This window comes from Canis lupus, chromosome 28 (assembly GCF_003254725.2).
Source record: "Canis lupus dingo isolate Sandy chromosome 28, ASM325472v2, whole genome shotgun sequence".
Lineage (NCBI taxonomy): Eukaryota > Metazoa > Chordata > Mammalia > Carnivora > Canidae > Canis > Canis lupus.
In genome coordinates, this window is record NC_064270.1 from 28,722,293 (window position 1) to 28,794,381 (window position 72,089).

At 40.5% G+C, this 72,089-nt stretch overlaps 2 long non-coding RNA genes across 3 annotated transcripts; one reads left to right on the forward strand and one right to left on the reverse strand.

Moving 5' to 3' along the window:
• Window positions 1–6,117: 6,117 nt before the first annotated feature.
• On the reverse strand, window positions 6,118–33,535 carry LOC118352685 (uncharacterized). The gene is made up of 4 exons (XR_007406934.1): window positions 33,232–33,535; window positions 20,830–20,883; window positions 7,981–8,149; window positions 6,118–6,323 (listed from the first exon to the last, which is right to left on the reverse strand). It is a non-coding gene; the product is annotated as an uncharacterized LOC118352685 (long non-coding RNA).
• LOC112672403 (uncharacterized) lies at window positions 33,330–42,920 on the forward strand. Of its 2 annotated transcripts, none has more exons than XR_003144260.3 (4): window positions 33,330–33,439; window positions 35,486–35,830; window positions 38,366–38,457; window positions 42,124–42,920. It is a non-coding gene; the product is annotated as an uncharacterized LOC112672403 (long non-coding RNA). The 2 variants fall into 2 exon arrangements; XR_003144263.3 differs by having other exon boundaries at window positions 35,486–35,628.
• The last annotated feature ends 29,169 nt before the right edge of the window (window positions 42,921–72,089 follow it).

Here is a 72,089-nt window from a genome sequence, read left to right on the forward strand (position 1 = left end):
CCTAATTTTAAAAAAAGCTAAGGTCATGGGCACTTATACCACCCTCTCTGTCATGACTTAAAATGTTTCCTCTGTTCATAGGAAATTGTAATTTGAATATATGTAATTACAGCATGCCTTTAATTTTGTATTTTGGTTTATTCAATTAATATTACACCATAAGCATTTCTATGCTGCTACATAGTCAACACAGCCATGTTTTATAATTGGTGCTTGTGTGGCTCAGTTGGTTAAGCATCTGATTCTTGATTTTGGCTCAGGTCATGATCTCAGGGTCCTGAGATCGAGCCCTGAGTCAGGTTCCATGTTGGGCATGGAGCTTACTTAAGATTCTCTCTCCTTCTGCCCCTCTTCTCTTTCTTTCCCTCTCTAAATAAAATAAAATAAAGAGTAAAATTGGAGACTAATATTTTACCAGATGACCAATCCAAAATTTGCTTACCTCTTATCATTACATGTTACCATTAATTCCAATTTTCTTCACAGTTATAAGTAACTCTGTAATAAACACATTTATTCATGTAGCATTTCATTTTTCTTAGGGTTATTTTTAAAAATTAATTTAAACCAAAATAATTACCTGTGGTTATTTTTGCTTTCAAAAATTAGTTCTATAATTTATAGTGTTTTCACAGTACTTAAATTATGAACAGTGATTGCATTGGAAGGTGACAGAGAAACAAATAAAATAATAAATATGTGTTACATTCTGCACCTAAAATTTATGACAATAACAGAAGAGATGCTTTTGGAAGGAAATTTGATAATTGTTTATTTTCAAAGCAGCTTTTTTTTTTTTTTAAGGGAAGTTCTTCCAGAGCCCGTTTATTTTGCATTGATCACAATTTCTTTTTTGAGCTTCAGCCTAAGGGTTCACAGCTCTTCTAAGTTTGTGTGGATAGGTCTGTTATTACAGGACAACAGATTTAGATGTTTCCCTGGAAATGTAAGGACTAATGAACACAATTAAGAAAACATTTATATTTGGTCTGAGGAAGAATATCCTCAAGACAAGGCAGAACAACCATATGCTGAATATGCAAAAAAAAGCTGGGGTTCTCAAATTGTTGTGCGTATTAGAATCATCTGAGGGACACTGCAAACTCCCTGTGCTCAGGGAACACTCTAGAACAATTAAACTAGACTTGCTGAAGGTGAGCTCAGACTTCAATAGCTTTTAAAGCTCCTCGGGTGATTCAAATGTGAGATGAGGGCTGACAACATGTGCCATAGGAGATGCTTCTAGAATTCTACTGCATGTATGAACCACCAGGGATCTTACTGAACGTAGTCTTAATCAGTAGCTCTGAGATTCCACATTTCTAAAAATATCTCAGAAGCTGCTACTGTTCTCAGGACCAGTTTAGTAGTAGAGACTCGGGCATCAGAAGAGGTGGGGAGAACATGAATACAGTAGGCAAAGGGGAGGTGAATTTGGGAAGTAGGATGGCCTCCCCAACTTCAAGGATTCTCAGGGGGGCAGTGTTTAAAACTACAAAATAAATCTCCTTCAAAGATGTTTTGAAATGTAACTTTTTCTTTGATAATGAAAAAGAAATCTAAAATCCATCTTATTTACATCACGATGTCTATGCTATGTTTTGGATCACTGCTGAGACTCTTATATGAACAAATGAAACTGTTCAAAACCCACTCAGTTGATATAGATGATCCTGCCTTCATTATTTTTAAATAAATGAGAAGAGTTGTTATCATAGATTTGTTCTGATGGCAGCAAATTCTCATTGCTACTTTGCTTTCAGAGCTTTTTGTCTGTCAGGGGTATCAGTCTTCAACATAGGGTCTAGATATGGGTGTTTCCCTCTGATGGGTAAGTGTCTTTGGAACCTTTCTATACTTGAGAGATCTGCCCCAGCCAAGAGGAGGAGGATGCAGTCTCCCTGGTTGTCATAAATGCCCTTTTCTTAAGCTTCGGGCTCTATGAGGTAGGACCCAATAGACAAGAGTGGGTGCCATGTAGCAAATGGAGGCGTCTCTCTGGGCAATATTAAACTCACTCCAGAACCTCAAAGGCAGCATGATGGTTAAAGCAGGGATCTGGTTAAGATCTGAACCTCTGGGTCAAACGCCTGGTTTCATTCCTTCTAAGCTGTGTAACTGTAAATAAATTATTCACATTTTCTAGGGCAGCAGTTGTCCATCCTGTAGGCCCCCATGAAGCCATGAAGCCATGGTCAGTTCTATTTCTCTTTCACCTTGGCTTAGCAGGACCAATTTTCCAGGCAGAGGGACATCCACTGCATCATGCCAGGACAGGAATGATTCATGTGAATTTTGCTTTAGCTATTTTGTTATGATTTCTCTAGTCTGGTGAAAGTGCTTTTCAAAAGTATTGTCTGTGTCAGGACTTAGAGGTGGCAAAAATATGAATTTTTGTATCTTTTTCCCCCCCATGAATCCCTGACTGGTTCTCCAACCCATTGGCCATGTGGCCCAAAGGAAAGAAAATTGCAGGCAGGTGAGGGGGGTCTGGGAATGGAAGGAATCTCTGGAAGACAGGTTCAGAGGGACCTTTGCTCTGAGTGGGGAGGGGCCTTGACATATCCACCCCACCCTCCCAGTTGATGTTTTCTATCTACCTAGGTTATTCGTTTTGTAAAAGAAGGCCGCTCACTTTCTAAAGAACTTCACTTGCCAACATCCCACTGACACCATAACCGGCATGCCACTGTGGTCCTCAGGACTCATTGAAAGTGGAGAGGAATCCCAACATCAAATACTCAAACACTGAAATCAGAGACAAAGAATGGTGTCATGTTCTAGGACTGGACTTCTTTCTAAGACTAGAACAAATTCAACTTAGAAATCTCATCTGTATGATTGCCAGATATTTTGAATAGGGAGGAAGGAAATGTCGTCCATCAAGCTCTAATTGTTTGCCGAATGCTTGCTCAGACCATCTCATTTTATCTTTCCAGTGAGCTTCTGAAGTAGGACTCACATGAAATTGCTTCATAAAGAAGGCCAGTTCCAGAGAGGTTGACTAATTGTCCAAGATGTGTAACTAATGGTAGGGCCTGAATTCCAACTTGTGTTTCAAGCTCTGTTTTCCTGCTACTGATTCCACATTTCTTCTAGTTTGATAAATGCATGTGTGCTGATATTTTATCTTTCAAAAAAAAATAAATAACAGAAAGGAACACTGTGCTCTGTTCCACAGAATCACCCCATTACAGGATTTTGATGTGTTTTCGAAGTATTCAGAGCGAGCATGTCTTCCTTTAAACAGGCCTCAAACATAAATAGATGCTGACTATATTAGGGGTTCTTTCGGGGGTCTTCAATTCTTCTGAGAAAATGGTGTAAACAATGGATTCTCTCCCCAGAGAAATGCACATGTACGCATGCATGCAAAACTTGCACAGAGTTTCCAGCTCACGGATGCCCTGGAATCTGCAATTAAGAAATGCAAAGGGCGGACACCTGGGTAGCTCAATGGCTGAGCATCTGTCTTTGGGGCAGGTCATGATCCTGGAGTCCTGGGATCGAGTCCCACATCAGGCTCCCCCTGGGGAGCCTGCTTCTCCCTATGCCTATGTTTCTGCCTCTCTTTGTGTATCTCTCATGAATAAAAAAATAAATTATTAAAACAAAAAGAATGTAAAAGGCAAGAACTTTTCCCACTGCCCCAACTTCCCTTCTTTGTAAGCTTCCTAGAGGCCAGCTTCCAAGGAGACAAACTTTTATTCATCAGTCAAGTATTTATTGAGTCTGCCAGGGACTGCTGGGCACTGAGGACATAAGAGTGAGGGGATGCCACCGTTGCTCCCAGGGCACGAGGCAAGCAGGCAGAGAATCAGCACGGTGGAGGCTACTTGGTAACTGAGCCAGATGGATTGAGAGGAGCAAAGGGAGAGCCAATCCTGCAGAGAACTCCCGATTGTTGGGACAGTGAAGGTAGCAGGCATTTGTCACTGTTTATGTGTGCCCAGCATTTGAACCCCATCCTATTCAGAGAGAAGACCACCTCCTAAAACAGGCAGGTCCAGAATGATACATGACTTCTTCACCCTATTAAAGCCCAAAGTGCCAGATTCTTGTTTGCCAGCTTCCCTTACCCTTAGGGCCCAACCCACAGCTTCATCTGTACTTATCACAGGAAGGGAAGCCCTCAGTCTTGAATTAGAAGCTGGTGCAGCAAAGAAGTAGGTTCGACCCAGGGACTGGGATCGGCAGCAGCAACAGGTGTATCCAAGCTCCAGAGGTAGCTGTCCTGGTGATTCAAGGGGCAGCAACTAACCCTCAGCAGTGGTGAGGGGAGCACTGTGGTACAACCTTGGGATGTGTCCCCTGTGACTGGCACAGTGGTAGTCACCAGCCTGGCTCTGCAGCATCACCTGGGCCTTGTTCTTGGCTGCCTATCCCCAGGCACATTTTCTGGGCTCCTAGAGATACTGTGATTTACCCAAAACCCACTGAAATTTAAATGATCCAGTGTCAGTTTCTGTGCCTTGTACTCGTACACTCAACAGACGCAGCGATTTTCTGTGACCAGGACAGAGCAGAGTGATAAAGCTGGGCATGCACTTGGACTTCCATGGGATTACCTGCTTATTCCATAGAAATTCTGGTAGCTAACACCCAAAGGATGTCAATAGGACTCAAACTAGAGCTTCCTTACAACATTATTTGTTCTTTTTTTAACAGCTATTTTGTTTAGCACTCACTTTCCTGAACATTTGGTCTCTAAGGTTTTATATTTATAAATTTTCTACTTGGAATCAGTCTACTCTCATTTTAGACTGGACTAGAGAGCTCAGTTGACACCCATTTAGTGAGTGCTTCACGTGATTCGCACAGCAGGGGCAGTGAAGATACTCTACAGAAGTATAAGATACAGTCTCTGCCTTGAGGGTCCTTAGGATTTGGTTGTGAAGATAAGACATGAACATGTGTCAAGATAAAAAACCCGGTTCCCCGGATACCTGTCCTGGGAACAACACAATAAACCAAGTCCTAAAAAATAAAAATAAATAAATAAAAATAAATAAAAAAAATAAACCAAGTCATTATGTCACATAGGCAGAGGGATGGGATCGTAGATTTTAAACATTCCGAAATATCCTCATGTTGGAGTCAGCTCAAGACTTAACAGCTACATTTAAGATGGATAGGTTTGGACAGTTTGCTTCAACAATGAAGTTGTAGGTCATTGTCAACAATAGTCACAGAACAAGATTTTTGTTCGGCCCATTACCCGTCGCCACAGCTCAATAAAATTGTTATTGCTGACATCCAAGAAGAGGCAAGACAGGGGGCCAGAGAGAGGATGCTTTTGGGTTTTCATTTCAATGGGAAGTGCTCCAGAGGTCTTGTCTCACCATGAGCCTCAGTATACTTGTTATCTCAATAGGGACTTGTTAGCCTTTGAATCTCTCCCTAATGGGTTCCCAGAAAAACCTAAGAACAGGAAAAGGATGAGAACCGCAGGCTGAATCAGAAAGCACGTTAATCAAGTTCTGAAAGAGAAGCTCCTTGCAAGTTTGTCCCTGGATGGTGCCATTAACACACCTTTTTTTGTTGTTGTTCTTAGCACCAAATTTAAAATAAAAGTTTACGAGAAACCTGAGTGGAAATAGATTCGATGAGCCTTGCATTTAGAGGTGCCATCTGTTCAATTTTTCACCCTCGCAGAGTGTTAATATCTTCTGTGCGAAGACACCATGTGTCAGCATTTTCTGTGGGTTTGGAGTTACCAAACAGTTCATTTTTTACTCTTTGGCCCAAGTCGGCCAAAATTCCCCGAGTGTGGACGTCTTGAGTTTTGTATGTGTTTCCAGTGACCTCCTTGCTTGAGGGAATTTCCTTTGAAAAGCCTATTAGGAGAAGCGACAGAATTTGGAACTGACCTGTGTGCACTTATCCAAGAAATGTTGGGGGAAGAGGAAGGTGCAGAGGATCAGACTCTCCCGGAGAATGGCTGGTATCTATCTTTATGAATAACTTCAGCGAGACTTAAATGAGTTTTAAAGGCCCTCATAAAAGAACTAGGGAAAGTCACCGGGGGGAGGAAACATACAATATTTCTATTGCAACTGCCAGTGATCTTTATAAACTCTAATTAAGCCCGGATGGGGTATAAGATATCCCAACTTTTATAAATGACTCTGTCAACTGGACAATATGCAATGTTCAAATTCCCACAAGAATCACATTCATTTTCAATAGCATTTTAGTGGAGGGAAGAATATAAATATTCAGTTGGAATAGTATTTCACTCGAGGAAGAATATAATCTATGACTTATTTCCGTACCAAGGCACACAGCTCTGGTTTCTTCGAGTTTGGCTCTTCCCCTTGGAGCTGCAAGAGAAAAGCAGACGCTGTTGCTGTTGACGGTGTCACTGCCATGACTGCTTTTAAAACAGCTCCTGGTTCCCCGGCTTCTCCCCACCAGCAGGGCAGGCGTGTAGATTTTAAAAATCATAAAATTATTTTTTCCCTTGGCCAATGCATTAGTGATTTAAAAGTTTTTGAAATACGTGTTTGCTCATATCATTGATGGAGATTTAAAATATAATGACACTGTGCCTATTTTCAAAGGTAAAAGGAAAGAATATGAAGCAACATACAGAAAGAGAGAGAGAGAGAGAAATAAAGAAAAAGAGAAAGAGAAAGAGAGAAAGAGAAAGAGAAAGGAAAAAAAAAAAAGAGCCCAAAAGCACATAGACATCTGGGTGCATAGACATACAGGGCTAAAGTGGTTGTAGGAACTGGACGAGAAAGTTTATCCTTTAGTATAAAAAGGATAAAATCAACACAATTTTCAAAATGAGCTCTCTTTAAAAAATGGCATGCACATTTGAGATGTGACAGCAATCTCGTCTGTGGATGTGACCAGGGAAAAATTATGAAGGCAGCATGCCTGAGCCGCTTTCCCAAAAAAGCAGAAGTCTGAGCAGTGAAAGGAAGCTAAATGCTGGAGAAGTGAGCAGTCCTTTGGAGGCTTCGATGGCTGTGGCTGTGCTTAACTTTCAGCCAAAAAGAGATGCAAACGGGACCAAAACAGATGTAAGTCTTGGGCTGCTGAGTACTCCATGGGCTTCATGCACTAACCTGAAGATTTAGGCCCAGGAAGGGCACCATTGGTCAAACCACGTGGGTTGGGGGACGCTTCGTTAAAATAGTTTACGTCCCTTGGTCATGAATCCATCCCAGCCCATGGATTATCTTTATGATCAGGACTTTACTTCCCATGGGAGTTCTTATCACCACCTCTACACTCACTCTCCGTGACCCTCATTGCTTCCACTATGCTCTGTCCTCTCTTCCCTGGGCGGAATCCCTAGGCAACATCTCTCCAGGGTCCTTAGAGATAGGTACTACTCTAATCTCCATCTTACAGATGAGAAAGCAGGCACAGAAAAGTGAAATAATTGCCCAAAGTCACACACTGACTAAGGAGCAGGGCCGGGTCTTGAACCCAGACTCAAGTTCAAATACTATGCTCTCAGCCACTCTTCAATACTGGCCATCCTGGTTGTTTGTAGGAATATGTCATGTAGTGGACATCTGTTCCTATCATTATTAGCAATTGGTGTTGGCCTCTTGTGAAGTTGGTTCACTTGAGACAGTCTTCAAGAGACTACTGAGCTCTAGTTTTTTGTTCTAGAAAATACCAGTTTGGTTGCCTACAACTATATTTCATGAAATAGGCATTCAATAAACATTAGCTATGATTAGCTAACGTGGTCATAGCATTATTAGCATTCTTGCTTTCTTATGAGTTGAGTTAGCTTGAGATAGTCTATAAGAGAATACTCTGGCTTGTTGTTTAGACAGTATTTGGTTTCTAGGACAACCAGGCTGAGGACCAGACTTTGTCTGAGTGTCTACTGCAGAGTTATCCTGGGAAGTCTCTGCCTGAGCATGTCTGTGACACTTATCATCTCAGTGTTTTTGAATAAGACAATTCGTAATCAAGCTAGCTAAAAGAAAATAGAATAAGATTAGAAATTACATAAAAATTAAGATGAAGGGCAGCCCTGGTGGTGCAGCAGTTTAGCGCCGCCTGCAGCCCGGGGTGTGATCCTGGAGTCCTGGGATCGAGTCCCACGTCGGGCTCCCTGTGTGGGGCCTGCTTCTCCCTCTGCCTGTGTTTCTGCCTCTCTCTTTCTCTCTCTATGTCTCTATGAATAAATAAATAAAATATTTTTAAAAATCAAGATGATTATATAATTATACTGAATTATAACAGTAATAAGATACATATTTTAGTTGGACAATGAATCTAGTTCAGAGCTTCCTGATGGCCAAGTAGAAAAAGAAAACCCAGCAAGACAGTTACCTTTAATTGGTAAAAAGTAGTTTATCACTTCTTTAGGAGGGGCAAACTTACTGGTACTGAAGCTTAGAGTTTATTGTCATCAAATAACAATAGGATAATGCATCTCATTAAAAAGTAGTTTTATGAAAGATCCAGACATATTTATAGTGATGCTTCTAATTCCAACCAATGATAGAAAGGTAGACACAGTATTGAGTTGGAGCACTGTTTAGTGGAGTTTCTGTCTACATCAGACTTTGGTACTATGACTTGCCATCAGGTTAGAGCCTAAGAGACTGAGAAGAATATGCCTTGGACATGTCAGTCAAGCGTCTTGAGTCTCAGGCATGCCTTTGGTGGGCAATACAGAGCATTCAACAATGAGCTGGCTGGTCAGAGTTGATTAGGAAGAGGTCTAGCCTTGTGAATGCCAACTGGAGATTGGATAAGAAGATTGATTTTGTTATGTTTATTAAGAAGCCCAACATGCATTTTTATCCCAACAATTTTACTTATATTTATAACAAGTATCTGTGGAACAAAGACACAGTAAAAGAGTATATTCATACCTCATATAGCTATGAACACATTGGAATGATTTCTCTACAGTTTTTCTATATAATCTTATTTTTTCATTTTATTTATTTATTTATTTGACAGAGAGAGAAAGAGCACAAGCAGGCAGAGCAACAGGCAGAGGGGGAGGGAGAAGCAGGATCCCCACTGAACAGAAAGCAGGACACAGAGCTCAATCCTAGGACCCTGGGATCAAGACCTGAGCCAAGACAGCCACCTGACTGACTGAGCCACCCAGGCACTCTTTCTATATAATTTTAAATAACTTTTCTACTCACCAAAGCATGTATATATATTTAATAATAAATCTATGTTTATATCTATAGCTCTAAATATCCATCTTAATATATATGTATGTGCGTATATTTATAACTGTGTGTATGTATTTTGATTCCGTAGAAGATTCTTTGAGTTTCCCTGCTAAAGAAGTTTGAAAACTACTGGTTCATAAATTATTTTTATTTTTCCCCAGACTTTTGTCATCTAATTTTGAGGGATTTAATTTAACCATACTTTAATTGTTGCCAAAACAATTTATTATTATGCCAAATTAAAAGTATTTATTTATTATGCTAAAATGGGCATTCTCATCCATAATTCTCTGTGTACATCTTGACTGTTTCTTCCAGATAAATGCAGAGAAGTGGAATGGCTGATTCAAAGGATGGGAAGTTTTAGAACTTTTGGTATAGATTTTCCAGAAAAACTATGTACCAATACTTTCCTCCAGCAGTGGGCTTGCATGACTTTGTGACTTATGAACAGCAACAGTCAAGCTGGTCTCCATTTGCTGGGCACCTGTGCTCCACCCTGCAGTTTATAGACGTCTTGCCAACAACCTTGCAAGGTTGGCCATCCTGCCCCATACAAATGAGGGTGTGAGGCTCGAAGTTGTGCAGAGTTACAAAGCAAGGAACAAGACGTGCTGGAATTGGAAGCCATTTCACAGGATCTGTCCGGCCTGTCTGCCTCCCACATTCAAACAGCAGTTGGCTCCTGACTCAGGAAAGAGAATCACCTGTTCTCTCATTCCATTTCCATCGATACCTCATTGGGTTTCCATTTCCGGAGTGCTATCTGAGCCTAACGGGGCTCCCTGTCCCACTCCCTTAGTTTAGAATGAGCCTCTCACCTTCCCTACTACAAGGTCCTCCTGGCTTTGATTGACAGGCAATATCATTTTAGAGTGAAAAGTATTATGTTGGGCCTTCCTAGATTGTGAATATAAGATCAGGGCTCCTCGATCCCGTCTGGGCCAGAAGCCAGCACAGGTCCTGAGTTCTCTCTATATCCGGCTTAGAGGACCCCACCACAGAGAAGGCAGGAGAGGATGGGGGAAGCAGCAGCAATTATATTAATTAAAATAAAATACTCACTTTCTTTTGGTCTCATATTCAGCAATAATTCACTCAGTGGAATTAGTTCTTTTTTACTTAAGGGCAATATGCCTGACTCATGGGTGTCTCTGTGAGCCAGATTTCATGGTCTGTGTCAGAAATCTCTCTCTAAATCCTTGTAAGTTGTGGTTCATCCTATACAATGCATTTTTGAATGCCCATGGGACTTATCCATAAAACTCCCTCAGCTGGCTGACGTTTCTCTTTCTTCCCACCCCCAAGTTTGGAGAACACAGATCACTTTAAATGCTGTGTTAAATCCAACCCATAAGATCCGGAGCACAGAACACAGACTAACAAGACCTGTCTGGGCAGAGGCGCATCATGGCTGCCGGCTCCACCATCTTCCCAGCTGGCTTCATGGTCAACCCAGGACTCTCATCTTCTGCTGATTCTGATCTTTACCATTCTGGCCCTTTGAGGAATCAGCCATGCCACCACTGACACCCCTCTATATCAGCCTCCACACTTCAGCTGGGGGTAACTCCTCTGCCTTTGAACTCATCACTGACTCACCCAGACTCTCTTGTTTCCCTGTCTGCTCTGTCATTATCTTCTTACCTCCTGGCCAGAGGGAAGCTTACCTGTCTGTTCAACGAGATTCAACCCAGCCGTGACTCACCCCTTCCATGCCAGTGCTGATTAACACTGAGACTTCTGAATGGTGACACTCTGGCACCAACAAGCCCCTTCAGAGAGAGAACATCTCCCACACATGAGAGTCCTCAGTCTAATGTTGTCACTTCAATGACCCCTGTCCTCATGGCACTTAAATTTTAGAAGTCGAACATTCTAACAAGTTCTTAAAACACACACACACACACACACACACAAACGATAAGGCAAATGTCAACCTTCAAATTAATTTAAAAATCTTCCTTTCCCTCACACCATACATAAAAATAAACCTCAAATGGGTGAGAAATTGACATGTAAAACACAAAACCATACATGGACTAGGATAAAACACAGGTGAGTTTCATTATGTAACTGGGACGTGGGAAGGTTTTCCAACTATGACTCCAAATCCAGATGTAACAAAGAAAACATTGAGTTAAAACTTTGTTTTGTGTGTGAAAAAGATCATAAGTCAAAACACAAATGTTAAACTGGAATAAAATACTGTAGTTGCCACAAACATCACAGACAAAGGTTTATTACCTTTTATGCATAAAGAACTCTTAAGAATTATGGGGGAAAAAAGAATAAACTTAACAGAAAAATGGGAAAAGACATATACAGAAAATTCACAAAAATTGTATAATTGTGTAGACATACACAGTATGCACAAATGAATATACAATTGACCTTTGAGTAATGTGGGGGTTAGGGGCACCAACCCTGTGCACAGTAAAAAATTCATATATAACTTTGCACTCTCCAAAAACTTAACTATGAATAGCCTACTGTTGACCAAAAGCCTTACCAATAACAGTCCATTTACACACATTTTGTGTATGTACTCTGTACTGTAGTCCCATAATAAAGTAAGCTACAGAAAAGAAAATGCTTTTAAAAATATTGTAAGGAGAAAATACATTTACAGTTCTGTGCTGTATATATGGGGAAAAATTCCATGTGTAAGTAGACCCACACAGTTCAAACCCACGTTGTTCAAGGGTCAACTGCATGACCCTTACACACTAAGAGACGTTTAACGTCACTTAGATAAGAAAAATGCAAATTAAAACTGTACAGAGATACAATTTCCCCTGAATCTGATAGGCAAAATGTCAAAAATTTGATAACATCTTCTTGATGAAACTTCGAGGAAATGGGTACTCATACATTGCTAGCAGGCAGCATCTAATTATGCATGCATTTACCTATTGGCCTAGAAATCCAACTTCTAGGAACTTCCTCCGAAGATATAACTCTAGGAATATAAATAATTATGCAGAAAATTATTCCTTGAAATTGTGATTTATAATAGCAAATTACTAGAAGGAGTCTAAATGCCAATACTTAGGAGAATGGCTGAATAAACAATGAAACAGACTCACAGGGAAGTAACATGCAGATGTTTAAAAAAGGGGATGAAGAAGACTTATATGAACTGGTAGATGATAATTCTCATGATATATTGTTAAGTGAGAAAGAAAATCAAGATGGAGATATATATATATATATATAATGTACTACTTGTGCGTAAGACAGAAGGAAAAATAAGATATTCCTGCAAAAGAAATACAGGAAGCATAAGCCAAGAAATGAGTTAAACTGGCTATTTACAAGAGGTAGGTGGGAACATAGTTGAAGGAATAAAGAAAAAAATAAGATTTTCATGAGTGTATAGTTTTGACTGTTGAATCATGTTTATATTCACACATGGAGTTAAATCAGAAATGATGGAGAAGACACTAAATTTGTATACAAATGGAAATAAGCTGACCTAACTATACATGAAATTGATAGCATAATCACATAGAAGGAAGAAAATAATCTAAATAAGTTTCGAGCATATTCTTACCTATACACTGTCAGCGGGATATAGGCTGAAGACATAAAGGACCTCAACTTGACTCAGTAGGTTAGTTATTGACAACAGTACTGGTAGAGTGTTTCTGAAATATTGTATGGTGAGATTGAAAAAATATGTAAATATACTGATGTTGCTGGGAACCAGGCTACCCCCCCACCCCACCCCCACCCCGTCTGTGGATAAAGGGAGATAAATAATAGGAAAAAAAGGAGAATCATGATTTTGGGTTAGACCTGAAGGTATCAGGTGTGTGTGTGTGTGTGTGTGTGTGTGTGTCCTGTTCACACACCCCTGTATGAGGTGTGGGAGATGGGACATGTTAGGCTCAGCTAGCCTTCTGGGGAATGGGTCCATCCTAGGTATTGAAGAAAATGGGATGATTAAAAAGCATGTTATAGTTTGCAAAAAAAGGAGACACAAAGTCACAGGAAACTGGATCCTATTTTTAGCACATTGTTTGAGGTAGCTTAGCCAAGTGGGAAAAGCTTAGGCTCTAGAGAGACCCAGAGAAAGGACTTGCAGTGCCAGCACGTCTTGTTCCTTGCTTTGTAACTCTGCACAACTGGGTCTCTTTGAGCTTCACACCCTCATTTATATGGGGAAGGATGGCCAAACTCATAAGGTTGTTGGTGGGACCCTATGAGAGATGTCTATAAATTGCAGGCCAGAGCACAGATGCCCAGCAAATGGAAATCAGCCTGACTGTTGCTATTCATAACTCACAAAGTCCCGCAAGCCCACTGCAGGAAGGAGGTATTGGTACTTAGTTTTTCTAAGTTTGTCTGGAAGAAATGATCGAGTTATACACAGAGTTATGGAGGATGATGTCCATTTATAGCATAATAAAGAAATACTTTAAAAGTGGGTAACAATTAAAATATGATTAAATTAAATTTCCTAAACCTAGATAATGAAATCTAGGCAGACATATAAATTAAATATATAAAAATAGTTTTAAAATGATAGTTTTTAGGGATCCCTGGGTGGCGCAGCGGTTTGGCGCCTGCCTTTGGCCCAGGGCGCGATCCTGGAGACCCGGGATCGAATCCCACGTCGGGTTCCTTGCATGGAGCCTGCTTCTCCCTCTGCCTGTGTCTCTGCCTCTCTCTCTCTCTCTCTCTCTCTCTATCATAAATAAATAAAAAAATAAAATAAATGATAGTTTTTAAAGTTTATTTTAGCAGGGGAATCTAAAGATAAAATGCAAATATATATGCATAGCTAAATGAGTAAATATACAGATAGATTTATTTTTCATTTAAAAATATGTAATTACTTTGGTAATTAGGGGAAATTACATTAAAATCATGCAGACGAACTGAAGATACTATCTCTGTCATTCCTTCTACGTTCATTAGTTGGTGTTTGTCGGTGAAGAAAATCTTTCCCTTCTCCCTCTCCCCCAGCACCCAAAGGCTTTTGTTTTTCTTTTTGTTTTGAGTATCACTATGGAGTTCTGGATTCTTTGTGCTATGATCCATAACTTTCTGCTGCTCAAATTGTCCCGAATTTGGCAATGGGAACTCCTTTAGCTGGCTCCTGTATCTTTTTGACATCTCCCCATCCATCTTTGAGGACTTCCTTGCTTTCTGGCTCAAGATACTCTGGGCTCACTCTGCACTTCTCTCTCCCCTGGCAGTTTCTCTGAAGAACCCCAGTTTCTGTTAATGGAAACTTTGGTATTTAGAAAACAAGATCTGGACACTAGCAGGGCTCGTTGCCCCTAGAGTGTCACTGCTTCTAGAATCTTCCAATACACACTCAAATGTGTTACTATCTGAAGTCTCATTTAAAAAGGGTTTTTCATTTCCGTACAAGATAAAAAATACTAAACCTAAAGGTTTATAGCATTTACTCCCTTTTTCTCCCCTTTAGGTCTCCTTGTTGTATTCATTGGGATAAGGGGTGGAGAGATGAGTTGGACAATAAATAAAGAGGCCAAATGGATTTACACAAGGGCCAGTGCCTCTCTCTGGGATTCCGGGATGTAAGAGAAGCGAGTTGGAATTTCAGAGACACAGAGGAGATGTTAGGGAAGCAGCCACAAAGAGAAGCAGAGGTGTTTTCAGAAGGGAGATGCCTACTCAGGACAGAGTTTTAAGAAGCTTTGCTGTCTCTTATGTGATAAAATTTGCATTTTCTACCTCATCAAGAGACTTCAATGAAGACATTATTTCTCTAGACCTTTGGATTGGTCTCATGTTTCTTTCAATGGGGACACCAAGCAGAAATGGTTCTTAAGGCAAATTCAAGAAGGCCTGGAATTATATTGGATTATAATCATTAAGGGAGCATTTCGTGTAAGGAGCTAAATATCACCAATTCCTATCGTCAGAGTGGTGGAATGAAAAATAAATACACTCTGGAATCCAAAATGGTTTTGTAATCCATCCCACCACCTAGTAGTTACACAATCTTGGCCAAGGTACTCAACTTTTCCAAATCTTGTTCTATCTGGAAAAAACATAGACAACTTGGGAACAGTCCGAGTTTACCAGTGTCCTTTCAATGGAATGTGGGGCATTGTTGAAACCAGTGTCTCAACTGGGGTGATTTTTGTCCCAAGCATTATTTGGGCATTTCAGAGGATATTTCTGGTTGTCACAACATGAGCATTGCTACTGGAATCTACTAGATAGAGAGCTGGGATGCCGTAAAACATTCTATAATGCACAAATCAGCCGTCCACTATGAAAAATCATCTGTCCCAGAATGAGATTAAGAAAACCAGGTCTAAACACATCCTTCCTGGGGGCTGATCTGATTCTTTAGGGATCTACACCTTTCATTGTTTTTTAACTACTTTACAACTCTACAAGTTGCAGGAAACTTACAGGGATGCAAGTGATTCTCGTCCATACAGATATAAGTGCATTTTATCCCAGAAGAGAGGCAAGTGGTTAATACCAGGGAGATACTGACTAGTTGTGCATCTTTAGCAAATTCATTTCAGCATTCTTGATTACTTCTATATGCATCTATTCAAAGGCCTTTCTTTATACCTATTGCATCTTACTAGTTTTCTCATTAATTGTTGAGTTAAAAGATTTGACATGGGTATTTTGCACACAAGCTGTGATTCTATTCATAAAAAAAAAATTAGACTTTAGCTCTACTATCCAAAAAAAGAAAAAAAAATCTTCTCCAGATTACAATTGGGTTAACAGTCCAGCATGAAAAACCATCATCCTTGCATTTAGTAGTGTCAAGGCAATGCCACTCTACTTCTTTTCTCTGGTGGACTATGAAGCAGGTTATTTGTCTTGATACTCCGGGACTCTCTTTTCTTTCCTTTTCTCTATTCCCCACAAAGTTTTTCTTCCCCCTTCTAAAAACTCCTGTACATGCCAGATCTCTTCCCTCCCCTCTAATAAAAATCATTTTCAGAAAGAGACCTACTAACAGTCATTTACAACTTAAAGTCAATTTAGTTCAATAGGTCACCTCTTCCAGGCGCCCCCAATAAAAGAAATAAGGTATTAATACACACTTTGTGGGGGAAGCAGTTTTGTAGAAAGAAGGGGCTCTCTGATAATACAGATACTGTGCCACAAAGGAATTGCCCACCCTATTTTGAGCCCACATAGGGCCTTGGTTTTTCTCTGGTAAGCATTGAGATCAGCGGGGGACGATGACAAGTAATGTATCTGAATATAAAGGACCCATGAAACCTAAATTAAAAGGGCTTTAGCAAAGCGAAGTATGCACATTATATTTTTAAAGATCACATGCAATGACAGGGCAGTTAAAGATGAATGGGATGGGAAGGGATTTTGCTTTTAGGAATTTTGTGGCCTTTTGAAAACATTTGAAAATGTAATATTTTCTAAAGGATTTCTTAATCATTCCTGTCTTGTCCATCATGGGAAAAAAAATGTGATGTTTGCATTTTTCTGCATTTCTGAATCTCTGCCATTTGGACTTATTTAAGTAAACTGTCTCCTGAGATGTAATACAATGTGAATAAAACACAGCCTGATCCATAGCAAATACAAATCGTATTCATTTATCCTTTGGAGTACAAACTTCAACCGTAACTAAATACAATATGCTGGCTCTTTTTGTGCTTTTTTATGAACTTTTGAAGCAGGTTTGTGATGAATAGATTTTATAGGATTATGCAGTTATAGTTGGCTTTTAAATATTTCAGAAAGAAATCATAAACATGACCTCATATGTTAATAAATCAATTATGGAATGCTGTTTTATACATATGTTCAAAATATGACCCTATCCAGAAACTCCTTAAATGCGTCCTAAGAAATAACTTTAAACTCTTATTCAGGAGGCTCTGGTTTTCAAAACACTGTATGTTGGAATTCTGCTGCTCCATATAAAGAAAGAAAAAGTTTCTTTAACCTAAATATATATTGTTTCTAATACATTAAATATTAAAGCCATGTTGAGGGTGCGACATTTGCTCTCCATTAGGCCTTTTCTCTCCTTATTTTCTCCTGCCAAGTTGAAGCTACGAAGTAAAGGCAAGAACAAGAACAAACCTACCAAATGGGTTGAGTCATTGACACAGACCTCTTGGGCTTCCATGTTCTCGGTTCTGTTATTTTTTTATATTTGCATTACTCTTTGATTCAAAAGGTCATGAACCACAAGGAGAAGTTTAATGGCTGTGATTTGCCTAAATGATTAAGATTTCTATAAGACCACTTTTTGCTTCCCAGCAGTTGAACTTTTAGAACTGTTACTTACTCGTTTCTCTGTGTGATAGTCAAAATGACTCCAGGACAGCTCCAAATGCTGACAACAAAGACTCTTTTGTTCTCTATAAATGTACTTTAAGAATATTTAATATTTCTTTATTAATTATTGATCTTTGGCCCTCATTATTCAATATTTAACAGCATGATCAACCAGGAAAATAATTCAGCAAACTCATCTTTAAAAGTGGAAATGGATCGCCTGGGTGGCTCAGTGGTTGAGTATCTGCCTTTGGCTCTGGGCGTGATCCCAGGTATCGAGTCCGGCATGGGGCTCCCTGCATGGAGCCTGCTTCTCTCTCTGCCTGTGTCTCTGTCTCTGTGTGCGTGTGTCTTTCGTGAATAAATAAAATCTTAAAAATAAGAAAAATAAAGAAAGAAAGAAAGAAAAGAAAGAAAGAAAGAGAAAGAAGAAAGAAAGAAAGAAAGAAAGAAAGAAAGAAAGAAAGAAAGAAAGAAAGAAAGAAAGAAGAAAGGAAGAAAGAAGAAAGAAAGAAAGAAAGAAAGAAAGAAAGAAAGAAAGAAAGAAAGAAAGAAAGAAAGGTTGCCACTTTCAATTGGGAGTAGATAATGCCACCTAATCCTAAATTCTAGTTTTAAATCATGGCTAATGAACCTGAATTATGTTAGCAAGCATCAGACAAAATAAAAATATTAAAAGTCCAAGGTGCAGATAATAATTTCCAACTTAAAGTCCTGTGTTCAGATTTTTATAATTATAAGATTGGAATTGGGCTTTAATACCTCATCTTCAAAGCACTAAATGCTTAGGCCAGCAGTTTCAGTTGTATCTTCCTTCAGAGCCAGACAGGTAATAGAAATGATTAGAGCAGACAGCCAGTAGAAAGATATAAGGTAGGAGAGAGTAAATGAACTGTGACAAATGGGGGAATGTATCTTCCACCTGAGAATTACAGGTGAGATTTTGCTTTTTAATGCTACCTTGCTGAATAAATAAAATGTCCCTGGGGTACCTGGGTAGTGTAGTCAGTAAGTATCTGACTCTTCATTTTGCTCAGATCGTGATTTCAAGGTCCTGAGAGTGAGTCCCATGCTGGTCTCTGTACTCAGTGCAGAGTCTGCTTGATATTCTCTCTCTCTCTCTCCCTCTGCCCCTCCTGCTTGTGCTCTCTGTCAAATAAGTACATTTCTATTTTATTTATTCATTTTTAAGATTGTATTTAGTTATTCATGAGAGACACAAAGAGAGAGGCAAAGACATAGGCAGAGGGAGAAGCAGGCTACCCAAGGGGAACCCCATGCAGGACTCAATCCCAGGACTCTGGGATCATGACCTGAGCTGAAGGCAGACGCTCAACCACCAAGCCACCCAGGTGCTCCTAAGTATATTTTTTTTAGAAAATGCTTCAAAAATGTCCTTGTTGCCATACTGAGATCATCACTCCCACAGTGTGCAGCCACAGGTCTAAGCCACCCAGGAGTGCTGCTAAATATTCAGAGTTAGTGAACACCTAGCCTTTTTCAAACCCCTTCTGTTGTTTATTCTGTTGTTCTTGTTATTTGTCTACTTGTTTGCATTACTAGAGTTGGAATTCTCCCAACATTGAATGGAAACGTCTGCTTTGATATAAGTCAGCGTTCTTGTTTGTTCACTATAGTCAGGGAGAATTTAAATCTTAGCCTATGGAGGTGAAGGTACCTAAGAGTTCCATTCAACAAACTCTAATGACTGCATGAACTTCCTCTTCACTGTTTCTAGGGAGTGCTCATTCTTGGTTAACCTCCTGAGTGTATTTTTCAGAAGAAATCTTTGTATTCTTTATCAAATTATACATTAACCTTTCTTTCTCTAGAATAAAACTTCCACTCTTTGGCTTTGCCTGATAGGACCCATTTTCTGTTCCTTGGTCTGCTTTTTGGGAGTGACCACCCCAGGCATTGTATCTCTTTTTCTTCTCTGGAGTCAGAGAAGGGACAGAATGTGGTTAGCACTAGGTGAGTCTGAAACTCAACTTTCTCAGCAACATCTATGTATGTTTCTTCTCATTCTTAATTCTTTTGACCAAGAATCCCACAGCGTTATCATAATCTTAGCCTAGAATACTGTCAGCTGTGCATCCCATAAAAATTATATGACCCCCACCAAGAAAACTACTGATCATTTTGGAAGATATTTGTTTAAGAAAAAAATGGAGTATTGGGTCTTTTATCAGAATGATAAGACTGAATGTCATAAGTTGGAAGATGTCAATTATTTCCAAAGTAAAATGAATTTAAATATGATAGCAATAAAAATCATAAATAAAAGTGCTCAAAAGTTGTGCTATAACAGTTGTGAATTGCAAATAATTATTTAAGAAAAGATGTATGAGGAAGAACTAACCCTAATTGTGTGCTGGTAAATGGACTTTCAGAGGAAAAGAGAGAGTGCGTGAGTGCTATGAAATATAGTGTTGTCAATTTCTGTGGTGTAAGTACTCCCATGATGGGTCAATTTCAAACTACCGACATGACATCATCGGATATGGTGCTGGAAAAAGATGTGCAAAATTGACTTTTGTGAGCTGGTAAAAGACAGCTCTAGCACATCACTGACTGAAGCACATTAAAACAATATTGTAAAAGAATGCCAAAAATATTGTAAAACAATAATTTTAAAAGCATACTATTACGAAAAAGAGAGAGATAGAAAGAAAAAGATAGAAAAGGAAAGAAAAAAGGAGAGATCAGTGTAACATGATGGATATCCCCCAAATGGATATATTCTCTATAAAAGTATAATATAATGACAAAGAATATATTCCAAACTACTGAAAGAGGGAAGCATTTTAACAAATGATATTGGGACAATTAACAGCTATTTGCATAGAGGAGGAAGGAACATCGGAAATAATGTTGAATATCATCTCACACTGTACACTAAAATCTGGATGAATTTGTTAATGAAGAAAAATCAGAAGAAAAGTATGTGATTCAGACTTGTAGAGAAGGGTAGAGCTCTTAATGACTGAAGAGATGGAGAAAATATAAATAACCAGATCAATATATTTAACTAAATAAAAATTGTTAGAACATACAAATTAAAAATCAAACAGAAGGACTTCTACTTCTGAATAAGTAGAAGAACCATAGAGCAGATTTATCTTCTCACTTGAAAGAACTAAAAATAAGGAGACAAAAAATACCAGTAAAAACAATTTGTGAGATCCTGTACATTAAGCAAAACTAGACAGTGATCCTTGAGAGAAGTGAGGCAAATGAGATGAGCCCTATGTTGCCCTGGGTTGCTGCCTTGAGAGTTTCTAGGCTGCAGTGCATAAAGGACAAACTAAGGCAGAGCCCAAGGGACTCTGGGAGTTGAGGGATGCACTAAAGCAGTATTTAGTGGGAAATTCATAGTGGAAATACTTACATTATGAAAGAAGAAAAGTCTCAAATCAATGACCTCACTTTCTATCTTCAGAAACTGGAAAAAGAAGAGTAAATTAAACCCACAGTAAGAAAAAAAGAAATAAAGATCAGAATAGAAATCAAAGGAGTAAAAAACAGAACATGATAGGGGTGTCTGGGTGGCTTAGGTGGTTAGGCAGCCAACTGTTGATTTCATTTCAGGTCGTGATCCCAGGGCCCTGGGATTGAGCCCCGTGTCAGGTTCCCTGCTCAGTGGGGAATCTGCATGAAGATTCTCTCTCTCCCTCTCCCTCTGCCCCTTCTGTTTCTGTCACTCTCTAAAATAAATAAATATATCTTAAAAAAAAAGAACACGATAGAGAAAATCAATGGATATATGAAGATTTCTCAAAACTCTGTAATGAGAAGTAAACAACCCAATAAAAAGGGCAAGAAATGTGGACAGGCATTTTACACAAGAAGACATACAAATGACAAATAAGCACATGAAAAAGTTCTCAACATTAATAGCCCTCAAGGAAACATGAACTCAGGGTAACCATACATGGCTGGCAGGAAGGTAAAATGATATAACTAATGTGGAAAATGTTGCCAATCCCTGAAAACATGAAGCATACACCGCAGTGTATGATCCAGCCACTCCATTCCTAGATGTTTCCCGGAGAGAAATGAAAACATATCCCTAGAAAGAAGAACACATGAATATTCACAGAAGCATTATTTATAATAGCCCCAAACTGGAAATAACCCAAATGTCTATCAACAGATGAGTGGGTGAACGAACTGTGGTATATAAGCCATATAAAGGAATCCTACTCAAGAATAAAAGAGAATGAACTACTGTTACACTCAACTCTATGGATAAACCTCAAAATATGGTGAGTAAAAGAAATTTAGAGGCTGAACCTCAAAATATGGTGAGTAGAAGACAAAGAGAAATACTGTGATTAAATTTATATATAACTTTAGTAAGTGCAACCTAACCCTTAGTGTCAGAAAGCAGATCATTTGGGATAGGAGATTTTGGGGTGGGCAGATTACAAAGGGTTATAGAGAAAATTGTTGGGGTCTAGGTCAACATGCCTCAGCCCAGTTTCAAGAGAGGCTGGGAAACTGAGTGTCTGGTTTTTCCCTTTCCGCCCTGGGAGGCAGTCTTGCACCAACACTCTTATGCTGTTTCCCTGATTTCTTATTGATGTGTCTTCTTCACTCTGCCAGGAGGCAGAGGCTATGCCTTACTCTTTGCAGCCTCCATTCTGCTAGGAACCAGGCAGGTACTCAGTCACTCCTTATGGAATGAACAGAACTGAACTGGATGACATTATAGGTATCTGTGTCCCTCCCTCTCCTCGCTCCTTTAGAAGTGCTGGGGGCCTTCTAAATCCTTTTCCAGGCTGGGAGATCTGGCTATTTCCTGGATCTACACTTGAATTGGGTAACGACCAAGTCTTATTTATCTGTACTGGGATATAAAAAGAGATTGAAAGAACACTGGAAGTTTTCGTCCTTATGTACTTCTTCGTTGCCAGAGCATAAGATACTCAACACATAACACTTCCAGCTCTTCTTGGACAAATAGACGCTTATTATTAGGATGATAAGCTGAATTAGGCAGAGCAAATACACAGAGAAAAGAAGGATAGCACAGACAGATGACCAAGTGTCAAATCCTACTCTGTCCTGATCATCTACGTGACCTTGAATCAGCTGTCCCAGACCCAGCACAGATCTGACGTTTCTATGCCCAGTTCCTATTCAGCTTTCTCCTGGGGACCACAGCCTGACCTCTCTGGGTAGCCAGCCTGCCCTCACTCTCGGCTCGTGGATTTCCGGTGTCTTGATCAGAGGATCAGTATAAAACCTGTGACCCAGGCCTATGCCAGTCAGACACCATGTCGCGGACTGCTCCGGGTTGGGCCTGTGTGATAAATCTGCTGACTTCATTGTGGAGTTTGGCCACTGACAGTCCTCATGGGGTGCCCTGCCTACCTAGCCACCCCCACACACCAACACACCTTTCATCTCTGTGGCCCCATGGGAGTAAGAGATGCTCACCTCTGTGCTTATGGACGTTTCCAGTAGAGCAACCGCTAACCCATGCTGGGGGACCCCCAGCCCAGCTACGCCCTCAAAGCCTCCAACTGACTTTGCTTTTATTCACTTGGGAGCCTTTCTCCTTGGGGAATCCTTCTGCTGTTTACTGCATAAGTAATCAGCTTCACATCATAGTCTTAGATTCCTTTGTGTCATTTGTCCCAATACTTAGGTAAGTAACTGGGCAGAGGGGCTGCTTCACATCTCCCAATCCCAGCACAGAACTTGGCACCAGGATGACCTCATGACTGATGGATTGAATGAACGAATGAATGGCTTTCCGTCTTGATTTTTGCCTTCATGTCTGGGCACCCACGTTTCATCTATTGCTCATTGTCATAGCAAAGAGGCAACTTGAGGTCTGAGCCACACGTGCTCTGACATTACAATTCATGTTTATCCTTCTTGTTCTAAATCCTACCAAGTACATTAATTCTCCCCAATTTAGTTCTGATTCCTTGTGGTGAGAAGAACATGGATCATGCTAAAATAGAGTGCCGTTTCTTAACTGGGAGTAACCCCTACAAAATATGTTTTTATTTAATTGTTTGTTGACCCACATCTCAGCCTTGTATATACGGTCTGAAGGAGTCCGCAAGAAGGGTTTTGACTAAAACCACTATTTGCTTTGGGCTGCACACGGCGGGATTTGATTTGCCACGGTAGGAATGTCAGTCTGATAATTCAACTGCAATTTCTCCAGCTATTTACCTTTAAATCTCAGTATTACACTTGCTACAGATGATGTATGAAAGTAAAATATTTGCACAGTGTGTGATTCAGTCGGGAGCAGACAGCGTTGCACCCAAGAGGAGGCTGCTCAGCTGGCCTCACCAGGACCAACATTTTTGTAGGAAAGAAGCAAACCTCAGCGTCGTGTGTGCTCTGTGGACGTGCCCTGGGGTAGGGCACTGCCCAAGTGACAGCTATTGACAAACACGGCTAGACTGTGACATAATCAAAATCTCAGTTTGTTTGTTGGGGGCTCAGGAGACAGCCAACAGATACCCATATTTTATTCATCACGTCTGGTTGGTGTGTTTCACATTGTCACAGACGCCAATTGAGGCACACAGTTTTCCTAAATCTCTGGAATTCTCAGGTTCTTTTTTTATATGTCCTCAATCTGCCTCTCTTTGTAAACTACTGCCCCTTTGGAGTTCCAGCCTTCTTTTCCTTCCCACTTCCCCTGGGCTTGGGGACACATGGTTCCAAATGAGACATTTAAAACACTATGTGTATTTTAGGGAGGACCCTGCCTCCTGGATCATGATCGTTTAAAACAGCTTGTGAAAGAAAACCCACTTTAATTTACCCCAAGAAAAGCTCATTTTGTTGCTAATTTAATTTTAGTGAAAGGCCTTATGTAGAGGGTGCCCCAGGAATTTCTATGAGATCTATTTATTCAACCCAGGAGGATTATCTGACTCTTATAAGCTAATCCTCTTGAAAAGTATGTCTGCAGTTCCATGAGGAAGCATGTGATATTCCTTACATTATGAGTGTTTGAGTTTGATCTGGAATAAATGAAACAGATTGCACTCTTGGTCACCTGTGCCCGAGTCATTGGAGACAGGTGAGCTGTTCCAAAGAGCTTTGTAGTTACTGAAACTTCTTTTTATTGTCAGAAAACCAAACAGTGAATTTAATGTGATTGCCAAGTTGACATATAGAAATTGGTCGTGACAAATTTAATCAATAAATATTTATTGAGTTGTCGCTGTGTGTCAGATACTGTTAAAGATATTGAAGTGAGGATAAAGGAACCAGACGACAGAGAACTCTGTCCCCAGGAGCTCACATTCAGGTGGGGAAGACAGACGTGGAACCAATAAACAAAGCAATATGTAGCATATATGAGTCATGCTATGCAGAGACACCAAGTAGGGAAGAGAAATAGAGAGGTTGCAGGGAGGTTGATATTTTAAGTCTTGTGGGCAAGAGTGGCCTCTCCGCAGAAATAAATTTTGATCAGACAATAGAACAAAGTGACAGGAAGTTATACAAGTGCAAAAGGGTTTTCCAGGCACCAAAGGCAGCATGTGCAAAGGCCCTCAGGCAGAAGCAAAGAAGCCAGGCTGGAAGGGAGGGAGTGGTGGGAAATGAGGTTGAAGAGGTAGCTTGGAGAAAGCTTCATGCAGGGCCTTCTCACTACTGGGAAGGACTGGGGGTTTGATTCTAAGCGTGAAGAGCCAGTGGATGGTGCAGCATAGGAAGAAATTGGCTCCAGTAGAGATTTTAGGTATTGTCATCTTCTATTCTCAGTTTTGTATCATTTGCTCCTTGAGTCAGATGCATTCCCACTATTTTCATGTCTTGGCAAGCATCTGTCAACAGTTATTCACGTTCCTGGGTCACGAGACAAAGGAAACAAATTCTGTTCTCTTCATACTCATGATGAAGATTGAAAAGCTGGTGCCAGACATAATGCACTCAACCTCAGGTATGTTTGGAGATTTGGTCAGTTGTTTTCTTTTTTCTCCCGCCCCCCCCTTTGTTTTTTTTCAGAAATACTGCCTTGGAGGAAGAATTTTGGGGGGATGTTAAGGAGAATTCTGATTTTTGAATGAATTTTATTTCAACCATTATATGAGTAAGCTCCTTTTTAAAAATAGACTTATTTTTTAATTAATAAACTTATTTTAGAGGAATTTTAGAACCACAGCAAAACTGAGTGGAAAATACAGAGATTTCCCATATAACCCCTGTACAGACCCCCTACCCCCCATACACACAACCTCCCCCTCTATGGGCATCCTGAACCACAATGGTGCATTTGTTACAACTGATTAACTTATACTGACACATCATCACCCAAAGTCAGCAGTTCACATTGGGGTTCACTCTTACTCTTGGTCCTACACATTCTATGGGTTTGGATAAATGTATGACAAGCATCCACCACTGTAGTATCATATGGATCCCTTTCATTGCCCTAAAAATCCTCTGTGCTCTGCCCACTCATCTCTCCCTCCCCCAGCCCTTGGCAGCTACTAATCTTTTCACTATCTCCACAGTTTTGCCTTTTCCAGAATGTCATAGAGTTGGAATCATATAGTACATAGTCTTGTCAGATTGGCTTCCTTCACTTGGTTATATGCATTTAAGTTTCCTCTATGTCTTTTCATGCCCTGATAGCCCATTGCTTTTTAGTGCTGACTACTATTTCATTGTCTGGACGAAGCACAGCTTATTTATGCATTCACCTAAGGAAGGGTATCTAGGTTGCTTTCAAGTTTTAGTAACTATGGGTGAAGCTGCTGTCAACATCCCAGTGTCAGTTTTTGTGTGGATATGTTTTCTTTTTTCTTTATTTTTTTTAAAGATTTTATTTATTCATGAGAGACTCAGAGAAAGAGGCAGAGACGTAGGCAAAGGGAGAAGCAGGCTCCCTGTGGGGAGCCTGATGTGGAACTCGATCCCGGATCCCAGGATCACGACCTGAGCCAAAAGCAGATGCTCAACCGTTCAGCCACCCAGGCGTCCCTGTGGATATGTTTTCAGATATTTTGTGTAAATGCCAAGGATCACGACTGCTGGATCACATGGCAAGAGTTTTGTAAAACAAACAAACAACAAAAAAAAAAAACCTGCCGAAGTGTTGTCCAAAGTGGCCACACCATTTGCATTCCCACCAGCAGTAAATGAGAGTTCCTATTGCTCAACATCCTTGTCAGCATCCGGTGTTGTCAGTGTTTTGGATTTGGGCTATTCTAATGGATATGTGTTATGTTGTTTTAATTTGCGTTTTCCTGATGACATAGGATGTTGAACATCTTTTCATATGCTTATTTTCCATCTGCATATCTTCTTTGGTGACATGTTGGCAAGCCCTCTTTTTTACATGAGAGATCTATTCCTGAAATTGTGGGTAAAACAAGTTGTAATTTGCATCCCCTTCTTGTGGTGACTTGTATTATATATTAAGATGATAGCTCCCGGGTGCCTGGGTGGCTCTGTCATTTAAGTGTCTGCCTTCGGCTCAGATTGTGATCTCTGGGTCCTTGGAGGGTCCTAGGATGGAGCTTCCTATCAGGCTCCCTGATCAGCCAGAAGCCTGCTTCTTCCTCTCCCTCTGCCCCCCCACCTCCGCCCCGTGTGCTCTTTTTCTCTCAAATATATAAAGTCTTTTAAAAAGTGAGAGCTCCATTTTGATTGCTTATCAACTGGCGATAATGACAAGATTTTTTATAATCAAAATTTTAAATGGGAGGAGGGGTATAGTAAAGATATATTATTATACATAACCCTTTATAGAATTATATGTGTTTGTTAGCAAGAATAATCAGAGGTATCCTCCACTTTTCAAAAGTTCACATTATGCTAATTCCCTTTTATGGAAGGCCTACATTAGTATCTGCTTCTACTAACCAGAAGAAAGCCAAACGGGATTTTTGCTTTTATGAGATAAGGCAAACCGTGAAAATAGCGTTCAGCATTTGTTTTGCAGCCAACCACCATTAAAGAGGCTGTGTACCCCTAAGAAGCAAGAGTGGCACCCCCAAGATCCTTCCCCTGGGAATGACACTCAGCATCTCAGCATAAAGCTGCCAGAGCATTGAACTGTGCTTTATCTAGATTTGTTTTGTGTATTTATTAGTAATTTATTAATAAAATGTGTGCTAAGGTATCAGGTCTAGGAATGCTCAAAAAATCTTTCATATAAATTAATGGCAATTACTTCTTTGCTTTAAGCCTGAATTTAAGCTTTATAAAAGGTTTCATAGAGGGGCACCTGGGTGGCTCAGTGGTTGAGTGTCTGCCTTTGGCTCAGGTCATGATTCCGGGGTCCTGGTATCGAGTCCCACGTCAGGCTCCTTGCGGGAAGCCTACTTCTCCCTCTATGTCTCTGCCTATGTCCTTGCCTCTCTCTCTCTCTCTCTCTCTCTCTCTCTCTTTCTCATGAATAAATAAATAATAAAATCTTTTTAAAAAGTTATTTAAAAAGTTTTCATAGAAACACTATTTTCGGATAGCAGGGGAAACCTGTACTCATTTATTTAACAAACATGACTGAATGTCATGTGCAATACTCAGATATTTTAATATATATATTTAATGCTTGTGATAGCCCTTCATGGTATGTTTTATTTTCCTCATTTTACAGGTGCGAAAATATCAGGCCTTATGTAATTATTTTCCATTGCATATGATAAAAAGTTTAATTTAGTTGTGTTTAGTAAAAAATGGGAATACATTGGTTCATGTAACTTCATAGTCAAAGCTAAACAGACGAAGTCAGGTAAGGCTTGATCCAGGGCTAAATGATGTAGTCACAATATAATTTTTTCTCTCCATTTTTCAGACCTACTCCCCTAGTGCTGACTCCATTCTCAGGCTCTGCATGATACCAACAAAGTTGCCAAAGTTCCAGTTTGTATCTACACTCAGGTTGTAGTCCTCCACAGGTCTCTTTCTTATTGCTCAAACTAAAGATTTGGGATACAGTCTGATTGGACAAATGAGCTTGGCTTGAGTCACACATTTTATTTGAGTGCCTGCTGTCCCCTCTGCATGCTAAAGAGCAGGTTTGATCTCTGACCTTATTGAAAAGAATTCCAAAAAACAATGATAGACATGAACCCATTATCACTCAGATATAAGGCCTTTATTACATGTTATCACAAATCCTATGAAACAAAAGGATAGGATGCTCTAAGGCATGGGATGGCCAGTTATGGCCTGTGAACCCAATCTAGGCCCTCTGTCTGTTTTGTAAATAAAATTTTATTGAAATACAATCATGCTTATTTTTCACATGTCTATGGCTGATTTCTTCTACAATTGCAGGGTTGAATAATTCCTAGAGAGATCATATGGTCAGCAAAGCCAAAAATATATTCTCTGAACCTCTAGAGAAAAAATGTGTTGCTCTAGCTCTCAGTACATCTAACAGAAGGACTCTAATCTCGGGGATCAGAGAGGTCTTTCTGAGGACCCAACATTTAAAATGAAACTAAAGATTGAAAATGGGCTGATCTGGCAAGTCGTAGAGAAGAGTGTAAGGGCTGAGACAAAGTTAGAGGCTCTATGTAGTCCTGGGTAGAAAGGACAGTATGAATGGAGGTCTTGAGCCATTTGGGGAACAGAATGAAAGTCTCCGTGGCTTAGATATAGTGAGGGTGGGGTGCTTGATAAGTGATACAGTCAGAGTAGGTGTGGGGCCACACAGTATTGGGTCTTGGAGGCCATGCTAAAGTGTCACAGAAGAACCCACTGAAGGGCTTTAAGCCGGGGTAAAATACATTTAAGTTGGTGTCTTGCATTGTTATCCTTGCTGCCACATGGAGAATGGATGGGGAGCAAGGAGAAGATAAGCAGAAACAGAGAGAGCACCTGGGAGGCTGTGGCTAGAGCTGAGGATGCAGATGGTGGTGATGGTGGTGCTCAGACTATGAGGATGAATGTGTAGAGGGAGAAGTAGATGCAGGATGTAATGGGACTTGGTGTTTGATCGGATACTTGTTGAGGGAGAGTTGGGTGCAACAGGGTGAAAGCAAGTTATTTCCTGAGCTAGAGATGCTGGAAGATGAGCAGATTTGAAAGTGACAGAAGGGAGAAAAGGTGATCTGGAGGGTCCCTCCTGGTCCTAAAGTTCTACAGGAGAACTTTCTAATCAGACCCATCAATGATATGAGCTCTCATTAAAGGCTCAGTTTAGCACCCCAAACAGATGATGTAACATAGGTAATCTTGAAGACACGCTATTCTTAAAGCTTTTGTAAAGACCCTGGGATATTCTTCCCAGAAATTATCGAGGACCTAAGCTTCTCTGTGCTGCAACAACTTCTCTAATGTGTTGTGAAAAGTTGGGCAATTGTACATCCCACTGATTTGCTACCAATTCCAAGGTGTTCTCCTAGCACTACACACATGAGTGAGCAATGTTAACTCCAAGCTGGAATGCCCTTGAAAGGAAATGAGGTTTACAATTTGAAAAAAAAAAAAAAAGCCATTTGCCTACTAAAATCGTTACCAACACAGAAGAAAATTTTTAGGTTTCTTTCCAGATAGAACATTCTGTGACAATTGAGGCACGATGCAAGGTGAGAGGACGTGGCCTAAGCAGGGTGATTTTTCTGGCCTCTCCCCAGATAACTAAAACATTCCACTTCACCTTAACAAAGACATAATCCAAAGCCAACTAATTCCATGAGCTAGAAAGAAAATGATCAATAACTCTGCAGCTCTTAAATCAGCTGACATGGTTCCATTCATTGAGGCGTGGCATGCTTTGAATTTTTCATGTCTCTTGTAATATTCCTGTAAGAATTTTTTTTTTATATATTTTTTATTTATTTATGATAGTCATACAGAGAGAGAGAGAGGCAGAGACACAGGCAGAGGGAGAAGCAGGCTCCATGCACCGGGAGCCCGACGTGGGATTCGATCCCGGGTCTCCAGGATCGCGCCCTGGGCCAAAGGCAGGCGCCAAACCGCTGCGCCACCCAGGGATCCCTCCTGTAAGAATTTTAAGGATCCGGACCAAAATCCACCCTGTTGCTTGCTCACTTTCCCTTAACATCTCATCTCGATCTGAAACCTGAAAGGCTTCTCTCATGCAGGATTCTTCCCAATGTACTCTCTCGATTGCCCTCTTCTTTCTCCAGCTCCACAAAGCTGGGTGGCCACCCAGGAGCATCACTATGTTTATGCTGCTTTATCCTGCTCGGTGTTGCAGAGACACAGCAAGTGGAGCTGTGGGGCTCTGAGCCTTCACCAGTGTGTCATCCTGAAAACAGACGCCTCGAGTGGATTGGCATCACTAACTAGAACTCAGATGTATCCAAATTTCATCATGCTAAAGAATGTAATTGAGCCACATAACATTTCTGTGCCTTCGGCTTATTTTTATCCCTTAAAGTCACTGTTATGGTTGACTTTATGTGTCAGCTCGCCTGGTCTAAGACATGCCCAGATAGGTGGTAAAAGATTATTTCTGGGTGTGCCTGTGATGGTGTTTCTGGAAGAGATTAGGATTTGGATCGATACAAAGAGTAAAGAGGATGGCCCTCCTCCATGTCGCTGGGCATCTTCACTTCTGTTGAGGGCCTGGATCGAGCAAAAAAGGCAGAGGAAGGGCAATTTGTTCTCTGCTTGAGCTGGGACATCAATCTTCTGTCCACAAACATCGGCACACCTAGTTCTCGGGCCTTCGAAGTCGGACCAGGACTTGACACCATTAGGTCACTTGGTTCTCTGGCCTTGGGGATCTATGCCACAAACTTTCCCAGGCCTCCAGCTAGCAGACAGCAGGCAGTGAGATTTCCCAGCCTCTAGAATTGTGTGAGCCAATCCCTCATAATAAATGTCTTTTGGGGTGCCTGGGTGGCTCGGTCAGTTAAGCATCTGCCTTTGGCTCAGGTTATGATCTCAGGGTCCTGAGATGGAATCCCGAGTCATGCTCCCGGCTCAATGGGGAGTCTGCTTCTCCCCCTCTTTGATCGTGTTCATTCTCTCTCTCTCTCTCAAACAAGTGAATAAAATCTTTAAAAATTAAATAAATAAATAAATCTTTAAAATTAAATACATAAATACATAAATAAATAAATAAATAAATAAAGTCTTTCTATCTGTATCTATCCCATGGGCTCTGTTTCTCTGGAGAACCCACACTAATACAACCATCATGCTTTTATCTGGCTACAAGATATAAGTAGGTCTGTGTGATATTACTGGGCAGAGTTCTCTTGGGTTTCTAACCTGTAGAGAATGCCTCAGTTTCTTCATGGCAAAGGAAAAAAGAAAATATAACCACATGATCACAGTTAGTCAAGGAGTCAGAGAGAATATAATCTATTCCCAACTACCCCAGCTAATCCAGTATTCACCTGCCAAGTCCTTGCTAAGAACCTGCTGGGTATAAGACACTGTGCACGGCCCCTTGGGAGCCACAAATATAACATGGCCCTTATCCCTGTTCTGAGGAACTGGAGAGTTGGTTCAGGTTCAGAACCAACCCAAGGTACCCACTGATCCATGATGTAAGAAAAAAATAGACAAAGGGCTATGGAACAGCAGATACAGGAAGATTATTCTTTATGGATGGGATGAGGGAAAGAGGACATCAAGTCTTCTAGGAAGACTTGATGGAAGATGGGTTATGTATACAGGGTCTTGAAAGTTGGGTGGAATTTAGAAATAGAGGAAAAGCAGGACAGGGGTGACTGAGTGGCTCAGGGGTTGAGCATCTGCCTTCGGCTCAGGTCATGATCCCGGGGTCCTGGAATCGACTGGAATCCCTGCGAGGAGCCTGCTTCTCCCTCTGCCTATGTCTCTGTCTTTCTTTCTGTGTATCTCATGAGTAAATAGACTCATCTTTAAAAAGAAAAGGAAAAAAGAAAAAAGAAAGAAGAGCAAAGAAAAGAAAAGGCAGGACAGGGGCACCTGGACGTCTCAGTTGGTTAAGAGACTAACTCTTGATTTCAGATCAGGTCGTGATCTCGGGGTCATTGAATGGAGCCCTATGCTGGGCTCTGTGCTCAGCGGGGAGTCTGCTTGAGATTCTCTCTCCCTCTGCCCCTCCCTATCCCACTTTCAAATAAATAAATACATACATACATACATACATACATACATTTAAAGTAAGAAAGAAAGAAGAGCAGGATGGGGATACCAGGGGGGCATTCCCAGGTGGTTAGCAAGGACCATCACCGATGTTGGTGGCAGGATGCAGAGGGAGCAGAGGGCATTTCCCAGGAATTGAAACAGGGCTGGAGGGTCTGGCATGGGGAGACCGGGGGCCGCGGGGCCAGCCCAGGTGGGGGGCTTCCAGCAGACAAGCAGGACCTCAGGAGGGGTGGGGGAGAGCCAGGCAGCCCATGAGCTGGTGAAACAGACTGGAGATGGCTGTTTCCACATCAGCCAAGTCTGAGGGTCTAGGGCAGGAGATCAGGAACGAATGACCGACACAAAGTTGGAAAGAGTCCAAAGGAACAAGTTGGAAGCTGTCTCTGTCTCTCATTGAAACCTGCACTGGCCTCTCTCATCTCCATATTAAACATCAGCCTCTGCCTCAAAGACACTTCACTTCCATCTTTAACGCATTATCGGAATCTACTGACTCTGGAAGAATCAGACACATCTGCTGGCAGATTGTGACAATAAATATATGCATCAATGCTTGCCCCGTGAATGTGCCTCCTTACACAGAGCCCTTCTGCAGTTTGCAACTTGCACAACTGTGCACAGTGACACCACACACACACACACACACACGCACACACACTTTGGGGCTGAGGCTAATTCTTGAGCATTCTAAAAGCTGCACTGGTTTTCTTAGAAATCGTGCCAAGTGTACTGGACTTACTGCAGTTTTCTCAAGGCAGTAGTTTCCTGGACAGCCACCTCAAAGCGTGATGTAAAAGACACTGGACAGCAGCCCTTATATTCCTTCCAGGGTTCCAAATTCTTTCTCCTCCTGGTCTCCTAGGAACCTAAAAGGCCAACATTGCTCCCAGCCTTTAACTCAAAGCACTGAGAGCCCCCGTTGACATTCTCAAGTGTCTGGGGAGAAGGTAGGACACAAATGGTTTATAAGCTGTTCTACTTTAAGCTTCGCTCCTGAGAGAGCCCGGAGGGACTGGCACCCGGGATGTGTAAGCTTTAAGAGGGGAAGGGGAAGGAGAGAGGCGAGTGTTCCAAGTGCACTGGTCTGTCACAGCAATGATTGTGAGGATGCAGGACAAGCGTCAGAGAGGAGGTAGAGAGATGCCGAAGACACATCCCACATCTCACCATCAGTGGGCCCCGGCCAGAATGTACTTTCTGGATGGATTTGTCACTACAGAGACTCTGACATTCCTGGCTGGAATAGAAGCTATAACAAGGAAAGAAGGAGAAATGTCCAGGGGCCCCTGGGTGGCTCAGTCTATTGGGCTTCCGACTTTCGATTTCAGCTTGGGTTGAGATTCCATGGTCATGGAATTGGGCCCCACATCAGGGTCCTCACTCAGCAGAGAGTCAGCTTCTCTCCCTCTCCCTCTGGCCCTCCCCCTACTCATGCTCACTCTCTAAAATGAGTAAATAGAGCTTAAAAAAAAAGGAAAAAAAAGAGAAATAAAAAAAAACATCAAAGACAAAAGTTCACAACCAAAGAGGGGTACCCCTTGTCCCACTGTGGAAGGCAGGCAGGCGGAAGTGGAACAGGATTATATAAGCCCATCCCAGGTCAGTGTTGGGGACAGACAAAGGACAGGACAGACGATGAGGAGGCCAGTCCTGATTACCAAAGATGTTCATCAAAATGCTTCCTCCGAGCCCCAGGAGATGGTTAGATGTGAAGGGGCCTATGTTCTGGGCCCCCGGTGTCCCAGTTTCCAGTTTGGGGACCGGGGGAGAAGCACACATGGCAGGATTGGAAAAAGAAACCAAAGCAGACCTCTCAGTCTTCTTGGGGGTCCTCAAACCTCAGTGTGCTTAAGAAAACTGGATCCCCTGCACCCAGAATCTTCCCTTTCTATGCCTGTGCCTGTTGATGTTGGTGCAAGGGGTCCAGGGCCACACGTAGGAAACCCTCGGGGTCCGTGTTGGGATGGAGAGAGGAACACCCAGAGAGCATCGAGCCTCTGAAGAGGAGGGATGGTGGACAAAATGCACGCATCCCACGGGGCATACTCAAAACTGGGTGGCTGCACTGGCCCAGCATGAGCCCTGGGGACGAGTCTGGCACCGCAGAGGTTAGGACCCTCCTGGCTGGAGTGGAAAACCTCCAGGCGGGGCGGCTCTGCGCGGGTGGTGAGTGGTTAGTGTCCTCTGTCCCCTTCAGCTGTGGGCGCTTCGGCCCCAGCCCCCCAGCCCCTCCAGGTCACCCGGGTTAGAGCTGAAGTCCCCGGCGCCGCGTTCATGAAAACGAAGACATTAGCGACATTAGCACAGGGCATGTTTCGATTTTATTCTTTGCTTTTCTTGGCAAAGCCCCTTCCAACAGCTTCAGACAAAAACAGTCAAGATGAAAGCATTTCGGAAGCACTTACACAATAATCCTGTCACTCGTGGACTTAGAAAACAGAGCAGCTTTTCCTGAGGATGTGACAAGCCAGAGTGTGACCTATTAACTGTTGTCAAACCCTTCGCCAGAGCCTGGAGGGCCCTCCAATCCAAGCCAAGCCCCCTTTAAAAGCACCCCTCGAAACCCTTGTCCCAGAAGTGGGCCCACCACTGCCCCGCCACCCCAGCAAGACAACTTCGTATTCACGATGTGCTTTTCCAAAGACGTTGCCAACCAGCGCCCTGGAAGTGAGTCAATGAACGCAATTTCAATCAGTTGCTGCAGATGAAAATGTTAATAACTTTGCACTTTCTCCTCTACATGGAAACACACGTATAGACACCCTCACCTCCCGCAAACCCAGTACACATTAGATACTAAAAACAAACAGAAAATTCCTAGCAATATATTTCTTTGATACATTCTACATCTTCGCAGAAACTGGCATTACAAGCTGGGACTTGCCTACATACATCTAATAATTTTCTTTTTGAATTGCACGAGGAACCATCATCAAATGATCGCTTTTTACTTACAGGGGGGAAAAAAAGTCAAAATAGACTCTCTTTTTCAGGCTTAAATCAGAAGCGTAATGTTGATCTGAGCTAAAGGCAGCTGGCATGTTTTTCCCGAGGAATGTCTGAAGCAGTGGGCTCTCTCTGGAGTCATCAACCTAAAAAAGTCTGGATGGAGAAAAGACAGGCTGGATATCAAGAGGTAGGGGGAATGTGCTCTGGGGTCAAAATGTTTGTTGGAGCAACGTAATCTTCCCATGAGAGGAAACCTGGGACCCGTTCGGGACGGCCTTCTTCGGAGTTCTCCTAAAACCCTCAGGCTTCCGTTCAATTAAACTTGGTTATAAACACATCATAAGTTCACAGCACCCAGAGCGCACCCCTTGAAGGCCTCTGAGCTGATGGTAAGCATCACCTGGGCTCAAAGAAAGGTTACATTTTTATCTGGGTCTGATCTTTCTATTTTTTTCTCTGACCTTATTTGTCCTTCTGGCTTAGAGATGGATATGCCCCTGGGAGAAATGTGCATCTTTATCTGTCGATTTGAGGGCTTTTCTCACCTTGCAGTGAGACCACTGTCTGCTTGTTCGTTCAGACACCAGCCCCTTGCCCTCATGGAAAGCCACCAGTTCTCAGATCTCCTCCATGGACGAGCCAGCTCTACTCCCCTTGTCTCCCCTTATAGGAAAACATCTCAGGATTGTGTCCCTTCTCCTGTTCCCACAAAGCCAGGTGGGTGCTGAGGACCCACTGGTTACTTGTCCTAGGGCAGAGCCCTGAGATATTCAAAGTTGCACCTTGTCCCAGGCCAGGCCAGCTGAGTGCATTTAGCTGCTAAGAACCTATCAGAGTGAGATCTACAGGCTTTGGGGGCTCACTAGCAACATCTGCAGAGACATCAGAGTGCCGTGTACTGGGGCTTGCAGGGTGCTGGGGGTACGCCCTGGCTGGCTGGGAGGTCCAGAGGCAAGTTATCCTGAGGGATTCAGGGGCAAGCCTCTTAAAGTCTGCAAAGTCAGTTGGGAGGATTTGGGCCAGCTGCTGAGATCCACAGGCTGGCTGCTGTGATTCGCAACCCTTTCTCTCTGCTCCTGACTGTTCCTGACTGCCCCCAGCTGATGCAGCCGTGCTCACCCCCTCCGTGTTCTGCATGGGGCAGGGCTGAAATGGGCCTCCTGGGCATCATCCTGCAAGGCTGGGGAGACCAGGTGCTCACTTTGCTCTCATCTTCCCCTATGGGAGAAATCACAGGCTGAGGAGGCCTCTTTTGGCACCAAGATGTGTACTTTGGGGAGGGTTGACATGGGTGAAGTTGTTCTTTGTTCTTAAACTCTTCATTGGGTCCACTGAGATTTTTAGCACCAACAGGGTGCTGGAATCTCAGCTAAACTCCAGAATCCCCCACAAAAGCATTCTCACCGCGTGGTGGTTGCCAAAATTAGTGTTTTTCCTGGGCTGGAGGTGGGGGTGATTAGGGCGAGGGAGTGAGGACCAGAATCTCTTATTCTGCTATCTTGCTGACATCATTCCATACACTTCCTTTCTTTTTCTTATAATGGGTTTTATTTACTCTTTTTTGTTGGTTTTCAAAAGATGAGGTCTTTTGCTGGAGACCTTCCTTCTTCTCCAATATAGGTGTTCAGTGCCATACATTCATCTCTAAGTGCTGTTTAATGGCATATTATTAAATTTGATGGGCTGCATTTGTATTTTTGTTCACTTGGAACATTTTCCTTTTGATTTCTTTTTAATCATTACTTCATAGAGAAGTCTGTTATTTAGTTTCTAAATATTTGGTGATTCTCCAGATACCATCCTGTCTTTTTTTTTTTCTAATTTAATTCCCTTTTGGTCAAAGAACATACTTTGTGTGACTTGAATCCATTTAAATTTATTGAGAATTTCCTATGGCCCAGAATATGGTTCCTAGAAAATGTACTATGGGTCCTTAAAAAATAATACGCATTCTGTTGTTGGGCAGTGTCTCCCCTAAACGTCAATAAGATCCAGTTAGTGAACAGTATTATTTAGATCTTCCCTATCCTTCGTGATTTTCTGTTTACTGCTTCAATCAGTTGTTGACAGAAGGGTACTCAAATCTCTCTCAGTGTGGATTTCTCAGCTCTCCTTGCAGTTCCATCAGTTCTGCTCATACAATTCAAAGTTCTATTATTAGATACCTGGACAGCTAGGATCATTATGTCCTTTAATGAAATGGCCATTTTTTTCATTAGGAAATGACCTTTATTTCTTTTTTAATAATAAATTTATTTTTTATTGGTGTTCAATTTGCCAACATACAGAATAACACCCAGTGCTCATCCTGTCAAGTGCCCCCCTCAGTGCCCGTCACCCATTCAACCCCACCCCTCGCCCTCCTCCCCTTCCACCACCCCTAGTTCATTTCCTAGAGTTAGGAGTCTTCATGTTCTATCTCCCTTTCTGATATTTCCTACCCATTTCTTCTCCCTTCTCTTCTATTCCCTTTCACTATAATTTATATTCCCCAAATGAATGAGAACATATAATGTTTGTCAACCTTTATTTCTTATAGTACTCTTTGCTCTGAAATCTGCTTTGTCCAATAGTGATGTAGCCATTCCAACTTTCTTCCCATTGGTGTCGGCATAGTACATCTCTTCCACCCTTTCACCTTCAACCCCTTTGTGTATTTATATATAAAATATGTTTCTTGTAGGCAGGATATCCAATCTGTCAATGCTTGCTTTTAATTGGGGTGTTTATATCATTTACATTTAATGTACTTAACGATGTGGTTAGATTTGAGTCCATCATCTTTCTTATTATGTGTTTTCTATTCCTTGCTCCCCCGTTTCCTCTACTTTTCTGTCCTCATTTTTAGACGAACTGTTTTTGTTATTTCACTTTATCTCTTTTCTTAAAAAAATTTATTAAGATTTTATATATTTATTTGACAGAGTGAGAGCACGTTAGCAGGGGGAGCAGCACAGGGAGAGGGAGACCATGACCTGTGCCGAAGGCAAGATGCTTAACCAACTGAGTCATCAAGGTGACCCTCTTTTCTTGGTTTATTAGTCCTAACTCCTTGCTATTATTTTAGTGGCTTAGAGTTCATAGCATTCATCTTTAATTCACTGCAATTTTCCTTCAAGTGATATTATACTATTCCATTTATGTTACAAGATTTTTTTCAATAGTATGCTTTTACTTCTTCCTTCCCAGACGTTGGCTGTCATACATTTTACTTTCACACATGCCACAAGCCTCATACTAAATTGTTATTGTTTGGTTTAAATAGTCAAATTACTGTTTAAAAACATTTAAATTCCATGGCGGGGGAAAGCCCCACCTACTTATAATTTTCCAAGATCTTCATTCCTTTGTCAAGATCCACATTTTCATCTGGTATCTTTCTTTCTGCCCAAAGAACTTATTTTAAATCTTTTTTGTAGTGAATGTCTGCTGATGATGAATTCTTTTTGCATTTGTATATCTGACATTTTCAGATTTCACCTTTGTTCGGGAAAGACATTCTTTATGGCATAGAACTCTAGGTTGACAGATTTCTTTTTTCTTTCAGCTCTATAAAGATGTTGTTCTACTCCCTTGTCACTTACATGGCTTCTGACAAAAAATCTGTGATGATTCATACCTTTCGTGCTCTATAGAAAATGTGACGCTTTTCTCTAGCCACTTTTAAGATTTTTTTTACTCAATAAAAAACCCTTTTTTAACTTTTGAGCAATCTGATTATGATATGCTTTGGTGTGGTTTTCTTTAGTCTCTGTGTGCTTGGTTTTTGTTGAGCTTCTTGGCTCTCTGGATTTATCACTTATCATGAAATTAGGAAAATTTGCAGACATCATTTCTTTAATATGTTTCTCTTTTCCCCACTTTTCCTCTCTTTTGGGGATTCTTATTTCTGTTATATTCAGTCTCTAAAGTTTTCCCACTGCTCACAAATATTTTCTTCATTTAAGAAAAAAATAATTTTTCCTTCAGTGCTTCACTTTGAAAATTTCTATTGATATCTTCAAGTTCACTAATCCTTTCTTCTCCAACATCTAATCTCATCCAAAGTATTTTTTCATCTCACACTAGTTTTCCTTTTTGGAGTTCAATTTGAGTCATTTTTAAACTCCCATGTACATCCTTACTTAATTTTTTAAATATGGAATGCATATAATAACTCTTTTGATATTCTTATCTCCTAATTCTAACATCTGTGTCAACCCTGAGTTGGTTTTGATCGATTGCTGATTCATTTCAGGTTATATTTTCCTGTTTCTTTGCATGCCTGGTTATTTCTGCTTGAATGCCAGACACTACACATTTCACCTTCATGGCTATTTGATATTTTTATATTTCTGTAAATATTCTTGAGCTTTGTTTTGTGATACAGTTAAGTTACCTCAAAATAGTTTGATCCTCTTGGATCTTGCTGTTAACATTTGTCATGTGGGGCCAGAGATGTACATAATCCAGAGATATTTATTTTCCAGAACTGATGTAAGACACTTTAGTGCATTCCATCCAAGGCCCTGTAAAGCAAAATGTTTTCCAGTCTAATGGACACTTTTCCCAACCCTAAATGTATACTGGGTATGTCATCTTTAATTTTTTCAGTCGGATTTTGTTTAGCAGGGGGAGGGGAGGATTTGAATAGTAAATTCATACACATACAATGATCACTAATCAGCTCAATATTTGCAAGGGACCCAGTGTTGGTTTCTGGAATTCTTCTGGAAGGCTCTCTGTTCTCTGGCATTCTATCCAATGAATGCTAGTTTCTTCAGTCTCCACAGATTTTCAAATCCATCTCTTCAACTCAGGAATCCACAGGTCTCTAACAGTTTGTCTTTCCCTGTGCCACAGCCTGGAAACTCTCTCCAGGCAGTAAGTTGGGGCAATCATAGGGCTCCTTTGTCTCCCAGGGATCACTGTCCTTCATTGCCTGATATTCAGTGTTTTAAAAACTGTTGTTTAATATATTTTGTTAGTTTTTTAGTTGCTTCAGGAGAATGAATTCAGTCTCCCTCATTCCATTTTGACTACAAAAGAGGATCCCTGCCCAATATCTTTTTAAATAAGTATGCTTTGTTCTATATATCCTCTGGAGTCAAGATCCATTGCTTAGCAACTAAGAACTTGTCTGATACATCCTGTTTGAATCCATCAGTCTCTCCAAAGGGCAGAATCAGACTTTCCATCTTTTCCTGTTTCAAATGTTCTCCTTCTTCCCTTTGAACTGCCCGTTAAGATCCTGTTACTTGTGGCAGATGCCTCTACCTCTCGGGTGATTTACACACTTGGATAAATGACTTTCACCCTCTGTGCTCCCACCACACATCCCTTCAGCTCACTAGCTATGCTCCATCCTTCAGGGCTCTGCTTAAATACCTGCTTCCACAGGAGCACCTTTCCTAACCCTTAGATTTGATTGGACTTCCCTTGACAAATATTCCCACAGCTTCCTAAAGCTCCTTACCATATTTGTTTCTTCTGCTTAATTGTACTGATTTCTTTTTAAAAAATTGCAGAGAAGTTATTGACTGTAGGGGAAATAAAGTTAATTCAAATTTTGAAAAAAAATAAAATAAAATAAAAAATAAAAAAATCTATGTCCTCCATTCAGTTGTATGCTCTAGGATGGCAGGGACTACTCTGCCCTGTCTTTGTTTTATTCCCTTCGTTGTGGCAGGACCACGGTGGGTACTTAATCATTATTTGTTACATGAATGAATCAATGAGTGAATGAATGAAAGAATGAATCTTTCACAAATAGGATGATAAAATGAGATCTTCTGTGTTGATTGATCATGCCATTAGCTCTTGGTAAGTGTTCTGTTTATGTTGGTAGTTTTATCATGCAAAAACACTATCAGCTTTAATTGTTGTGAGGTTGTGATTCCCACAGCAGGGAGTAGAGGGTAATTTACTCACTGAGAGTGATTTCCTGGGTCCACCACCATGTGAAATAAGTTTCTTTTCTCCAGAGGGGAAAAGGACAAAATGTCCTAAGTCAGAATTGGAAGGGAACTTCAGAAATCAATGAGTTCATCCCTTTTTTTCTACAGAGATGAAGCAGGGATAAGACTTGTTGAGGTCACCATGCTATTTGGTAACAGAACTTAGACTAGAAACAAAACCTCCTGACTTTATATCTTGTGCTCTTTCCATCCCCCAACTTCCATGCTGCCCCTACTCCTAGACCAATTTGAAATGTATCCTGGGGAAAAGAAGCACCATAAACAATTTCTGGCTGTATCAGTGCCACTGGTTTGCTGGACTTTCTTTTCTGCAAAAGGGAAGATCTGTAGCAACGCACACCTTCCGTACAGGAGAGCATACCCTAATAAATCCATGCAACTGGAACTCTGAAACATCCAAAATGCTATACATTAATAATAGTAATGACCATGAGCAAAAATTTATACATATAACCAGCTGCAGGTGCAAGCTGAAGCCAAACTCTTTGAAAAGTGTCAGTGAACTTTATTTGCAGGGAAAGTATTTTAACCCAGCATGCTGTCCCCAACTTTTATCCTGGAATTGCTTTTGCTAACCAACCATTCTTCAGCTAAAGTTTTATTGTTCCTTTTTAATAATAGCCTAAGCAACTATTCTTTTTTTAATGTAAAGTCCTGGAACTTAACAAGCCGATTAAATGATAGAGACAGCTTTTGCTTCTTTCTCTGCCTCTGCTTTCTTCTAGGTCTTTCTGCTCCTCCAATTCTTAATGAGTATGTTATCTAGAGCACCAGTCCAATAGAGGTCATCACAAAACAAGAACAAGATAGGCTTACTTCTTCTCTACACTGTTGGTCTCCGAGTATGGCTAGACAATTTTGAGGCTTCCTGCTGGGAGAGGTCATGTGGCCCAGCCCACACACTGGCCATGAACTTCTTGTTCCTGAAAAATGAGTCCACGGCAGTGGGAACAGTCATTGTCTGAGCAGACATGTTCCCATCTACTATCTCATCATGAGTAAAGCTCTGAGCCTAAAGATGAGGCATAGCCAGGGGCTGCCACTTTGTGAACAATGTACAACCTGCATAAGCAAAGGTTGAAATGAGCCTAATAAATTGGACACATCTCTAGAATTGTCTTTTTCCTTCCCAGACCATCAGTAGCAAGTGATAGATTTTTGTTTCTTAGCTTTGATATCCCAACTCCTTATTCATATTTTTATTCCTGGACCATTAAAGAGAGAAGATAATTCTGCAGTTCTTCTGTGGACTAAATGTTTGTGATTCCTCCCAACTCATATGTTGAAATTCTAACCCGCAAGGTGATGGTATTAGAAGGCATAACCTTTAAGGCGTGATTAGGTCATGAAGGCAGAGCCTTCATGAAGGGGATTAGTGCCCTTATAGAAGAAACTCCAGGGACCCTTGGTGGCTCAGCGGATAAAGCGCCTGCCTTCGTCTCAGGGAGTGATCCTGGAGTCCCGGGATTGAGTCCCATGTCAGGCTCCCTGCATGGAGCCTGCTTCTCCCTCCGCCTGTGTCTCTGCCTCTCTCAATCTCTTTCTGTGTTTCTTATGAATAAATAAATAAAATCTTAAAAAAAAAAAAAAAAGCAGAGATCTTTCTCACCCCTTCCACTAGGTGAGGACAGAGTGAGAAGATGGAATAAAAAGACATTTATGAACAAGAAAGCAGCCCCCATCAGACTCTGAATGTGCTGGCACCTTGATCTTGAACTTCCCATCCACTGGAACTGTGATAAGAGAACCTTTATTGTTTAAGCCACCTGGCCTGTGGTGTTTTTGTTATAGCAGCCTGAACAGACTAAGACATTCTGCAAACAGCTTTCCAGAGGGGAAGATTTCATGCCCAGAGTATTGGATAAAAAGTTCAGTACAGGAAACATGCCTATATAAGTTGGGAGATTCACTTCATCATTTACCGGTTAAAACTGGGCAAGCCATGTAATTTCTCTGAACCTCAGTCTACTTAATCTCTATATGGAAATAACGATTCTTGTCCTCAGAGCAGGAGTAAATTAAACTTGATAAAGTATGTAAGGTACATGGCACCACGTCTGGCACAAGATAAGTCCCTAACTAATGAGAGCTGTCATTAACCAAGGACATTTTGTGCAAAGCAGGTGCTTAATATGTGCTTTTGATTGTCACTGAATTCAGCTAATGCGAATACAAAACAGATTTCTTGGGAAAATCATATACTTTTCGTATAGTGAACTATACTGTAAGATACTATTTCACATCATCTCCAATCTTTTCATGTAAGTCTTACATTAGTTGAACCTCCCTCAAGATGGTTGTCATACTTTCATATTAAAGAATGGTTATTGTTTTTACAGCAGTCTCAGGTTTTGGAGAAAACACAGGAAAGAGTAAAGGAAGGAAAGCATACCCTTCTTCTCAGGCATTGATGGAGTCAACCCAGGGAATCAGTGAGATGACAGATGTTGGAAACAGATGCCCAAATATCCACTCAGTAGTCAGGCTTAATGAACTAACACAGGAAGAACAATTAGAGAATTCATTAATTATACTCTAGGTTCAATTCCATTGTTAACTCTAATCCTTTATTTGGACTAATGACTTCAGCTTTTCTTATAATAATTTGAGCCTATCAATGAATTATTATATCCACAAATTTCTATTATTGTCTAAAACTCACACTACATGTATAACTTTCTATTTCTAAAAAAAGACCTAACGTATTTCTAAAGGTACATGAAATACTTCAAAATAGCATAAATTCAGAGAGAAACAAAATAAGAACATAACATGGAGCAAGGAACAAAGCTTATACAAAAACATGTGCAACGAAGCCTTATACACTTGCCTCAGGTTCCATTTTATTTGCAGGAAGAGCTCATCTAGATCAGCCAATGAAAATTAATGCACAGACTCATGTTTAAACAGCCACCATAGTAAATCCACTCCAATTCAGTAGTTTGCTAATTGTTTGTTTATTCTTGCAAAATAATATATTGCAGGGTATTCTGTGTTCCTTAATAGTCTATTGTAGAAACCAAAACAGAAATTCCTTCGGTTAATGAAACATAATGGAAAATTCGTTTTTGGTCATTTTATGTACTCCAGCCAGCTTCTGAGAGGAGGCTAATGAGATTCTGAGCTCCTAACCTTTCAGGTGCCCAGTCTTGCTCTTGAACTAATACACATGCACTCATTTGCATACTCTCATTCCCTCTCTCTTGAACAAGCCACACTCTGACACAAGAAGCCTCCTTGCTAGGCACGGAAACTGTTTCAAGATGTTTCAAGCCAAGAAACGGCCACCTGCACACATTCTGGTTAAGACTTTAAGTTATCCCACCACTCAAGTCTTCCTGAGGAAAGTTCAAAAGGTGTTCATCTGAATCATTCATGCTTTTGTTATCCTTGACCTAAAGAAATCTGGTAAATTTTTTTTCAGTGGGCGGGGGAGGGGAGTCAACTTCATATTTGAAAATGTAAAACAAAAAAAACAAAAAAAAACACATATGCTTCAATATCTCGATAACTATATAGATTTTATTATATTAGACAACTGCATATTACTTCTAAGTTCTAACATGAAGTATGGTAAACATAAATAAAATTTATAAAAATCTGTCATTTTGATCAAAAGGGATTTATATTAAAAGTAGGATTACAAAAAAAACATAAATAAATAAATAAATAAATAGGATTACACACAAATGCATGATTGTATTTTATGCATGTATATAATTTCATTTGCCTCCATAAGCTAAAGTTCCAAATCTTACAGCTTAATTTACTTCTAACCTGGCTTAAACTGCCTGAGCTAGAAAACAATTACAGTAGCAGAATTTTGTTTGCGTTTATTAGTTTGTGATTTCAGGCCCAGAACATGCATGACACATGAGAAGATGCACCTTCATCTGTTCGGTGAGAAATGTGCAAATCAGTATCAATACAGAACTGCTGAAGAAAAAAAAAAATATAGTGTGGGTTATTTCACCTTTGCAAGCTGGGAGCCATTAAGTAATGGCTCCCTCCACTCCCCCACCCCCTTCGGTGAAACATTCTGAACACTGGGCCCATGTTTTCCAGAAGAATGTGCCCCACTGCCCCTTGGAAACTCCATTTCATTTACTTGGTTCAGTTAGTTAATGACGGTCCATTTTGTCTCAAACATCCTACTCCCTTTCATCAATCATGTCTTTCTAGACTGTCAGTTTCAGAGCGATGACTACCAACTCTTTCTACGCAGACACCCACAGACATTCTCGGAGAGTGACCCAGTTCCACTTCTCCATTTAAGATTTCCTAGGGACCCACTTCCCTCCAAAAAGAAAGAGCGAATTTTGTGAATGGAGGAAACCCCACTGGGAAATGGATGTTGGGGACTCAAGTGTTAATCTAGAAATTCTTCTTATTTGGTGCTGGACAAGGGCATTGTAATAAGATGGTTTTTTTTATACAATGCAAATGTCAGGAATACAAAACACTGTCAACCATGAAAATAAGATTTAATTTGGAATCACAACACACAGGGTTTTTTCCACTTTAAATTCTTCTTATTCAATCATATTTGTTATAAATATTCAATAGAAATGCAGTTTTCCAGGACTGAAATGGTCTTTAATGAAGCAAGCCATGTGTGGCTTTTCAGTCAAGCATTTTCATGCTTGGCTAACTGTCAGTACGTTCATGTTCCTTTCCCAAAAAATATTCTTTGTGACTCTGCTTAGGTCTCTGAAAAGCAACTTATTCTCTGGAGACTTCAGGAATCATCCACACATCACAATTCTATAGACTTCAAATGCATGAAGCATTTGGATGCGCTTTAACAGGGAGGCAGACCTTCTATTTAGACATGGCCACCCATCCACATGTCATTACAATTAATTCAGCCCAGTGTGAGCACTTGCCTAGAAGCTGGAGAGGCCTATTTCAGCTCTAGCTCTGCCACTGGTGCAACCTGTTGTTTAACTTTGGGTAAGTTACTTTCTCACAGAAGGTCCAAGATGTCTGATCTTTAAAATATGAAGCGGAGCTCAGTAGGAGTTCACCAGAATACTACCCTTGGGCCAAATCTAGTCTGCTGCCTGCTTTTATAAATAAAGTTTTATTGAAACACAGCCATGCTCATTAGTTTACTATGATCCGTGGCTGAAAGGACAGAGTTGAGCAGTGGCGATAGAGACTAGCTGGTGGACAAAACCTAAAATATTTACTATCTGCCCATTAACAGAATAAGTTTGCCAGCTCTGGACTAGACCTTTTTTGGATCTTTTCCAAGCCTGGAATTCTTTATGTATTTCTCTAAAACATCTAATTCTTATATATTAATCCTTTCAATCCCCATATATTTACTGAGTTTCTCCTATGAAGTATGCCCTGTGATGCTTCAAAAGATATGTATAATACATTAACCAAACTTTGTTATAGTTTCTTTTTATAATAGGATTTAAATTATATTAACAACTCTTGGAAATAACCAAGGCAATATTTTGGGGCAAATGTCTTATGATTTGATTATCATTGGTAAATAGAGCATATCTCTTTTTCTGCTAAAAATGTTGAAGAAGTTAAAAAAAAAAAAAACCCGTATGGCACAGGAGACTTACTGCATTAAGACATCATTTTAACAGATTGTTTAGTTTTGGTAATATAATTTGACATCTAAACATAAGCTGAGAGGGATCTCCCTCAAAACCTTTGATAATATGATTCATTGTCAAATGTTTGTTTTGCCTATCTGGCACTCATTAATTAATTCTTTTTAATATAGCTTGGATTTACTGATTTTGAAAAAGAGAATTATTCTTATTGATGTTGCTAAAATATCCAGGTGGCTTGAATTTCACCAACTAGATAGTTTAATCTAGCACATTTGTGTAGCCCTAATCAAATCTTTACTAACAGATGTGAGAAGCCCAGTACTGGAGCTAATGTTTGTGTCTCTATGATAATTAAATTAGCTCAATAAGGAAAATAAATAAACAATAATGACCAAAATTTTTCCCTAAACTTGTATTATAGTCTTTAAAACATTTCCCCTCCCCCTCCATGGAGCCGTTCAGTAATGAAATACAAATTGAGAATTTTTAATTTAAAGACATATATTCATTTTTTTAAGAATCAGTCATGTACTAAATTGCTGATAATCAAGTAATCAAGTAGCACTTCTCTTACCGAAAAAAGCAAAACCTATAACTAAGCCAATATTCAGAATTAAGGTTTCTCAACAAATTCATTGTAAAGAATGGAATAATCCTTTCCTTTGGCCAGTAGTATAGGAAGCTTTTTTTTTTTTTTTTTTGAAGTATTATCTCTTCATAGTATTTTCTAATAGATAGGAAATGCCTTTCTCAGGTTGAATGATTATTTCCATATATAATTAGTTCCTGTTTACGACAGAGCTGTACTAATGTCATGGCTCAATGAATTGGCTTTATAATTCATTAATCATAGCTTTCATTGAGCTTTTGGCTTCAGGTGACATTGCCCACCACAAGCCAAATAACTTCTCATTTAAAGGCAATTGGTACAAACAGGAAAGGTTAGAATTCTCACATTCACCCAAAGATTGAAATGTGTTTTAAAAGCCAAGATAAGGCGGTGTATGGAAAGCAAGTTCGTGGAGGAAAGGTGGCTAATGGGTGATTGCAGATGGCTTTCCAGGGAGACCCTGGCACAGACGCCGTGAGGGAGGCCATGTTGCAGCTGCAGATCAGAGCACATTTGATGGTGTTCCGTGTGAACGTGGAGACAATGCCGCCTCTGTTCCTGTTCCCTGTGCTCTGACCTTGCTGGAGGCCAAGTGGTGTCACAGCTGCACTTAAGGGATGGTCAGTCGTGGTGGAAAGGGGGCCAGTGTGGTCCTCCCAGGACCAAGGCTGTCTCACCCCACTCGCATGCCTGCAGGTGTGGCGACCTTTATTTGTGTATTCTACTGTATTTATTTATTTGCCTGGCTAATCAGCTTGGGATCACATTCCCAAGCTAGATGTATCCCTTCTTTGTTCCTTCAGGAAAGAAAGAAGGAAGGAAGGAAAGAAAGACTCCTAATTTTCTTTAGTTTCTCCAACAAATGGTTTTATTTTAAGACCTTGTAGACAAAGAATGGAAATATGATTTGACCATCACTTAGAAAGCATAGAGGTGTATTGTTTAACATGTTATTGGTCAAGTATCCACTGCAGTAAAGAAATAGCCCCTACCCCTGCTCTGTGCTCTTAGTTTAATATATTCACTTAACTTAAAAAGTTCTAAGACAAGAGGAGACCCCAAATTCCTTCAGCCTGATCAGAAAAGTTGTGGGAATTGAATGTGCCAATTACTTTGAATTTTCAAATTGAATTGGATATTAGTTATTTCCTATTTCATGCAAAACAAAGTGGATTTCCCTGTTAATTTTTCCCCTGTTAATTTTAATTTAATACTCAAATCAATTATGTGTATCAGTGACTGGTCTCCTAATGGTCCAGCATGGTCCTAATGCATTATTTATCTCATGTAACTCACATAATGAAGATGGAAAGAAGATCTCATGTGTCCCATTGACCAGAAGAGAAAAATCAAAGCTCTAAGAGTAACCTGCCCAAGTACACATAGCGTCACATAGTGGAGAAGCTGCCTTCAAGAGTGCAGCCGGCAGTATTTCTAGGCACTTAGTGGCGGGTGTGTGGTTAACTTTCTCTGTTTCAGGAACCTGTTCCTGCAAAGCACAAGTGCTCAGTCAAGTTCACAATTGCAGCACGAAACACACTTTCGAGACCAGATCATATGATTCTCATCAAATTGCTAGAATGTGCTCAGCAGGCCTAGAGTACACACTTAAATGAGTATTCCTTTAAACAATTTATTACAACTAATTGATTTTAAATAGATGATAAACTAATTCTTTCAGGAGCCTCTGGTTTATAGAACTGACCATATGTAGAGCAGAGCAAAGCATGCAGAAAACGATGTGAAATATTGACAGTATTATAGACCAAATTCATGGAACAGTTGAAGAAATTTGAATAGGGTCTGTAGATTAGATAATAATACTGTACTGTATCAATGGTAAGTTCCTGATTTTGATTATGGTACGGTGGCCAAGTCAAAGAATATTTTTACACAGGGGAAATAAACACTGAAGTATTTAGGAGTAAAGGGACATCGTGCCTACATTTTATTCTCAAATGGTTCAGGAAAAAAATAAATATATCTCTATCATCTATCTATCCATCCATCCATCGAACAATAAAGCAACTGTGGTAAATGTGGACATTTTGGCAATCTGGATGAAGGATATAGGGAACTCTTTGTCCTATTTTTGTAACTTGTCCATATATGTAAGATTATTTCAAGCTTTAAAATGTAATAAAAATAGAAACTGTAAAATAAGTGAGCCTCTAGACTAGACATCCGGTTCCGGAGGGCACAATGGTGGGAGTGTACATAAAATGCTGGAGTGTTCTGAAACGGATCACTGCAGGGAAGGTTTCTCTCCACATGTCTGGAGCTTGGTCTCTGGAAGCCAAAATGTCCATAGAATCCTGACAGCTAAAATAGGATCCAATTCCCGGCCATTTATTTGACTGGCCACCAGAAAATATGTCTCACCAAACAATGCATACCAACAGTAAAAAGCATAGTGTTTTCAGATTCACAGCTCCAAGTATAATAATAAGTATCCACAATTATATTATTGTCTTCCTTATAGACAAATGCTTCTGTGTGCTGAATTTTCAATTTTCAATACCAGATATTCAAATATTCCAATAAATGGAGGAGAAGCACCAACCCCTTGGCTAAGATTGAGAGACATCTTTGTGAAAGTGTATTTTATACCCAAGAGGAGGTAACATACACATGGAAAGTAACTTCAGAACTAAACTAGGAGTATAAAGGAATTATGAAATTAAAGAGCAGGTGAGAATATGAGTTCTGGAAAAAGTAATATTCAACCTGTATTTCAATTCTGAATGTGTTGAGTGCTTAATGCTTTTTCAGGTTGCCCTCCGTGTTTGACTAAGGATTTTCACTAGCATTCTAAATAAGAAAACAAATGAATGGAGGAGATGCAAATGTCAACGTGTTAAAAAATAATGCTGGCATCCTCAGTCCCTCCTGACTTAGCTGGGACATTAAGCATTTGACATTTAGGGTCTAGGAAGAGCCCTGGACTTAGTGGATCCAAAGCCCATTCCAGTCCTGGATCTGGGGCCCATGCATAGTCCCTAGACTGCTACCCTTCTCTGGTCCTCAGTGTCTCCATCTATAAAGTGGGGAGGTCGGTGCGACATTTATGGTAACTTGTGACATTTATGGTAACTTGCGGCTTTCAGACTCTGGCCTGCAACACTGATGAGCTTACCTTGTTAGACAGAGGACATGAAATCCAAGGGGAGCATTCAGATTACACTATATGAGAATTTGAGTAGATTTTATATTGCTTGAAAATGTTGAACTACCAGCTAGAAATCAGAAGTCTTTGGGTTATGTTAATAGCTTGGTTTTAATGAGAATTTTCTTTCTAATGAGAGAAATTGACCTGCAAGCAAATGTATTTTCTTCTTAGGTTGAGCATCTGAGTTAACTAAAAATAACTCATTTTTCTACTTTTCATCTACATTTAGAAAAAAAAATGTCTTGTACTGGAAACATCATTAGAGGATTTGGTAGCTCCATCTCTTCGCTCTCCCTCCCAAGATGAATTTTGTATTTTCCTCCAAAGAATTTAACTAAATCTTGAAAAGGCACCAAAATGCCAGTCTTTCTCATGCCACTTTCGATATTTTTCCGCCTGTACTATTATTTACTTAACATTTTTTTCCTTCCGATTCATTTTTGAAATCTTAAATGCTTATAATAACCTCATGCATACCAGTGGTATGCATATCATCCTTCAGGATAACAATGCCCTAAAGGTTAGTGATGATAATTAATATTTATAGTTTGCCAAAAGTTCCCACACTAGCTCATTTAATCCTTACAACAACCCCCAATTTTACAGATGAAAAAAATAGAAGCTTAAAGAGGTTAACCGATTTGCTGTAATTACACAGTTAATTAGTGATTAGCTAAAATTCAAGTTCAAATCTTCTAACTCCTTATCCCATCTTCTCTCTGCTACACCAACAACATTATAGTTCTGAAGCTCACGCTCCATTTCTTTTCCTAAACGCATGTCCCATTGTGGCTGTTCTCTTTCCCCCGGGCTGGAGAAGTGAGGAATGTGCTAATCAAGAAGAAAATATCCAGGGCTATATATTTTATGTTTATGACATATTATACTCTAAACTATACTTTGTACTCTATGCTAAGCCATAGATGTTATATATTTGGGCTTTTTAAAGATGGGCACTTCTGACATCTTGGTTTGATTTTTGTTTCCAAACACTCACGAGCAGAAAGACCTGCTCTTTAGCTCCTATAAATTGGAGCCTATTTCCTTGTGAATGCAAGCAAAATTGAATTCCTCTCCCCTTAGTTATAGAAATCAGATAAGTTACTGATTGGAGCGAGATATTCTGATTTTCATTTATTTATTTTTAGCGTTAATCGTCTCCATTGGTGAGCACGTCTTGGTTGAAAAGGAGTTAAAAATACAGTCAAAGAGATTTCCTTTCCTCCTTTCTTCCTGTGGATCATGACCTTTGCTTTTTTCAACTTCCTCAATTTAGATTCAGTAAATTGTCATAGAGCGCCACAACACCTGCTTCGGTACTTGAGAAATTGACTTTTCCTGCAAATTACCCTGATCAGTGACCTTGTCTTGGCTACCAAAGGGTTCGAGAAGGAGGGAGGCTGTACGTGTGGCCATGCCCCAGCCCATGATTGGTAGTTAGTGCTTTGAAGTTCACAGTTATCTATTTAATGTACAGAAACAAATACCACATTATAATCATCCACTGGAAAACCCAACTGTCGCCTCTTAGAGAAATAACATTTGATCTTCCAAGGAGTAGACTGCAGTATAATTTAAAAGCTTCCAATTATAATTTTCTTGGTGAGGGGACGGACATTGGGTAGGTTCGCCTTTTTGTTGTGAGTGACTATCTCAGTCAGGCCTCTGTGTGAGTAATCATGCATGAGTGATATGACGGAGGATAACAACGTTCAGTCAGCACCCAGCTTGTGTCTTTCAAAGGTGCTTCTTTGGGGAGAAAATGTAAGATTCCTGCCTCCTGCCACACAGACTTTGGGTGAGATCAAAGGTCGCCCCTAGAAGCTCAAGAGGTAAAATTATATTTTTATCCTTAAGCTTTGATTTTTGGCGGCTTACTGCATTTTTAAAAAAATTAATTGCTCTGTCCAGCCAACAGGTGTTAGCCTTCAAGTGTAAGCCCAACGGCTGGCTGCTGGGCAGGCAGCTTAAAGGCCCATAATTCACTGCAACCTTGAGCTCCCTCAAATTGGTCCAGGAGAAAGTTCTAAAAGTACTTCAAGGCCAGATGACATGGGAACCTGTGTCCCTGTCAAATATCAAAGAAAAACAGTTAGACTGTAAAAATGTAAACTTATAAAGCATGCACTTAATTTTGACAAGCTTTTAGTATCAAGTTGCAGATTGTAGGCAATAAGGCAGCTTAGGCTGAAATCGGCCATAGGAAGCGGAACCTGAAAGCTCATTTCGAATTATATGGGGAGCCCCTGACTCATTTCTCCACATCTGTTTGGTTTAATTTAGACAGGGAGTTTGATGCACAATTCAGGGAATCAAACTCACTTTTTTACCTGTGATTCTTGTAATTCTCCAGAGCCAAAAGAGATTTTTCCTGTTTTTCCATGAAGTCTCGTACAGGTTAACTGGCATTTTGCAATTGATTAAAACTCTTTTAAAATATCGTTTCAAACATTGTCATGCCGTAAATGAAAACACAAGCTTTGCTTTTCTATTTCCCCCCCCCCTTAAACAACTGAAAGAGCAAGGCTTAATAAAATATTTGACCTCATACTGAGTCGGCTTAGAATGTCTCCAGAAAGCCTCATTTCAGCAGGGCCATCTGTGCCCTGTACCCGGAAGGAAGGGAGACCACGAAAGCTGTAACACAAAGAACATCCAACAGCCATCTTCGTGATGAGCGGAGCCTGGCATTGAAGGACCATCCACAGCTCTGGTCTGTCTCTGGGTGTGCAGATGCATTGTGGGTATGTCCACTCACTGGGTTACAACAAAGTACCTGGATGAGGTTGGGGCTGTGAGTGTGCCACGGGGTTACCTTTTCTCTATCTCTCCAACAAATGTCATCCCCTCTTTGACCAGGCATGGAGGACCAGGTGAGTCCATGATGGTAGGGGTGGGAAAATAGCATAACCTGACTACCGGGTAAATGCTTTAACTCACACATCTCACTGGATATGGGGAAGGAGAATGATCCCTGTGTATAAAATGGCAACTTGAAACAAAGAAAACTTGATAGGACATGAGGCCACATGTTTGGACTGGTGGTCCCTCAGATTCTCTTCTGCCCAGCAGTACTTGGAGTCCCTGAGAGACACTGTTGGAAGTGCCCAGGCAAGCTCAGTCCAACCCATACACCGGAGTCAACTATTTACAAGGTTCTCTAGGCTTTAAAAAAAAATATTCCAACTGAAGGGTTAGTTCTATTTCCTGCTGCCTCTTTTCTTCCCAACCCCGCTGCTCCAAAAAAACATTGGCTCAGTGACCAGGCTGCTGATATCACAATATGCTTGCTCCCATCGAAACGAGGCAGAGCTTCAGCATGTGAATTGTATTCTCCACAACATATGGTGGAGAAAACAGACAGTGGGAAGGGACGTGATTTGTGACTGTTCACCCCAATGTGCGTTCTATTGTGTTGCCAAAAAATGATAGACTTAAATAAATTGCTCTTTTTGGAATTTATACTCGTGCCTTATTCTCATTTTTAAAAAATGAAAACGAAAATCCTCATGTCCATGTAGAAATTCCCATTTATTTATGTGGTTCCCTGGCCTGCCCCTTCCTCCCCCTGACTTCCTTACCCCAGCAGAGCCAAAGGCATTTTGGATATGGAAACTGCATGTCCCTTTGCCGATGAGATGAACAAGAAAAGGGGATGAGCTAAAAGGGGAGGGAAGCAATTAGTGTGGAATCCTAAACTCCAGATTCTTCTCAGAAATTTTTATGGCTTTTCTTAGGCAGCTGAAGAGAGACTGGATTTACTTAGAGAAACTATTAAGCCTGGTGTGAATTAATTTTTGTTGGTCTATGTTTTCCGTTTTAATTTTGTCAATTGCAGCGCCTATTGTTGAGAAAAAATTAGTACCTTAATGCTGTCTAAACATAAATCTCATCTCCGATCTGTTAACATTCAGCGGTGGCAAGAACAATTAGATGAAGTGTTTTTTAAGTATTATTTACAAATATGCTTGCAAAAGAATGATTTAAAGAGGCATTTTCTTTAATGGATTTAAAGACAGCCAAATGAAATTAATCAAGAGAGTCTTGCCATTCTTAATTTTATGGTTTGTTGCTAGGGATGGGGGGCTTGCTGGGGGAAGAGCAGCCTGCCACAACCCTGATATAGAGCAGTACCATGTGAGTGCATCCCAGTGCCCTTCAGAGAAGGAAGAAGCAAATGAGGCCAGGAGAAGATTTAGAATGCCTGCAGATCACAGAGACAGGCTGGAAATGATCCAGGGGTCACAGTGGACCAGACGCAGAGTCACATATATAACCCTGCTCATAGATAAAGGAGTGAGGGGGTAGAGAAGTATAAGATACAGGGGTTGTAAAATTAGAGGAGTTTGGAAGAAAACATCGGTGGGCAGTTCTGGTTCTACCAAAAAGGAGAGATGAGGAAAGGTTTGGGGTATATCAAAGCAGAGCCACAAAATTTATGGCAGGGTTGAAAACCCAACAGACATGATGAGGAACAGCCTTGGGGATACAGAGATACAGGGCAGAGGCTGATTTAGGCTCCTGCAGACCAAGGAATGCCCTCCATCCTGGCTCTCCATAGGGGAGCCTGTACCACCGCTGGTGTCAGAACAGGGACAGGTGGCACGATGAGCATTTGTGCCAGGCAGGTCAGCCTCTTCACACTGCCGTCCAGGGTGGGCCCAGCCCCTCTTTCCAATCACTCCTCCACACCTCCTCTCTTCCTTTCGACGCTCTAGCCAACCTGGACTGCTCCCTGATTCCCCCCAACCCTAGGCTTTCTTGACTGGCTGGTTAGAGCATCTGTTCATCCATCTCCAAACATAAAAGTCCTTTACATGCATGATTTAATATATTCCCCCAACAGCCATTAATCCCATTTTAGAGATAAAGAAAGTGAAGCACTGGGATATTAAGTAATTTCTCCCCAAGCTCATCAGTGAAATCAGTCAGAATGCAAACCCTGCTGGTCAGACTCCAGAGTTCAAGCTCTAATCAAAGTAACTTTACCATGTAAGGAATGTCAATGACACAGTTTCAGTCCATCTTCTAATGGAGCGTGGAAAACTCTGGGCCAAACCCTGGATATCCAACCGTAACTTTGCTTAAGTTTCCTTTTCCTTGGCAAGCTGTTTCCTCTGTTCCATTTCTGATTTTCTCTTTTGCCTACTGCAGTGGGCCAAATCATCCCCCTGCCCCGCAATAGGCATGGCCATCTAGAACCTCAGAACGTGATCTTATTTATGAAAAAAGGCGCGTGCAGATATAATCAGGTAAACTAAGGTGAAGTCATACCCGATCAGGGAGGAGTCCCTGAGCCCAATGACTGATGTCTTTCTAAAAAGAGAGGATACAGAGTGAGGCCTGGCAAAGTCCCACATGCCAAAGGAGACAGAGACTTGATACAACTACGATGCAATGGAAACCAAGCACTGCAAGGAGCCACTGAAAACTAGTGAGGGCCAGGAGACAGTTCCTCTGGAACCTTCAGACGGAATGCAGCTCTGCTGCCCCTCATCTCTGACACGGGCCCCTACGGCTATGAGAGAATAAACATCTGTTGGTTGTGGCATTTGGTTATGACGATCCTACAAAACTAGCACAGTCACTTTTTAACCTTGTTATCCCATTGGATCATGGTTAGGTGCCTTCATCTTTGTTTCTTTCTTTCTTTTTTTTTTTTCCAGAGTAATTGGATAAATATTGAGGTAAGTAAAATTAAATTTCTGCAAAAGCATTAAAAGAAATTGGCTAAAGAGATCTTTCACCCAACTAAGGAAGTTCTGACTTAAAATATGGAGTGTGTGACTTACGTGAAAATCATTCTAGAAAAGCATGGAGGGGGGAACATGGTGGCCAAATCCGGCACTCAAGAGGCCAATGTGACTACTGTTTGGGGAGAAGTATGACATGCATTTTAAGAGCAAACAGACAATGGTTTGGAATTGCCCTAACCTGATAGTTACAGGCATAGATGCCCCCGAATCTAGACTGGTCTGGTCTGGTAGAGCAGTGGCTTCTTAGAAGGGCAAGTGTATCTAGTGCTCTCCTGTGCATAGACCTCAATATTTATCCAATTTAGTGCTCTCCTTAGTGATTAGCTCACGTTTGACTCACAGCCTGGCATTTATAAATTCCATACTGGTTTCCTCCCCTTTCTGGATTGTGAGTCTTCCTTGGGAAGTTGTGCCTTTGTCATTTACCTCTTCAGCACTTAGCAGGATTCTTCAGAGTGGTCTCCAAGTAAAGTTGGTGAATCAAATTTTTGAGAATAAGGAAGAAAGATACTCCTCTCTGTCCTGACAAAGACTTAATGTATTTGAGATGGAAGACATTTAGAATAATTGTCATGGTCTTCTAATACCCTGTGAGCCAGTGTAAGTCTGATCAAAGTTTTCCACATGAATACTAACACTTAACCAAGTGCCTGAAAAGTGTTACTGTTACCCAACAGCTTGTATCAAACCAATCCACAATTTGGAGGGCTTTTTTCTCCCAAAGAAATTGGATAAAAATTCTTTGAATTTTTTATATCAAACCTATCTATAATTGATTGGAGGATAAACTAGCTAATAAGGGAATATTCATATCATGAGTTAACTATTCTTCAAGCAAGTTCACATACACAATCTCCTTTGATCCTAACCATGCTCTGTAAAGTAAGTGAATTGGATTTTCCTCCACTATACAGAAGAAACAACTGAGAGCCAGAAAGATCAAATACACTTGAGCTAGAGTTTTGGGAATAGACTCCTCATGGATCTCACTCTGGAGTTGATCTTAGATACTATCCATTGGACCCCAGACCAAAACACTGATGCTTAAACCTGTGGTCTGATGGACCCAGCAAAGACCAGGACAGCCAGAGATGAGAGCCCTCACTCCAGGGAGCATCAGAAGGTAGAATTGTGGGGTGGATTCAGCACAGTCCTGCCTGGCCACCAACCAGGCAGGTGGCAGGCCCCAAAACCCCTCTGGTCTTCATAGCTTGACCTCTGAAGTGAAAGATTTGCAACATCTGGTTTCAAAAGGCGTTCCTAGTTCTGAATCCTGAGACAAAACCCACCAACCTCTTTGTCATCTTGTGTAGACTGCAGTTGGGCTTTTTGGTTTGTTTTTAACCATTTGAATTGTTTCCTTTTCTCCCTTAAGGGCAGGCAGCTAATGCACCGAACATACACATGCAGCAAAATGTTATAGTTTTAAGTAAATGTAGCACTTGAATTATGAGATATTTATATTTTTTTGTAGTAAAAAAAATGATAGTTTCAGTTCTGCACCATAAATTGGATGCAAGAGCATAATTTAGCACAGGGACTCAGAGGATGTTCAGAGGATGTTAAATAATGGCTTTATGATTGTATTAAGGGAATCCCCAGGGTTGACAAAACTTGAACTTGGCTCGGTTTGGATTTTGGACATTTCCTTGACCATATCAATTGTAAACAGATCAAGGGGATGCAAATTAATTATTCCCTTGTGGAGGTTTGTTGTTTAAACAAAAAAAGAACATTTCTTTCTAAATAAATGACCTGTCACCACTTTACCCAGGTTTCTCCTTTGCAATCCATCTTGTGCTCCACCACTGGCTCCATCTTCCTAATGTGTTTCCTTCCACGTGTCACTCTTTCCCCCACTGACCTTTATGAGCTCTCCTTCATGGCCAAAGAAAGTCCTGGTCTCACCTGTCCTACCTCTTGGGCCCCTTTTCCCACCATGTCCCTTTATAAACACACTTTGGCAGAGGTCCTGAAGGCATGTCTACTCATTGCCCTCAAGAAGAGGCAGAGACCCACCCTTGGGCCTTTCCTTTTTTCTCTTTTTGGCTGAAATCCCTTCCCCTTCTAAATCTTAACCTTACTTTCCAGGACCAACCCTGTCCAAAAATAAGAAGCAGTTACAAGTCTGTACCATTCGCTTAGCACCTCCTCATCTTCTTACTTCTAGGGCTGGTCTCCTCAGCCAGATAGGAAGCTCCCTGAGGACAAAGAGTGAGTCTTCTTGCTCCCAGAGATTGCCCCAGAGAGAGGTAATAGGCATAAAATAATTCCTAACAGTAAACAGGAAGAGCCAGACCCTGACCTATATGGGTAAGTGGTTTCTCCTCATCAAAACTCCATGGATCTATTAGTGAACCATTATTGAGTATCTCAGTAAACTCAGGGCATCCTTTGGCCAGCTCTCAATTCCTTACTCTCAAACACTTTCTCTCTTATTAGGATTTTATAAAAGCTATCTTACATTTTGTTGTATTGTTCTATTTTACTCTCCTCTTCAAATGATTCTATATTTGAATCTCTTAAATCTACGCACAGCAATCAGATTAAACAGAGAAATTCCTTAGGCTGTATCCCCAAGAGAACACTCCATGACCACTTCCTCTATGCTTCCTGCCTCTTGTGGAAAGAACTATGAAGGCAGATGGTAGAGATTCAGTCTAAAACATGTTTCCATCATGTAAGATTCCTGGGTGCCCAAGAAAAATTCAGCAACAGTGTACTTTGTCTGTAATTCAGGGTCAGAGTGAGTACCATCTCTTTTCATCATTATATGTTCCTCAAAATGGTTCAGTGTTTCAGAGTGTGGCACATACAAAGGCAGGTAGAAGAAACACTGCAGGATTTGTCCTCCATTGCACAGAAGGAATCTGAAATTCAAAGAAGATGCCATTTCTCCAGCTTGGGTCCAGATGAGGATTCAGAATATAACTCAAGACTTTCAAAAGATGATTCATGAGTTGGAGGAGTTATGGTGCGGGATTTTTGATGGGGGTGGAGAAGTAGTAAATTCCCATTCTCTCATTGATTCCAAATAAGTCTTCTCGCAGTTGGAACCAGGAAACATTATAGCAGGTAAAATATTCTCCTTTTAGATGATAGGGAAGAAAGCCTTCCGAAAAGATTAGTTCACATAATTTTCTATAGAAGAGAATTATTTATTTCATAGAGGGAAACAAATATGCCAATTGTTTTGTATACAGCTTTGGTGGGTATACAGCTGTTTTTTTTTTCTGATTTTTATAGTACCATTTCCTTTTCTATAAAACTGAGATAATAGTATTTGCCTTATCCCCCTTTATAGGGTTCCCAGCAGGATCAAATAAGATAAAAGATAAGAAAGTACGAAAAGTGTATAAAGAACTAAATATAAGGGAGCATCATTTTTATTCAGTGAGGATTTTAGATAGTCTTAATGATTGAAGATTTCTTTAAAAGAACTTGTTGAATACTTATCTCTAGGTTTTACACCTAAGTTTGCTTTGTTTATCTACTCTTCAATCTACACTTTTGAAATTATTGTTTTTATACGAAATATGTATTTTCTTTAAAAATAAATATTAGTGGGGCAGCCTGGGTGACTCAGCAGTGTAGCACTGCCTACATCCCAGGGTGTGATCCTGGAGTCCCAGGATCGAGTCCCACGTCAGGCTCCCTGCCTGGAGCCTGCTTCTCCCTCTGCCTGTGTCTCTGCCTCTCTCTATGTGTCTCTCATGAATAAATAAATAAAAATCTTTAAAATAAATAAATAAAGATTAGTGAGAACTTCAGCTTCTGGGAAAATGAAGTAGAGGTATTTTTCCCTATCCTTCCCTCTAAATACAGCAAAAAATCTTGGATATTATACGTAAAACAAGCATAAGGCAACTCTGAATGACTGGCAGAAGAAGGCAGATGCATTGGGGATCACAGGATGTGAAGAACAGCATAGTGATGAGTCCCCTGAGTTTTCTTTTTGCTTCATATATCCCAGACGAGGTGCTGGAGAAGCTGGTAACCTGGAAATGCCAACAAACACAGACCAAAGAGTGCAACAAAAAGCCTGCTCTCTCTAGCCAAAGGTCAATGAAAGGATAGTCTAGCAAGAAAGAAAACTTCACTCGAAGTGGTAAAATGATGATACCAGTAGACTGATATGTTATGTATATATAATGTAACACCTGGAACAACAATTTAAAATCTCTAAAAGAGATACATTCAAAACACCATAAATAAATCAAAATTGAATTCTAAAAAATGCTTAAGTGAGTCACAGGAAGTCAAGAAAAATAAAGCAGAGAAATAAAAAACAGATCACAAGCAAAAAAAGAAAGTGACAAACTTAAAACCTAACAAAGATGTCGATAATAATCTAAGTGTAAATGATTTAAATACATCAATTAAAACATAGAGAATGGCAAAGTGGATTTAAAAACATGATCTAAGTATAGTCTGTCTACAAGAAACTCACTTCATTTTTTTCTTAAAGAAACTCACTTCAAATTAAAAAAGAAAGACAAGGTGAAAATAAAGAGACGGAAAAAGATATATCATGCAAATATTAATCACAAAAAAAGCGAGACTTCAGAGTAAAAATGTTACCAATGACAAAGACAAACATTAAGTAATGCTGAAAAGGTTAATCCGCAAAAAAGATATAGCAATGCTAAACATGTATGCCTCACAAGACAGAGCAATAAAATATATCAAGGAAAACTGATATAACAGAAAAATGAGACAGATAAATCCATAATTATACGTGGATATAAGCATCTTTGTCAATTACTGATAAAACAGGGGTGCCTGTGTGGCTCAGTTGGCTAAGCATCTGACTCTTGATTTCACCTCAGATCATGATCTCAGGGTTGTAAGACTGAGCCCCACATTGGGTTCCATAATGGGCATGGAGATTGGTTGGGATTCTTTCTCTCTCTCCCTCTACCCCTCCCCCAACTCTAAAATATATGTGTGTGTATTTGTGTGCACATATATATATAGGATTTTAAAAATTAGAAAAAAGTGATTAATAAAAAAATGGCAAAAAATCAGCATGCCTATCCAAGAACTCAATAACCTTATCAATCATTAGGATCTAATCAATATTTAGAAAACATTCCACCCAACAATAGCAGAATACACATTCTTTTCAAGTGCCCATGGAACATACACCATGATAGGCCATATCCTGGGTCCCAAACAAACCTCAACAAATTTAAAAGAATTTGAGACGGGCAGCCTGGGTGGTTCAGCAGTTTAGCACCACCTTTGGCCCAGGGCGTGACCCCAGAGACCCAGAATCGAGTCCCACGTTGGGCTACCTGCATGGAGCCTGTTTCTCCCTCTGCCTGTGTCTCTGCCTCTCTCTCTCTCTCTCTCTCTCTTTCTCTCTCTATGTGTCTCTCATGAATAAACAAATTTTTTAAAATCTTAAAAAAAATAAATAAAAGAATTTGAGTCAAACAAATGGTGTGTTCTGTGACCATAATGAACCAAACTAGAAATCCATGATAGATCAGAGAAAAATCTCGAAATACTGAGAAACCAAACAACAAAAAACTTCTATTTAACTCATAGGGCAAAAAAATGAAATAAAAACTAGATAAAAAATTAAAATATGGCATATCAAGATGAAGTCATCTTGAGATGGAATTTTATAGTACTAAATGTTAGGAAACAGAAAAGTTTCAAATCAATAATCTAAGCTCCCACCTCAAGGACCGAGAAAAAATAAACTGAAAGAAAGCAAAGAATAAAGACAAAAGCATAAGTAAATGAAACTGAAAACAGAAAAATAATGGAGAAAACTAATGAAACTAAGACCTGGTTGTTTAAAAATAAATAAAATTGACATACCTCTAGCAAGCAAGACTGAAAAAGAGAGAAGAGACACAAATGACCAATATTAGGAAGGAAACATGGAGTATGTCTATAGATTCTAAAAAATCAAAAAAATAATAAGGCAATACATTGAAAAACTCTATAGACATAAATTTAACAATTTAGATGAAATGTACCAATTACTTGGGGGAAAAAAGAATACTGGGCCCTGGGTGGCTCAGTGATTGAGCGTCTGCCTTTGGCTCAGGTTGTGATCCTGGGGTCCTGGGATCAAATCCTGCATCAGGCTTCTCACAGGGAGTCTGCTTCTCCCTCTGCCTATGTCTCTGCCTCTCTTTCTGTGTCTCTCATGAATAAGTTAATAAAATCTTTAAAAAAAAAAGAATTCTACTACAACTAACCAATATGAAATAGATAATTTAGTTTTTATTTTTTTAGAGAAGGAGAGAGAGAGAGCAGGAAGGAGAGGCAGAAAGAGAGGGAGAGAGAGAATATTAAGCAAGTTCCACACCCAGCATGGAGCCTAATACAGGGCTTGATCTCACGACCCTGAGATCACAAGCTGAGCCAAAATCAAAAGTTGGATGCTTAACTGACTGTGCCACTCAGGTGGCCCAAAATAGATAATTTAAATATCCCTATAAGTATTAAGAATATTGAGTTCATAATTTTAAAATGTCCCCAAAAGAAATCCCCAGGCCCAGATGGTTTTACTGGGGAATTCTACCAAAAATTCCAAATTACCATGAATTCTATACAATCTGTTCTAAATAATAGAAGAAAAGGGAACATTTCCCAATTTATTTTATAATTTTATATTACCTTGAAACCGAAACCAAATAAAGACAGTACCAAAAAGAGAAAACTATAGACCAATATTCCTTAAAAGTAGAGATACAAAAGTCCTTAACAAAATATTGGCATGTAGAATTCACCATTACCAAATGGAGCTTATTTTAGGGATGCAAGCCTGGTTCAGTATTTGAAAATCAATCAATGTAATCCACCATAATGACAGGCTAAAGAAGAAAACTCACTTGGCCACGTCAATCGATGTGGAAAAAGCATTTGACAAAATTCAACACCCACTTATGATTAAAAGAAAACCTCTCATAAAAATAAGAATAAAAGAAATTTTCCCAATTTGATAAACAGCATCTACCAAAAACCTACAGCTAACATTAGGTGTAATGGTAAAAGACTGAATGTTTTCCCCCTAAGATCAGGAACAAGGTAAGGACTCCACTCTCACTACTCTTACACAACACAGTATTGGAATTTCTAACTGGTGCAATAAGACAAGAGGAAAAAATGAAAGGCCTACAGATTGGAAGGAAAGAAATAAAACTACCTCTATTTATGGATGATATGATGATCTCTGTAAAAAAAATTCCAGGAACTCTAAAACAAGCAAAGCCAAAACAAAACAAAACCACAAAAAATAAAAAACAAAACAAAAACCTCTCAGGACTAAATAAATGAGTTCAGTAAAGTTATAGGATACAAGATAAATATGGAAAAATCAACCGTATTTCTACACACTAGCAGTGAATACACCACCAAGTTAAAAATACAATACCATTTATTTATTTATTACTGCTTCAAAAGATAAGTGTATTTTTAAAGTAAGTGTAAATCTGACAAAATATGTACAGGACTTGTAAGCTGAAAACTATACAATACTGATGCAAGAAACCAAGTAAGGTCTAAATAAACAAAGAGACATACTTTATTCCTAGATCGGAAGACACACAATAGCAAGAATGCCAATTCCATGCAAATTTATGGGCAGGTTTAGCATAATTCACATCCAAATTTCAGCAATTCTTTGTAGATATATGCAAGATAATTCTAAAATTTAGGGACAAAGGGACTTCGGTAGTTCAAAAAAATTGAAAAAGAAAAAATAATAGGAAGGATCAAAGTACCTGTTTTCAAGGTTTGTTGTATAGTAATCTACAGCCATCAAGTCTGTGTGGCAGTGGCAGAGAACTAGACCCACAGATCAGGAGAACAGAATAGAAAGCCCAAAAATAAACCCACACAAATATACACAACAGATGCCTTGCGAAAACAATTCAATGGGTAAAAGATAGCCTTTTCAACAAATGATGCTGGAGCAATTGGTCATCCAGAGTGGGGAAAATCAATCTTGACCTAAGTCTCATACGTTAAGAATTAACTCAAAATAGATCACTAACTTAAAAGTAAAACGCATAACTAAAACTTCCAAGAATAAAATAGAGAAAATCTTCAGAAACTAGGGCTAGTCAAAAGAGTTAGAGTTGATAACAAAAATCACATACCATAAGAGAAATTTTGATAAATTGCACATCATAAAAGTTTAAAATTTTGCTATGTAAGTGACCCCATTAAGAGGATCAACAGACAAGCTGCAGAGTGGGAGAAAATATTTGCAAACCACATACCTGACAAAGTACTAGTATCCAGAATATACAACACACTCTCAAAACTCAACAGTGGGAGAGCAATCAATCTAATTTAAAAATGGGTAAAAGATATAAACACTTCACTGAAAAGCATATACAGATGCCAAAAAAGTACATGAAAAGATGTTCAACATCATTAACCATTAGGGAAATTCAAACTAAAACCGCAAATACCTATCCAAATAGGAATTAAAATCAAAAGAGTAACAACACCAAATGCTGGAGATGATGTAGAAAAAGCTAGGTTGTCTGTGTATTACTATTGAAAATGTAAAATGGTATAGCCACTCTGAGAAACTATCAGTTTCTTAAAAAGTTAAACATGCAATTACTGTAGTACTCAGCAATTGTGCTCCTGGGTGTTTATCTTAGAGAAATGAAAACTAAGTTCATGTTTATAGCAGCTTAATTTGCAATAGCCCAAACCAGAAACAAACCAGATGTTCCTCAAAAAGTGAATGATGGAACTCTGATCCATCCATACTACAGGGTATTATTCAGAAATAAAGGGGAAGGAACCCCTAAAATATATAGCTATCTGATGAGGTAGGCACTTGACGGGATGAGCACTGGGCGTTATTCTATATGCTGGCAAATTGAACACCAATAAAAAATAAATTTATATAGCTATCTGAATGAATCTTTAGAGAATCGGGCTGAATAAAAAAATCCAGTCCCCAAAGATTACATACATACAGCTTTCCATTTATGTTACATTCTTGGGTGGCAAAATTACAAAAATGGAGAACAGATCAGAGGTTGCCATGGGTTAAGGAGAATGACAGGGAAGTGGATATGGTTATAAAAGGCCAGTGTGAGGGATCCTTGTGGTGATAGAAATGTCCTATATCTTGACTTTATCAATGGCAATTTCGTGTTTGTGATACTGTACTATAGTTTTACAAAATGTTGTCTTCGGGAGAAACAAAGTAAAGGGTATAAGAAATCTGTGTTATTTTTTGCACCTCTGTTTGAATCTATAATTACCTCAAAATAAAAAGGTTAATTTTGTAAAAATCCAGAAAAGGGCTTATAAAACTATAAGACAGAACAATGATATTTTGAGGAGTAAAGTGAAAACAATCTTAAAAATTCAGTATTTTTTTTTAAATGTAAGCGTGAGAGAAGAAATCATGAAAACAGAGGAGAGAGAAACCCTGAGTAATAAATAGCCCATGTCAGTGCTTGTTCAGCTGGGAGTCATGGCTTAGCTATCAAGGTTCATAAATGACAGAATAATGCTACCTTTATCATTCAGTTGACATTACCTTCTACCCTGATGGCCTGCTGTGATCACAGTGGACATTTCTAAGTTTTTTTTTTTAAGATTTTTTTATTTATTTGTTCATGAGAGACATGAGTAGAAGTGGAGTCTAGGGTAAATATATATACATGTTTGGGGTATATATGTAGGGTAAATATGGATATAATATATAATATAATATATATAATACAATATAAACATATATAAAATTCCAAAACAATTAGAGAGTAATGCTGATTTATCTGATTCTAAAGAACGGAAGTGGCCACATTTTTTAATACTCCTCCCATTGGGAAGTGGGGTCTGTGTCCCCCCCTTGAATCTAGCTGGTCTCTGTGACTGCTTTGACAACAAAGAAGTGATATTGTGCAAGTTCCCAGGCCTTATGTAACGGTCAGCTTCTACTTCCTGTCTCTTGCAGTGCTCACTCTGAAGGGAGCTGGCTGCCATATATGATCAACCTCCCCTGAGACCACCATGCCATGAGGATGCCCAGGCAAGCTGTGCGGAAAGGTCGCATATAGAAAGCAAGGTGCATAGCTAGCCTCAGGGCTTCCAGCAACCCCAGCCCAGAGCCAGACATGTAAGTGAAAAGAGGACACTCCGGGCCAAAAGCTTTGACACAGAGAAGAACCAAGGAACCCAGCCAAGAGCCAGAACCAGGGTTCCCGGCATATGATCCCAGTGAGGCATACGGTTATCTTGAACCACTGGAGGCATTCTGAGCAGAGATGAGCCATCTCCACTGGGGCCTAACCCACCAAATCATGACCATAATAAAATGGTTGCTGAAAAAATAAAAATTAAAAAAAATTAAAAAAAAATAAAATGGTTGCTGTTTAAAATCTCTAATTTGGGGGTGATTTATTATACAACCATAGATGACTGGAACACTGATTAATTCAGATAGTAAACATTAACTGGAATTTCCTCATGGTGATTAATATGCTAAATTTCTAGCATCAGGCAGAAAGAGGTTTGAAACTAGTCCCTGCCTCATACTAGTTGTATCATCTTAGGCAAGTTAAATCCTGCAAGGCTTAGTTTATCCAACCCTAAAATAGTAGATGCGTGGGGTGCCTGGGTGGCCAAATGGTTGAGTGCCTGCCTTCAGCTCAATGAGTGATCCCGGGGTCCAGGATCGAGTCCCACATGCGTCTCCCTGCGAGGAGCCTGCTTCTCCCTCTGCCTGTGTCTGCCTCTCTCTCTCTGTCTCTCATGAATAAATAAATAAAATCTTTAAAATAAATAAATAAAAATAAAACAGTAGATGCTCAATAAATTATTGGTCAGTTGTCTCTCCTAGACTCAGGGAGGCAATTTTACTAAAGTTGTGTTTCTCACTAGAAGGTTTTCACTTCCATTACCACAACACATCTAACTTTTCTGCTTTAGATAATATATAAAGCACATATCTGCCTTCTCCCTGTCTGAAAATACATTTCTGATGAACAAATGAACTAAGAGAAATTTCTTTTGGTTTTAGATTAGGAAAATATTAACTCCTACCATGGATTTCCCTTTTTGGCCTGTAGTGGTTTAACCTTTTTAGTCTTTTAGTTTGAAAGTGCATGCCTTAACATTCGTGCAATGCTTTCCATTCAAAAACATGGAAATATCCCATGGCATAAAGGCATTGAGAGAGCAGTGTCCTGAGATCAGCAGCCTCCAGTCCAAACTCATGGATTCATTCAACAAACACTCATCTATTGTGAAAAGAAGCCAGATCCTGGACCAGACCCTGAGAGTTCAAGTCCAATCTGCCAGAAGCTGCAACCAGTGGAATGACCAACATCAGCCAGCCAATCACATGAGTAAATGTAAAATCACAACTGTATAAGGGCTTCCAAGGAGAGGTACGTTGTGCTATGCAAAAGGGCCTTTACCAAGACTGGGGCAGTGAAAGGGAATTCAGAGAAGGTCCTCCCTCAGAAATGGCCATCACACTGAGGTATGGAGAATGAATACATGCTGCAGACAACAAGACTAGCATATGCAAAGGTCCTGGAACAAGAGGGAGCACGAGAAGCTCAGGTAGCCAGAGAGCAGAGAACGGGTAAGAGAAGGGTGTTGGGCCAGACTGGTGGGTGACCAATGCCTTGGGTCCCTCGGAAAGGACTTCAGGCTTTTCTAAGAGCAAGAAGAAGCCACTGACATGTTCTAAGTAGAGGGGTGACATGCTCAAATTGTTGTAAGATGACTGCCCTGGCTATAGTACAGAGAACGCCCTTGGAGAGGGAAAAGTGGAAAGGGGAGGTCAGTTTGGAGGCCACTGCAGCAGATAAAGAATACGGTGGTATGGCAAAAATGGGGATGTTTTCAAGAAATATGTGTACAGTAAAATGGACACGTTTGGGCATATCAGAAGTAGAAACAAAGAGGAGCATAGAAGGTGACTCTTGGGTTTGGGGTTGTACCACAGATGGAAGATTGTATTTGGGGCTAAGATAGGGGACCCTGGAAGATTATCTGCTTTAGGGGAAAGAGCATGAGGGTTGTTTTTTTGTTTTGTTTTGTTTTTTGTTTTTGTTTTTTTTTGTTTTTTATTCCTGTTGAGTTAGAAGCCCGTGGGAGACATCAAGTGCAGAGATCAAGGAGCGGCGGGTATATACGGGCTCAGAATTCAGAGGGAACTCCTGAGCCAAAGATGGAAGCATGCAAACACTCGGCCTGTGGTGGTGATTGATGAGATGATCCAAGCAGCGGTGAGAAGGGAGAAGACCCAAGGCTGAGGCCTACGTGATGTCAGCATTTCATATTCTGGGAGAGGAGGGGGCTCTGCAGTGAGAAGCGTAGTTGGAGAGGCAGGAAGAAAACTAGAGAACTGTGCCCTCCCAGAGGACAAAGGAGCAATGGGCAGGATCTGCCTCAGCATCTACTTCCGAAGAGAGAAGGTGTGTGACAGTGTAAGTGCAACCCAGGGGTCCTATATAATGAGGGCTGAAGAGAAGATATCCATTGGATTACGACCCTAACGATCATGGGTGACGTTAGCAAAGGAGACTAGTGGGACCAGAAGCCAGATTGGAGGAAATAAGGAACAAGTATAAATGGAGGAAATAGAAATGAATTAAGTTCAAGAAGTTGGTGATTGAGGTCATGAGTATGGTCTCTGGACAGGGGGATTGAAGATCAAGGGAAGGTTCTTTATGTTCTGTGAGGGTTGAGCAGATTTAGGAGTCAATAGGAAGGACCCATTTGAGAAATGTCGACTGTGTTGGAGGAGGTGGACTGTTGATTAATGGGGGCGGGGTTCCTGAGAGGCCGGGAGGGGGAAGGGGTGGGGAGCAGGCACATAGGATATGGCCTTAAACAGGAGAGGTGAGCACAGAGAGCAGGTGTGAGTATATTTGCATGTGTGGAGAGTGAGGAGAGGGGAAATTCTCAGCTGAACGTGTCCATTTTTTCTGTGAAGCAGGAGAGAGTGTGGTTCTGAGGGTTTAGGGGTATTTGCTGCTGGGAATTTACAATCCCATCCAAGTGACTTTCCCCTTCAGGTACCGGCAGGACACAGAAGCTCTTTGAACAGCTGACTTATTGTAAAAGAATTGTTAATAAAATAATAAAGTCATCAATTAAGTATCTGAAAGGCTTAAAATTAAGGACAACTTTATGACATCACAGAGGTAGGGGCACCTGGGGGGCTCAGCCGGTTAAGTGTCTTGACTTTTGATTTCAGCTCTGGTCATGATCACAGCTTGGAGCCTGTTTAAGATTCTCTCCCTCACTCTCTCTCCTACCCCTGCTGGTTCTGTCTCTGTCTCTGTCTCTCTGTCTCTCTCTCTTCAATAATAAAATCTTTTAAGACAAAGATCACAGAGGTAGCTACTGCAGAAGGTGATAACCACCCCCGGGGGTGAGTGGAGCATAGGGAAGGGGTTAGATGATAGACATTTGGAAGTTTCCAAAAGGGACAGGTGGGGTGGGGCCCAGACCTCTGAGAAGGAAGCACCAGGCAAAATATGTGCGCCTAAGGGGGCACCATGAGGCTAGTTCTGCAAGTGTTGTGAAAATTGTAAACTTGATTGAGCCACTGCCTCAGAAAGCACCTGCAGCTGCCGAGGGGAGGCAGTGAGGTTTGGGGAAGCTGACAGAAATGGGGAGCCAGAGGAAGGAGCACTGAGGAAGAAGCACACCCCTCTTCCTCTGTCCCCCTGGAGCCTGCCCTGCTGGCTGAGCCTCAGAAGGAGCACTGACAAATCGGTCAGTACCAGGCTTGGCACGACCCAGCCCCAGGGTCCCGGGGTGAGCACAGAGTAGAGACATAGCCCAGAGACAGTAATTAGTTCTGGATGCTAGAGGCTTCCTAAACGGGCCTTCATTTATGTCCATTTTCTGTCTTTTTTCAGTGAGATAATGCTGGACGTCTGATAGGTGCTCAATAAATACTCGTGGAGTTGACAGGGGGACCCCATTTCTGAACACAAATCTGCTGGTGTGGCGTTTAGACCCTGCCATGCTGACTTAGGAGGGAGCGGAAGGCCCGGTGCCCAGTGGGGGGGGAACCTCGTGTGTCCCCAGCTGATCCCCACCTTGTTTTCACCTGGATGGAGATGGGGATGGGGTGGGGGGCTTCTTTTCTGTTTCTTCATCTTTTTTAAAAAGATGTATTTCTTTATTTGAGAGAAAGAGAGTGTGCAGGGGGGAAGGGGCCAAGGGAGGGGGAGAAGGAGAATCTCAAGCAGGCTCCACACCCAATGCAAACCTGATGTGGGAGTTCAAGCTCACAACCCTGAGGTCATGACCTGAGCCGAAACCAAGAGTCAGACACTTAACCGACTGAGCCACCCTGGTGTCCTTCTTTTCCTTATTGAGTATTTTCTCATTAATTTGAGAGCTACCCTCATTTGGTGAAATTTGATACACTTGGAACAGTAGAACAAAACACTTTTTAAACCACCCAGCATTCTACTACCAAAAGCAAATTGGGGGTAAAGGCTTATTTCTATATCCTTTCTGACTTTTTGTGCACACTTACTATTTTATCGTATACCATTTAAATAATTTAAATACAAAACGTTGCGTTCTGATTGTTTTTTTTTTTTTCACCTTAATCTTACAAACATTATCCTTGTTGCTACGAAGCCTCCGTAAGCATAATTTCTATTGGCTATGCACTATTCCTTTCAGGGGGACTGTCCATAATTTACTGACCATTCTTTAATGATAGAACATTTGGCAATTTCTGCTTCCTCACTCCTGTAAATGATGCTTCAAAACACATCCTGTGCAAAATAATAGCTTTTCTGTATTTAATCACTTCCTTTGAAAAAAAAAAAAAGTGACTCAGAAGGAATTACTGAAGCAAAGGGCATAACTTAAGAAAAAGTGTGATGATCTTGGAGTTGGGAAATGCCAGCAAGAACCACAGCTGAATTCGGACCCCACTAGCTATATCTGATTGTGTATGGAGCCCCTGGGAACCCAACACAGTAGGATGTTTTATTCTTGCTTCTTGGGTGGAGAGGACAACAAGCAGGCTTTATGGCTCCTGGGCATCAATGCCTTGTCCAAGCTGAGTAGCTGGTGTCTGAGTCTCACTTACAGAAATGTAGAGATGGGGTTGGGAGCCAGGTCAAAGGGAGAGAGGCCTTCTCATGTTTTGGCAGGATTTGAACTTGTGTCTTCAACATGCAGAGCATTAAGAGGAACACAGCACTGCTGGGGCCCCTGGCCTTGCCACTTTGGAACCATATGGAACAGGCACTCTGGCCAGAGAATCCATTCTCTCACTCCCTGTGGGTCCTGGCAGCAGAGATGTCCATCAATTGTGTGGCTTCCTGGGGAAGAGGCAGACAGGACTATCTGTGACTATTTGTGAGAGGTCATTCAGGAACCTTTTGGGGATGACCAGAGGGAGCTCTGCTTCTTGGGGCCCTCCGTATCATGGATTATGTACCTGGGGAAAGAGCCAGGGATGTGTGGTTGACTCAGTAACGTGGGGTCACTTATCCGTTCAAGCTAGTGAAGCCTTAAGAAAATCAGGGCCAATGCTTTTCTTTTATTAAATTATCATCACAACATATTTATTGTACAATGCATATTG